Consider the following 72,089-nt stretch of genomic DNA (forward strand, 5'->3'; position numbering starts at 1 on the left):
AGTTCTGCCTCATGTATAGAATGAATAGCCTTGATAGAACCTGATATCCATTCGGGGATAGCAGGAGGGGAGCTATAATGAAGAACTTCAAGAATTCGGCATAGTACTTGTAGAGCGATAACGTGGCTTCCCTCTGGAGGTTAGAAACGCTCCACCCTCCGAGGTCGTGGATGCTCTCTTGTGCCCTCTTGTTCTCTCGGGATAGGTGCACCAACATGTCCCGTGTATCCACTCCGAAGTATGAGAGGAACTTGTTAAGAGTTCCCCGGTGCCTCAGCTTGCTCGGGAGCTCCTCTGCCTCAAAGCCGTTGGCAGTATAGGTTTCATCCCCTGGCAGGGGACCCATGTTGGGGAGTCATCACTAGAGTATTTTCTTCCCTCACTACAAGGGCCTTGCTCTTCTCTGTAGCCTTTTGCTTTCTATTCTCGGGGAGTCGTCCTGCATCCAATGTTGGGAATAGTGCCCTTAAAGCAATTGTAGTTGAAAATGTTTTTAATGAAATACATAATTAAATTTTATTATTACATATATATAGACTATGTCCGATATTATATTGATAATATTAAGTAAATGTCAGAAAATTCCAAAGTTTATCTATGTGGTCTTAATCTCATATTGGTATGAGATGATCGAGATTAAGATAATAAACTTAAAACAGTTCACATTAAAATAAAGTTATGGAATCTTTAGATTAATAACTGCTAGTATGGTCCACTAGTATTATGAATACATGTGACCTAGATCTGGGTTACTAGAGTAGTAGGACACTTTAGTGGAGGTACTTTGCATGGTGAGAGTATGTAGAACTGGAGCATATGTGATTTATTAATACTTGTTTAAACACAGTTTCATAGTATTAATCAAACACATCAAACGATGATCATATACACGATGATCTTAATCATGGGGTTGCTATGAACTCCTATATATGTCATCTGATCCTTTGATTCATGTGTTAAGGTTTGTCAAAATGATCAGGCTAAGAACAATTGTTTTGGGGACTCAATGATGTATATGGCTAGGGACGTAGTTTAACAAATATGAAATTTATACCTTCTTATAGATTGAATAATGGCTCCCTATTGGGTTGGCTTTTGGAACTTAAAAGGTTATGAGCGTTCACGTCGCAAACTTGTTGTGACACAATCTTCACTAGTAAAGTCAATGGTACTCTAGGTTCAAGGTATGGCTAAAAGGGTAAAACAGTAATTTTATTCACTTTTAATTATGAACTATTAATAGAGGATTAACGTTGTATGTAATGATTATATCAATGGACACTTTATTCTTTAGTAAAGAACTCAATAAATATAAGTCTGTAATTATTAAGAGTTCAATCTCATATTTATAGTAGAATAAACATGAGATTAATAAATATAATTATTTAATCAAAGAGTTTTGATTAATAATGTAATATTTATTGGAGCTTGATATTATAGGTCCCCAGGGTGGCTCTATCAACATCATATCAAGGTAAGAGTTGATACAAAGGTATAACTGTAATTTGGGAATTTGAGAAGAATTTTATTCTTTAGGTCAAGTATACAATTATATGTAAAATTTTGAAATTCATATTTATAAATAAATAAATTTTTTACATTAATTATTTTATTTGAGTGGGAGAAAATAAAATTGGTAAGTCAAAAAATAGTTTTTGATTTATTGAATTTTAAAAGATGATAATGGTGACCATCAATTTGAATTTTGAATTTTGAATTTAAAATTTAAATCTTGAAATATGGTTGTCATCTTTTCCTTAAAAAGATAAATACCTTATTTTATGGAAGATTGATTTTAATTAAATAATTAAATCAAAGAAAAATACAATATCCCTGAAAAGGATATTGCAGTCCACGCATGACACAGTCCAAGGACTGTGCCATGCATGTATGACTACAATGATATTGTATCCATGTTGTTTTTATTTTATTTATTTAATTATTTAATAACTTGAAAATAGTTTTTTCAAATTTGGTAAGTCAGATGTTTACCTAAATCAAATCCTATCATCATTATGATATTATTATATTACCATTATTATTAGAAATAATGGTAATATAAATCTCTATATATATGATATAGAAGAAGAAGAAGAAAATACACACAACAATACAACACAATACACAATTTTTTATAGTTCTCAGAGTTTTCATCAGACAAAACTCTTTCTTCTTCTTCTTCTTTATTCTAGCCATTCTCAAACCATAATCTAAGTTTTCATGTGTTGAGAAATACTTGTGATTCCTAAAATACAAACTCATGTTCTCTATGTGCCCACACACATCTTGAGGTGTAGAGAACACTCTGGAAGATCGTGGTTCGAGTGCTCAAAGCTTTGGATAGGAAGATTGAAAAATATACAAAAAGACTCAAGGACACTTGATAGGCTTAAGAGGTAATTGTTTTTGTTCTTGAATTTTTGTGTTTATATGTTATATATAAATATATTGTATATTTATATATATGTTGCATGATTAATAATATTGTATGTTAATGTTTCTGGATTGTTTTCTTGTTCATATAAATTGTTTATATGAGTGATGCAATTTTTTTATTGTTGTTGTTCCTAAAACAATAGGCCCACCATGCCAATTTTGTTGCGTGCTCTGAATGTTTTTCCAACACCCGAGTCATTTCCAAGATCTCATGGTCGAAGTTGTAAAATCCTTGCTGGTGGAGGTGATGTAGCTCTTCGGACATCTGAAACAAAAACCAAGCAGATAATGCCTTGACCAGAAGAATAATATGTCAAAATGAGAAACCCTCAGGCTACTGCTCAGGGAGTGGAGAAGAAATAATGCTAAGGGACTCGGGTGATCTTAGAACTAACAGATCAGTGCAGAGGAGCACCACCAGAGTTCGTGAGCTTTGTCGGAATATGGAAATTTTCTAGATTCCAATCGAATGTCCAGAAGCACAAAAAAATGCATAAGGCGTGGAACAAGCCATTTTGACCATTTTAAATATCAAAAAGAGCCCAAAGCAAGTAAAAAGATGTCAAAAAGACCTCTAAATGCCAAAAACGTCAAAGTCCTAAGCATGCCACTACATATTTAACAAACTAGAACATAAAATCAAGAATGGGTCGAAAGTACTTACTTGATATGAAGTGCCTGCAGGTGTTGTGCCGTGTGTGAACCCGAAACTGCTTCTTATTATTTAACTAGAAGAATGAAGATTCTCTCCAACCGTCCAGTTCGCCGAAAGCACAGACGCTGGTGAAGATTTGAGCTCTGGGAAGTGATGAAGCTTTGAGGAGTTTGAGAGCTCTAATATTTTTTTGAATTTCAAATTACCAGAGTGTGTGAGGGGCGGTTCTTGAATTTTATACTCAAAGAGCTTGGGGTGGAAGCAACTCCACCCCGACCGTTGATCACCTACAGGGTAGGCACTCGATCGTGATCCAACTGTCACGATTATCAAGGCACAAATCATGATTATTAGCATGGGAAAAGGTAGCCTCGGATACAGGGTGAAAGGACACTTCAGGTACAGATTGGATGTCTTGGGAGTGGAACGAACTCCTTATTAATTGCACTGATTGACGGACCCAGCAATGGGGATTCAACACGTGGTTTCACATTTTTTGAGTATGACGTCATGAAGAGCTCAATAGTCACCTCTCGAAGACCCTTGAAATTACTCTTCTTGGATTAAGTCTCCATTGTGCGAGGACAAGTGAAGACTTGGGGGGCAAATGTTTTTCGCAATTTCATCATTGGACACATGGCAGTCATTAGAGAAGTGATTAGGCTCCTCGGGGGATAGTGAAGTTTTGCAGAGCTCGCCCAGAGCTCCTCGGAGTGTAGTATCCTCTCCAGCAGGGCGAGTTTCCCTTGAGCATGGATGTCCCCAAGTGAGGCCACGTTTCGAGTGCCATTCTAGAGGTCTTACTGTCCTCTTGGTCCGATAGTTCTCCAGGAGGTAGGAGCTTTGTCCTCGTGCCTGGAGATAGCGCCAGGTGGCAATCACTGTAGCCATGGGCCACGACAAGATTGTCTGATTCATTTTTGGGTGGCTTAGGTAGTGTTGTCGATTTTGTACACTCAACAATTTGTATTTCCCACAACATCGTCTGACATGGGAAAATGCGCAGTCACACTCTGACAGAGTTAAGGGCATGTCTCCTGTAAAGTTGATGGGTCGCAACCTACAAATTAGGCCCCTTGTGATACGCACAGGCCCACAATCTTTATTAGAATATTCAGATGGGTTAAATAACAATTAACTCCCTAAATAATTGGGGTATATTTTTAATTAATGATATTAATGACCTTCTGCCCCTATAAATAGGGCTAGGATACCATTGTAAAATGGTCCACAACTTTTGCACCCAGAGCAATATATACGCTACCTGAGGAAACCTCTATTGAAGCTTACCATCTCAAGCTTCAAAAAATCTAAAACTTAAGACTCGTAGACTAGGGGTCTTTTATAACCTGAACCACGTAAAACCTTGATGTTTATCTTCATTATTTTCTTTAAGGTTTGTTGTTAAGTTGATAGCGAAATAGGCAAGCAACATACCTCGTTGAGAAATTTTGGGAGTTTGTGACTCTACCTATCCTTAGTAATTAGGTTGCATATGTATCCTTTGAAAGAATTAAGTCGAACGTAGTTCAAAGATTTTGTATTTTTGAGAACTTGTATTCATTAGAAACTTTTAGTTTGTTTTGGATTGAAACTCATTTTTAATCTTACTTGAATAATTTTTAAGATTACTTCAATTGCAATTCTAATTTAATGAGAATTGTGAAACAAAATTCAAATTTATTTAAGAATTTTGTAGTTTAGAATTGAATCATGTTTTTTAAGATTTTAATTTTTATTATTTATATATTTTTTACTTTCTTACACACTCTCTCCTATTTCTCCACGAATTCCATGATCACATCACATGTCTTCTCCTTCTACTTTGTTTTTTTTTAAATTCTTACACTCTCTTTCCACTCATTTTCCAAACACTCTCTCTCCACTCTTTCTCTTTTCATTGTTTTTATTTTTATTTTTATTTTTACTAACACGCTTGTAACGCTCACTACTCAGGGACCGTTACACTGTGTATTTTACATAGTGCTAAACTCGCTAAATGAGTCATTTGGCCATAACCGTGTAACTAAACATGATTAATAGCTTAGGGTTAAAAATTTTGGTCAAAGGTGCATTTGTTACACTAAAATGTTTACTTCATACATGGGATCCCAAAATACATTTAAAAAGGTTAATTACAATGGAAAAGTTACAACCAGCTGACCTAAGCAGCAAAATAGGGTTTGACCCTAGTTCCTTTGAGAAACCCCGATCGTGGTGGTCGAGCAGTCGCATATGTACACATCGTCACCTAAGCTCTCCAACTCATGGATGGTCCAACTTTCTTTTCCCCTTACATGCACCACAAAGCACCGGTTCGCCAAGGCTCAACAAGAAAACTTAAACATGCTCATAAGCAGTTAATAACATGTTCCTAAATCATAATAAGCATGCCTATCAGTAATAACTCTACTCGTGCATGCATACCATTCATATAAATGACTACAATGTCATAAAGGGCCAATAGCCCAAGATAAATGATCAATGAATCATACCGGGGTCCAAAGCCTAAGTTACATGATTATGGAATCATACTGAGGCTCAGAGCCCTAATACATGATTAATAAATCATACAGGGAATCGACGCCCTAGGATATGGGACTAATGGGTCACCCTGGGGCTTTTGCCCTATCCTTTGTATAACCAGCCTTGGAGTTGGCCCAGTGTACCTGGTGCTGAGTTTTCCACGACCAATAGGTCAGTCAAGCGTATGTCATGCTCCTGATTAGGCATAACCATATCGACCAACGCACAACGTGCTATTGTCGTCCTTGACTTTTAAGTCAATGCTTTTCGACCAACACTAAGCGCTATTGCTGTCCTTGACTTATAAGTCAATGCTTTTTTACCAGCGCTCAGAACTATTGCCGTCATTGACTTATAAGTCAATGCTTTTCGACCAGCATTCAGCATGCTAATGCCGTTCTTGAATCACAAGTCAAGTCCGAGGCCCAGCCCTAGGATATGGGACTAATACGTCACCCAAGGGCCTATTGCCCTATCCTCTATATAACCAGCCTTGGAGCTGGCCCAACGTACCCGACGTTGAATTATCCATGACCATTAGGTTCGACAAGCGTATGATGCGCTCTTGGTTAGATCTAACCATATTGACCAGTGCTCAGGGCACTTTTGCCGCCCTTGACTCATAAGTCAATGCTTTTCGACCAACGCTGAGCGCTATTGTCGTCCTTGACTCATAAGTCAAGCCTTTCTCAATTAGATAATGAAAACAAGCATATATATATATATTAAGTATCCAAATACAAAGCATTCAGCATGCTTAATCAATAATCAAAAGCATAATCATAATCATGCACATTCTCAGGTGTTCATGCCCAATTCATATTTCTATTTAATAACCTGGGCCAAGCCATAATCACATTTATCACATACTGGGTGAAGTTTTCTTACCTTGTGTCCAAGCACTGGTTATGAATGAACGACCCTCAAGCACGATCCTAGTTCCGAGCCCCTAGCGATAACCTAGTCAAAACCATAATAATCTCATAAGATTCAATCCTTAAAAACAAACTCCGGGACCACTCCCATGCTCTCGGGACTTCCAATCCCATCCAACGGGGTGGTGGAACCATCCCCCGAGCTCCCAAGTCCTCCCAAGCCCTAAAAGTGGGCTTTGTTAAAATTTGTCTAGTGCTGGGGTGCCACAAGATAGCGCCGGGGCGCCATCCAAGTCAGAGAGCACCTCCTTGGCTTCCCCTGCCTAGCGTTGAGGTGCCCAAAACCAGTGCTGGGGTGGCAACCTATGAACCCAGAATCCCCTGGGTTTTCCCCTGAATTCAAGCCACCAAACTTACATCTAAACACAACCCAAACTTACAATTCAGCCTCATAACCTCATCAATACATCAAGACCATCAAAACCCAACCTTAAACTTGACCTATAACCCACCAAAACTCAAAAATCCATACTTGAGCTTGTAAGCTCAAGAACATGAAAAACCAAAACAAAATTCACAGAAAAACTCAAAGAATTCCTACCTCAAACTAATGGTCTACAAGCCCAAGATGTTCCTTACGAAACTATGGCTTTAACCTTCCAATTTTCTGAGCTTTCCTCCCAAAATCCAAGATCTGCCAAGGTAAAAGAGATAAATCGAGTGAGAGAAAGAGAGAGAGCTGCTTGTAGTGTCCCAGAATATTTACTTAGCTAGCTAGATAGTAGTAGTAGTTAGTATTAGTTAGTAGTATGTTAGTTACCATGGATTTTGGTTCAAGTCGGGACTTAGTTGGAAACTCATAGCAACAGTTATGGATTTTATAAGTTTAACCTATAGTTTAAGAATATTAATTATAACATAAGGTTTGATTAATATTGCTGGTCCTAGATATATTATTAATTATAACCTAAGGTTTATATAGAACCATTAAGAGTGTGACACTTTTCATAATTATGATTATTAAGGAATTAAGTATTTTTGATGGATAGTTTTAATAACAGAAAGATCTAGAAGCTCTAGAACCTTCCAGAAGTTGTTAGGATCGTATTATGACTCATTCGAAGTTGTTTATCCAATTCAAATTATGCTGAAAAAAGTGCAAATTATCCAATAACAGAAAGATATATTATTAATTATAACCTAAGGTTTAGATAGAACCATTAAGAGGGTGACCCTTGTCATAATTATGATTATTAAGGAATTAAGTATTTTTGATGGATAGTTTTAATAACAGAAAGATCTAGAAGCTCTAGAACCTTCCAGAAGTTGTTAGGATCGTATTATGACTCATTCAAAGTTGTTTATCCAATTTAAATTATGCTGAAAAAAGTGCAAATACGTGTTTGATATATCTTTTTGTTAGGGGCCAATATATTGCCTACAGAAGATACGGAAAACACGTCGACTTTGCACGAACGATCGAATAAGCCTCAGGAATACACGGGGAGGCGATATATCAGCTCCATGTATGTATTTTTGAAAGTTTGATTTTTGAATTTTAAAAATAGCCTTAACCACCTAGACCTGCCTTTGAACGATTTTGACCGAGTTCTGGGCGTCTGTTGAACGAAAATTCAAATCTTTTTCATTTTATAATCATTTATTTATTCAAATTAAAGGGGTTAGTTTCACTCCTTGAACTCTATAAAAAGGACCTAGTGCTCAGCCATTTTCTTCATTCTTCAAGTATGTGATCAGAGCCTCCAAGGTGCTAATGTTACTATAGAGAGATACACTTGGGTTTTGGGTTAAAGCTTTATCATTCTAAGATTTTATAAACACTTGGGAAGTGATAAATGGTGTGATTTCAGTATTGAGGTTTAGACCAATCCATAAGTTCATTCAAGGTATTTCTATTCCTAAGTTCAGTTTTATATGGTTCTTTAGTTTTCTTTATTCAGATCCTAACTCTTGTTTATGATTCCTGATTAGGTATTTAAGTTCTTGAAACTTAAGGTTACTTCTTGGTAAGTTTCTTCTTGGATGGTTTAGTATTCTTTTTCCATCTTTTTTTTTTTTTAGATTCTCACAATTTTACTGTTGGTTTATAGGAGTGTTCTAATCTCATTCTTGTTCCCAAAATATCCCAGCTTTTGGTAAGGAAATTAGGATAGATTTTATGTGCTTATATGTTATGATATGTATATGTATAGTATGTTTTATAGTCCTTTGGCATATGACTTGTTTAGTTAGCAAGCCCTAATAATTTATAGGCATATGACTTGCTTAGATAGCAAGCCCCACAAATTTATGGGCATGTGACTTGCTTAGCTAACAAAGCCCAAGAAGTATGATGGCCATTGTAATCCTATATGATATATGTTTTTATAGTCATATGTTTTATAGTATATGTTTATGATATAGTTTTATGCTTATGAATTATGATGTATGTGTTAGTAGATTTTCCTTGCTGGGCATTAGGCTCACTCCTTTATTTTTAGTGTGATGCAGGAAAATAGATATGGAAGGTGGAAGGATTCTTGGCAGCTTGGCTTGTGTGTTAAGGATGAATGGACTAAGTGGATTGCGTGTCGATCGATGATGACGTTATTTAGTCTTTTGAATTATGTTTCTTTTGTAATTTCACACTTCGTTTTTAAACACTTGAATTAAAGAATTATGTTATATGATTTATTAAACAATGGGTACCCATACCGTATTTTATATTTTATTTTGTAATATGCACAATATTTATTTTGGGGTTTAATAAAGTTATGTTATTTCTTATGCACGTTTCCCAAAATAGTAGTTATGTCTAGTAGTTTTTAATGGTCCAAGGTCTTAGAAATTGTTGGGTCATTATAGATGGTATTAGAGAAACAGTCCATTTGCATGAAGTTCTCCTTGATACACATGCTCAAGCTCCGAATCTAAACGCCAATGTAAGTATTTATGTTATAGTTATTATGTTTATATATAGCTAACGTTTTATCCTTAGGTTTTCAGTTAAGAATGGATGGAGCCTTGACCTATGAGGATATTCGAGCCATTAAGGCCTTGAAAAGAATTAGAGAGCCAAGAAATGCAATAGGAGTCCTAGAAAGAATCACTCAAAAATTACTCTTATTCCACGGGGAGATAGTTCACCTCCAAACAACTAAGCAAATCATGATGAGAGCAACAGAGCAATATGTTTTAGTGATTAGACTTTTTAAATATTATCCTACTATAATTGTAGCTTTAGAAGAAATATGGGAGACTATAGATGATGAAGATGAAATACCGGTAGCTATGAGATATTATTTTCTCATACTTAGGTTCACCTCTAAGATGGAATTCCAATTCACTAATGAGCAAAAACATAGAATCTTTACGAATCTTCCTAGAGGAAATTTTGAGGCTCAAGATAATGATGATTATGAGGTGATAGATGATGATATGTTAGATGAAGGGTCAGATATAGAAGATCCTGATTTTTAGATTAGTTTATTTCTTTATTTATTTATTTATTTATTATTTTTGCAATTATGATTGTACATAGTGAAAACCTTTTTCCAAATGAATATCATTGTTATTTTTGAATGACATGTATGAGTTTGATTTTTTTTTCAATCATAATAAATTTAAATAAATAAATAATGACTGAGTTCGATGAGGGTGGATACAAATAATGAACTGGGTTCTATATTGAGTGTTAGGGGGCCATAGTAGTGAGAACGATTTTACTGATCCCAGCCCTCCCTCAATATGGTTAACTTTGGAACAGCGACGAGTTTCGAGCCTGAGAATTAAGTCATATAGGATGATTAGAAACAGACTTAGAAAATAATAAAGATGGCTTTTTTTTTCTAAGTAGAGAAACACACCCTAATGATAAAGAAGGCTTATCTAATTTTTCATAAGAAATCATAATTAATAGGTCCGAGTTATGTTTGCTTAGATTAAGCTTTTGCATTAGAGCCTATTAGGGTAAGTTCTAACATGTTTTTCTCGACTGTTAGAACTTTGCTGAAGATGTCGCTCAGATGGTCTGCACACACCAATGCCAATGCCTCCAGCGTCGCTCCTGAGACTAATGAAGCCCCTCCAGTTCGCAGAAGGGGAGTGTGTGCTACCACTACTGCTGCTAACCGAAATGCACCGCTGCTGCTGCCGGTTGATAAAACTGCAGAAATTGTCAGACTTCGACAATAAGTGGAGGAATTGCTACAGCAACAGCGACAACAGGCCCAGCCGCAGCCACAAACTCAAACTCAGCCTCAACCGCAGCCTCAGCAAATGGCACCCCAACAAGTAGGTCCTTATGGGGGATGGCCAATGGCAGACTATGTGCCCTACCCAGCTTGGTACATTGAGTCAATCTACGAACGGTTTCGTAAGCAACACGCTCCAAACTTTGAAGGGACAGCGGACCCCTTCGAGGTGGAAGAATGGCTCAGAAATGTAGAGTCGATCCTAGCACACATGAATCTCGGCAATGCGGACCACATATCCTGCTTTTCATCTCTGCTTAAGAAGGATGCTAGAATATGGTGGGACTTAGTTCAGTAGACTCACGACGTCGCCACCATGACATGGACCAGATTTGTGGAGTTGTTCCACAAGAAGTACTACAACTCGGCAGTCATTGCCACAAGGGTCGAGGAGTTCACTAGTCTGAAGCATGGAAACTTGACGGTAGCAGAGTATGCTCGGAAGTTCGACTGACTAGCCAAGTTTGCACTAGAGTTGGTTCCAACTGATTTTCTGAGGGTTACCAAGTTTGTTAGAGGACTTAGACAAAAGATTGAGCTAGGGGTTAAGCTAGCAAACCCTGGAAATATTACTTATGCCGATATTCTAGAAACGGCTATAGAAGTAGAAAGGCTTCAGGCAAATGTTAGTAATGAGGAGGCCAGTAAGCCTGAGCCTAAACAGCAGAGTCAACCTCAGAATGGTCGGAAAACCCACAACAGCCATCAGCCTAGCAACAATAATGGTCAGAAGGGAAGGCATCCTGACAATAAGCAATCCGACAATGATAAAAAAGCACGAACGAACAATGGAGGTAGTAGGTCAGGTTATGTAGAATACCCGCAATGCTCTATGTGCCAAAAGAAACATCCTAGTGAGTGTCATGCAAACACCAAGGGATGCTACAATTGTGGTCAGGAAGGTCACTAGAAGAGAGAATGTCCCCAGCTTAAGCCAAAAGAGAAAAGGGACAATAAGATGGTTCCTGCCAGAGTCTTTGCCTTGACCCAGGGAGAAGCTAAAGCTAGTAATAAAGTGGTCACAAGTCAGATTCCTATCCTCAATAATGTATGTTCAGTATTATTTGATTCGGGAGTCACTCACTTGTATATCTCATTAGAAATGATAGGGAAATTAGACAAACCTTGTGAAAGATTTAGAACTAGGTTTGTGACAGAATTTCCTTTGGGTGAAATAGTCCTATCATCACGGATAGTACGAGGCGTATCGATCAAAATTGAGGACGTAGAACTAGAAGGAGACCTGATAAAATTAGAGATCAAAGACTTCGACATGATACTGGGCATGGATTAGCTAGCAAGGCATGGTGCAACCATCGACTGCAAATGCAAGAAAGTGATGTTCGAGACTCCTAAAGGTCAGAGACTATGATTTATGGGAAAAGTTTCAAGACTACGTACGTCACTTATTTCATCTCTCAAAGCTTAGATGATGATAGAAAAAGGATGTCACGCATTCTTAGCCAGCGTCACGGATGTGGTAAAGGAAACACCACTAAAGGTTGGAGACATCCGCATTATAAAGGAATTTCCAGAAGTATTTCCTGACGACTTACCAGGGTTGCCGCCAACTCGAGAAATTGATTTCACAATCGAACTAGTATCGGGCACCAAGCCTATCTCAAAGGCACCATACCGAATGGCACCTACCGAACTCGAGGAGTTAAAGACGCTGTTACAAGAACTCTTAGACTTGTGTTTCATTAGACCAAGCGATTCTCCACGGGGAGCATCAGTTCTATTTGTGAAAAAGAAGGACAGAAGTATGCGGATGTGTATAGATTACCTCGAGCTGAATAAGGTAACGATTAAGAATAAGTACCCGCTACCCCAGATTGAAGACTTGTTTGATCAACTCCGAGGAGCGACCATGTTTTCAAAGATTGATCTACGGTCCGGGTATCACCAGCTCAAGGTACGGGAAGAGGATATTCCCAAGACAGCTTTTAGAACTCGTTATGGACATTACAAGTTTTTAGTTATGTCTTTTGGTCTTACCAACACTCCAGCCGCATTCATGGATTTAATGAATAGAGTCTTTAAGGATTACTTGGATAAATTTGTCGCAGTGTTCATTGACGATATTTGTGTGTACTCAAAGGATGAAGTCGAGCACGAGGAACATTTAAGAATGACCATGCTGTGACTAAAGGAGCATCAACTTTCACCAAGTTCAAGAACTGCGAATTTTGGCTTTCACAAGTAGCGTTCCTCGACCACATAGTATCCAAGGAAGGAGTTGCAGTAGACCCATCTAAGGTAGAGGTTGTGAAGGATTGGCCAAGATCTAAGAACGCGTTAGTGGTAAGAAGTTTTTTGGGAATAGCAGGTTATTATCGGAGGTTTGTAGAGGGATTTTCTAAGATAGCCACTCCGCTCACCAACCTGACTCGGAAGCAGCAAAGATTCAACTGGACTGGTAAGTGTGAAGAGAGCTTCCAGTTGCTTAAGGATAAACTATGCTCAACACCAGTACTTTGGGTACTGATGCCCAACGACAAGTTTGTAGTCTACTGTGATGCGTCAAAGCAAGGGTTGGGTTGTGTGCTGATGCAGAATGACAAGGTGATAGCCTACACCTCAAGGCAGCCGAAGGAGTACGAGTAACGCTATCCAACGCATGATATGGAGTTGGCAGCAATGGTCTTTGCATTGAAAATCTGGCACCATTATCTTTATGGAGAACGGTGTGAGATTTATACGGATGACAAAAGCTTAAAGTATTTCTTCATGCAAAAGTAGCTCAACATAAGGCAGCGCAGGTCATTAGAACTAGTGAAGGATTATGAATCTGAAATCCTATACCACTCGGGAAAGGAAAACGTAGTTGCTGATGCGCTAAGTAGGAAGAGTTGTGGAAGTCTAGCAGCGTTAGCTGGAATAGAAAAGCTACTACAGCAGGAGCTAATCAATGTCGGAATAGAAGTAGTCATTGGTAAACTAGCTAACTTGTCCATCCATTCAAGTCTGTTAGAAGATATACGAATTAGGCAAGGGCATGATGACACATTAGTAGCACATATGGATGCAGTTAAAGAAAGCAAGGCCACAGATTTCTCGATCTTAAGACAGGGGTTTTTGAGATATAAGGATCGGGTATGCGTGCCGAATGATCAAGGGATTAAGATGAAGATTTTAGAAGAAGCGCACAATACCCCGTACTCAATTCACCCAGGGTCGACTAAGATGACTCACGACCTTAAGGTGTTGTATTGGTGGCCAGGAATGAAGAAGGATGTAGTGAAGTATGTGTCTAAATGCTTAGTATGCCAGCAAGTGAATGTAAAATATCATCGGCCTACAAGCTTATTGCAACCGCTTAGCATTCCAGAATGGAAGTGGGAAGACATAGCCATGGATTTCGTGACGGGATTGCCACGAACAAATAAGCAGCACGACTCGGCTTGGGTAGTAATAGATAGACTAACCAAGTCAAGTCACTTCCTGTCGATCAAGACTACTTACACAATAGATCAGTACGCAGACGTTTATGTCCGAGAAATAGTAAGACTGCATGGAATTTCTAAAACCATAGTATCTGATAAAGGATCGGTGTTTACATTGAGATTTTGGGGAAGCTTGCTGCAAGCCATGGGTACCAAGTTAAATCTTAGTATGACATTTCATCCTCAAACCGATGGTCAGTCCGAGCGTACCATACAGATTTTAGAAGATATGTTGCGCACTTGTGTACTTGATTTCAGAGGATCATGGAGTAAGTATTTGCCGCTGATAAAATTCTCCTACAACAATAGCTACCAGTCAACAATCGGGATGGCACCCTATGAGTTGCTTTATGGAAGAAGGTGTCGATCGCCATTACATTGGGACGAGGTAGGAGAAAGGAAACTTCTTGGACCCGAAGCTGTTAAAGAAGCTCAGGATGCAGTAGTGCTGATTAGAAAGCGTATGCTCACTGCTCAGAGCCGGCAGAAAAGTTATGCGGATGCCAAGCGGCGTGATGTGGAATTCAAAGTTAGAGATCAAGTCTTCTTAAAGATATCTCCTATGAAATGTGTGAAGCGGTTTGGGACGAAAGAAAAGCTTAGTCCCCGGTTTATAGGTCCTTTGAGATATTGGACAAAGTGGGAGCAGTTGCATATAGATTAGCCCTATCGCAAGCTCTAGCAGATAGCCATAATGTGTTCCACATCTCAATACTGTGTAGATATGTGTCAGACCCATCTCACGTCCTCAAGTATGATACGATAGCACTCCAGAAAGACTTGAGTTACGAGGAACGGCCAGTTAGCATCCTAGATAGAGGGATGAAGGAATTACGGTCTAAGAATATTCCGATAGTCAAGGTCCTATGGAGTAATAGTTCTGAACGGGAGGCAATGTGGGAGTTGGAGGAGGACATTTTAGCCTGGTATCCGAAATTGTTTTGTAAGTAAATTTCGAGGACAAAATTATTTTAAGTAGGGGAGAATTGTAGTGTCTCAGAATATTTTCTTAGCTAGCTAGATAGTAGTAGTAGTAGTAGTAGTTAATGTTAGTTAGTTGGTATGTTAGTTACCGTGGATTTTGGTTCAAGTCGGGACTTAGTTGGAAACTCATAGCAACAGTTATAGATTTTATAAGTTTAACCTATAGTTTAAGAATATTAATTATAACATAAGGTTTGATTAATATTTCTAGCCTTAGATATATTATTTATTATAACCTAAGGTTTAGATAGAACCACTAAGAGTGTGACACTTGTCTGAATTATGATTATTAAGGAATCAAGTATTTTTTATGGATAGTTTTAATAAAAGAAAGTTCTAGAAGCTCTAGAACCTTCCAGCAACTGTTAGGATCGTATTATGACGCAGTCAAAGCTGTTCATCCAATTCAAATTATGCTGAAAAAAAGTGCAAATATGTTTTTGATATATCAACGAATGGCGATAAATCGCAGCATAAGGGCCGATATATCACCTACGGAAGATACAGAAAACACGTTGACTTTGCACGAACGATCGAACAAGCCTCGGGAATACAGGGGGAGGCGATATATCGCCTATAGGGGTGATATATCAGCTCCATGTATGTATTTTTGAAAGTTTGATTTTTGAATTTTAAAAATAGCCTTAACCACCTAGACCTGCATTTGAACGATTCTGACCAAGTTCTGGGCGTATGTTGAACGAAAATTTAAATCTTTTTCATTTTATAATCATTTATTTATTCAAATTAAAAGGGGTTAGTTTCACTCCTTGAACTCTATAAATAGGACCTAGTGCTCAGCCATTTTCTTTATTCTTCAAGCATTTGATCAGAGCCTCCGAGGTGCTAGTGTTAGTATAGATAGATACACTTGGGTTTTGGGTTAAAGCTTTATCATTCTAAGCTTTTATAAACACTTGGGAAGTGAAAAATAGTGTGATTTCGATATTGAGGTTTAGAACAATCCATAAGGTCATTCAAGGTATTTCTATTCATAAGTTCAGTTCTATAGGGTTCTTTAGTTTTCTTTATTCAGATCCTAACTCTTGTTTATGATTCTTGATTAGGTATTTAAGTTCTTGAAACTTAAGTTTTTTCTTGGTAAGTTTCTTCTTGGATGGTTTAGTATTCTTTTTCATCTCTTTTCTTTAGATTCTCACCATTTTACTGTTGGTTTATAGGAGTGTTCTAATCCCGTTCTTGTTCCCAAAATATCCCGGCTTTTGGTAAGGAAAATATGATAGATTTTATGTGTTTATATGTTATGATATGTTTATGTTATGATATGTTCATTTTATGATATGTATATGTATAGTGTGTTTTATAGTCCTTGGGCATATGACTTGTTTAGTTAGCAAGCCCCAATAATTTATGGGTATATGACTTGCTTAGATAGCAAGCCCCACAAATTTATGGGCATATGACTTGCTTAGCTAACAAGCCCCAAGAAGTATGATGGTCATTGTAGTCCTATATGATATATGTTTTTATAGTCATATGTTTTATAGTATATGTTTATGATATAGTTTTATGCTTATGAATTATGATGTAGGTGTTAGTAGATTTTCCTTGCTGGGCATTAGGCTCGCTCCTTTATTTTTAGTGTGATGCACGAAAATAGATATGGAAGGCGGAAGGATTCTTGGCAGCTTGGCTTGTGTGTTAAGGATGAATAGACTGAGTGGACTGAGTTTCGATCGAGGATGATGTTATTTAGTCTTTTGAATTATGTTTCTTTTGTAATTCCGCACTTCATTTTTAAACACTTGAATTAAAGTTTTATGTTTTATGCTTTATTAAACAATGGGTACCCATACCGTATTTTATATTTTATTTTGTAATATGCACAATATTTATTTTGGGGTTTATAAAGTTATGTTATTTCTTATGTATGTTTCCCAAAATAGTAGTTATGTCTAGTGGTTTTTAATGGTCTAAGGTCTTAGAAATAGTTGGGTCATTACACTGCTTGAGGATGATTCTCTATTTTGGGGTTTCCTTTTGCTAAGGGAAAGGGCGACTAAGTCACTATTTTGACTGAAAATGACACATATGCCCCTACGGTCAAATCTCTTTCTCAAAGCCCTTCTAGGGCAGTTTTGTCATTTCCCACATGCCCCGTTAATCATAATTACCATCTCATAATTCATGTTACTCCAATATCCTCAAATAGTTACCAAATAATTCTCCATTACCTTATCAATCCCGGTAATGTACTAAATTACCAAATTACACCTACACTCAACCTGAGTCCAGTAATTTACCCCGTTGTGACTTTCCCGCTAACTTTCTCCCTAGGATCGCCTCGTGCCGAGTAACCCAAATATATCCACATAATTATGTGGTCCCACACATATATCACATATATGCCAAATTACGAAAGTTGCCATTTTAATCAAAAACATGCCCACATGCATATTTAATTCACCTAAACATGCATATCAAGTCATATTATAATATAACTCACATAATCATATAATGATACACATATATATCACATAACATATAATTCCCATAATTTTCCATCTTGACCCCCTAATCAAGGTCTTAAGCCTTATTAGGTAATTTGGGACGTTACAACTATCCCCTCCTTACAAGAATTTCATCCTCAAAATTTTACCTGAACAACTCAGGATATAGATCCTGCATATCTAGCTCTAGCTCTTAGTTCGCTTCCTCGACCTTGATGTTCCTCTATAATACCTTAACTAAAGGTATGATTTTGTTCCTCGGGACCTTGTCCTTCCTGCTAAAATCTGAACTGGCTATTCCTCATAGGATAACTCTACCTCCAATTCCAGATCCTCATAACTCAACACATGAGTCTCATCTAACACATATTTCCTCAACATAGAAATATGAAATACATTATATACGGTCGATAGTGCCGAAGGTAAGGCCAATCTATAGGCCACCTGACCGATCCTCTCCAGGATCTCAAACGATCCTACAAATCTAGTGCTCAACTTACCCTTTTTCTCAAATTTCTTCACCCATTTCCATGGTGAAATTCTAAGGAAGACATAGTATCCAACTTGGAACTTCATGTTCCTGTGTTTCAAATCAACATAACTTTTCTGTCTACTCTGAGAAGCGAGCATCTGAGCTCTAATCTTTTCAGTAGCCTCGGTGGTCCTCTGAACTACCTCAGGACCCCTACATTTCATCTCACCCATCTAATCCCAGTGAATGGGCGATCTACACTTCCTACCATACAACATCTCATAAGGTGCAACTCCAATAGTCAACTGGTAGCCATCGTCATAGGAAAAAAATCTATTAGAGGCAAATATTCATTCAAGGACCCTTCAAAGTCCAATATACATGCCCTCAGCATGTCCTCCAATATCTGGATAATCCTCTCTAACTTACCATCAATCTGAGTAAGTTGGAACTATGTAATTAACACTTATGTAGAAGATACCCTTCCATTGAAAAGGGCTACCATTGAGGTAGTGTAACATCGTCTTCATTGGGTACAATTCTCAGAAAAAGTCTTTTTGACAAATTGGCCAATGTTCCCTGCTTTCACTTTCACACACAAATGCTTGAAACATTTTATTTAAATGTAAGTAAAAAAATGGTTTTAAAAGCTTTTACATATTGATTGATCATCTTAAAATATTTGGTTGTGACTAAGTTAATTCTTTTCCTGTATATCATTTATGATAGAAATACAATAGGTGATTAACTTGTTACTATAATTTATGTTTTTCTTATGAATTTGATTTTTTTCATCAGGAACAAAAGCAAGAAGATTGGTTGATACACTTGATAAGTTGTTTGGAAAAATAAAAAGGTTTATTTATATGTATATATATAATTAATAAAAAATTTGGACTGAATTTTAAGAGGCTAGGTAAAATAAAATATTGGTATTTTGTTCTTTTTTCAATTTTAATTCTTGAACTCCAATTTTGTTCTAAGTGTAGAAAATGTTGTGTGATTGGTTGTCTGTTTTTAAAAATAAAATATTATATAAAAAATCCGGTTGGGATTATTGGAAGAGGGCCAAGCTTCTATTCTCCAGAAACTCAGTTTTATTCCGAAGTGCCTTGTTGCATGATTAGTCTTCTTATTTTTTTTGTCATGTTGAACTTTGTGTTTGGTTTTTCTTTTGGTCAATTCTTTTGTTTTTTGTTTCATTTGGTAATTTGATAGAAAAAAAGGGGGAGAAAATGTTGGTGTTTTTGTTTTTATTTTGTTTATGTGGTTACAACTCTGGACCCTATTTTCAGGGGGAGTTGTGTGTTAAACCTTGTTAAACTTCTTGAAAAGCTAATATGATTGTTTAATTTTGTTTTATTTGTTAGTGATTTTTCTTGCAGGGGGAGTATTTAAATACTCTAATCTTTTTGCAGGGTTGTTTATGTTTTAAAATAGGAAAATCAATTTTTTTTTGTCCCTCAAAATGCCAAAGGGGGAGATGGTAAAATTCATATTTGCCAATTTAAGATTTGACAAATATTTTTTATTTATTATATTTATTTTTTGTTATATAAAGAAAAATATCCTTGATTTTATTGCCTTTAATTTATGATATTTCTTCTTTATTAGGTTTTGTATTTTTGGTTAGAATAAAGTCTCCTTATTTTCGTATCTTTTCAAACTTTATTTTCTTTCCAAAATTAATTAATTCTCTTATTACCGATTGTATCTTTAGACAACCAAGAATGGGTAACTTCTCAATATCTCTAGACACCTCTCAAATAGTCAAGAATGGGTAACTACTCTAAGTTAGTCAAAGGATGAACTTGATCATGAACAAGTCCAGATTCGTACAATTTTGCTACTATGAAATCTTTGTATGTTCCTATGATTTTGGCTGCATTGTTTGTGATTGAAAGTTTATTTTGGAAACTTTCCGTGTTTGTGTTGTGCGTCTAGAATTGTGTAAGGCTGACTTTGGGTAAGTATTTTGTGTATAAATATGAAATCAGCTCTAGGTCACCTCTTCTTCGCCTTAATTTCTTCTGCTTTTAGAAGAGTGTCTTTCTTTTGTAAAGGATAGTTGTTCTGCTATTCCTTGGTTATTTTCTGTGTCTTTGTAATTGCTTATGTGCTAAGCAAAATCTCAAAGAGAAGAACATGAAGAACAACCTGTTATCCAAAAAACAGGTATGAATGACATGGCAAACATTTAGTACACGTGGCTGACATCTGGTAGAATTCGTGCTCGACTATCGACCAGGAAGACATTTATTGTCGCAACGATCGATCTCTTCATACAACCAGCCTGGTCGTACGCAAGCTATACGCGGAGAAGATCTTATGCAGTTATGATAGTATCCGAAATTATCTCCCATGATTTCCTGAGTATCCGATTATTTAGGAAATAATATCTGTAACAAATTAATGTAAATCCTCCTTGAGCCTATAAATAGAGAAAGATAGCTCAAGGGAAAGGGATCTGCTTCATTTTTGCTTTCTGATCACTGGAGATTAGAGTGATTCTATTTGATATATTGTCTTGTTCTTCACAGGTTTGTGAAACTCATTGAACCCTAGTTCTTTGATCACTCCTTTGAATCCTATATCAATAACAATTCAAGTGGACGTAGGTTATTACCAGATTCTGGGGCCGAACCACTATAAACTCTTGTGTTCTTTATTGTTTCATCATCATATTCTTTCCAACGTGTTTGTCCATATCAAGTATATTTGACTCCGTGTCAGTTGGCCAAAATCAGGGTCAACACAACCTTCTGGAGAAGGTTCATCAATGTCTTCATCGAGAGGAGGCAAGTATTCTTCAAGCAATTTGAAGGGAGTTCATATCTTGGTGTCTTAAGGAGATTCATTCAGCAAAGAGAGAGTACATCAAGCTTGCGGCAAAACTATTAGAGGGAGTCTAAGTTTTGTTTAAGTCAATTACTTTGTACTTGTCAAATTTTACTAATGAATCTTATCTCTAGACGTGGCCCCGTGAACTAGCAATATCCAAAAGGATATTGACACCACGTAAAAAACTCTGTGTGTCATTTTACTATTCAGTCATTTCTATTTTATCACACCGGTTTGATATTCTATAGGGACAGAAACTTGATCTGTAGCTATAGAATACTGGTTTGTTGTACCAACTTGTTTGTTGTACCAACTTGTTTGTTCCACATTTAATTATTTTTGTTAATTAAATAAAAATATGGTAATCATAAATTACAGAATTTCACCCACCATCGACTAGGCTCAGTAATATTCTCTTCATATTGGTGGGAAAACTTATACATGATCTTAATTATTTTCATGTAAATCATATATTAATTCCTCGTGACTCTACTAAAGACTAAGAATTGCACTCTTGAATTCATAGAACGCTCTATAACCAATATAGATACGTTATTAATTATCCATTGTTACAACCATAATTGTCACTCAATCCTCTATAGGCGGTCTACAATGAGATGAGACTAAAAACATCATTTTACCCCTCATTGTATTTTATCCTTAAAACACTTAGTTCCTTGTACATGATATTTCAGTAAACTAATACTAATTACTCAAATGAGATCTCTATCATTTAGCACCTTGAACCAAACTAAAAGGAAACTATCGTTTTGCTTCTTCATCAGAAGCTATAGATGTTCATAACTATCATTTACACTCCCACTCAATTATACTATCGAGTTCCCATGATGTAAGTGTGGGCTAGTCCGTAGGGTATGCTAGTAACGAACAAGTCAAAGAAATCAAATAATATAATCAGTTAGATACTAACCATTTAGCATTGAGATTGGATTGACCTATGGTCAACTATATGATATGACTAGAATTGATAATAACGATATGTTTACTTATACAATCTACTGTCAATATCGGTCCAGTCTGATGTAACAAGTACATTTGATCTTATCTACTTTGGTAATGTTCTGGAAGAACATAACACTACAATGTGTAAGTAGATTGTGGATGTTCAAAATTCCATGCTTGCAACAAGTCCAAAGCACATGCTAAGGTCCCATAAACGCCTAAATACATGTCTGTGCCGAGAGGCCCTCGGGCCACCATCGTCTCGCGGAGAGATACATGGGGCTAACCTCATTGTGCCTAGCACCCATGAACCTCGGTAGGACCATCATCTCACGCCTCGCGGGGAGGGACGTCTTGCGTGCCCCGTACCTACCCAGATGGCCGAGGGGCCTCGCGAGAAGGGGCATCTCTCACCCACCATACCTACCCAAATGGCTGAGGGGCCTCGCGAGAAGGGCTGTCTCACACGCACCGTACCTGCCCAGATGGTCTAGGGGCCTCGCGAGAAGGGGCATATCGCACGCACCGCGCCTACCCAGACGACCGAGGGGCCTCGCGAGAAGGGGCGTCTCACGTGCCCTGTACCTGCCCAGATGGCCGAAGGGCCTCGCGAGAAGGGGCGTCTCGCATGCACCGGGCCTGCCTAGACGGGCGAGGGGCCTCGCGAGAAGGGACGTCTCGCACGCACCGTGCCTGCCCAGGTGGCCTCGCGCCTCGTGTCTGCCCAAGTGGCCTCGCGCCTTGCAAGGGCCAACGCCTCACATGCCCCGTGCATGCCCAGGTGGTCTCGCTCCTCGCACAAGGGCCTCTCACGAGACCCATCTCACGTGCCTATCACTCACATCTCCTGGGTGGCCTTAAGGTGCTTCGGGCGTCTCGCGCCAAGGGCCCAAGAGCTCCATCTCGCGCCACGACCCTTACATGCACCAGGTGTCTCGCACCCTGCACCCCAAGATGGTGTCTCTTATGAATACCTATGGAAACCTCAACATTCAGAGGTAAAAATCGAAGTATAATTTGAAAAGATCGTACTAGTACGATCTTGTATGGGGTACGATCTTTAAGATCGTACCCTGCACCCCGTACAAGATCGTACTGGTACGATCTTTAAGAGAGGGGACACGCCAGAAAAGTAGTGGGAGCACTAGGAGAGGGGACATGGCTTGTATGCTTCTAACCAGATGTCAGAGTCGACACCACCACCAGCACCACTACACCTAGTGCCACTCCTCTGACACTCGTACTAAATAAGTAGTGGAGACATCCCCACGGAACCTGACCATGTACTGGAGCCAACACCACTACCCCTGACACCACTCTCCTGAAAATGTACTTGTGTACCATCTGGTCCCCTGGACCACAATTTATTAGGGGCCATTAGATCCCACTATAAAGGGAACTCCACTTCAACATGGAAGGGGGTTGGAAAAAACATTGTAGCTTGAGACAACAAAGGAATACAAGTTCTTTTCCCCATTTTTCTTCTGCAACTATTTTCTAAGTTTCTAAGTTTTTGATTATATAGTGGAAGTTCTTCATTGATAAGAAATATACTTAGATTTATCTAACTTGACTTTGTTGACGAGTTCTCACCGTCAACATAGATCATATCATAGATTAGCAAGTCAGTGTAAATCATGTGCACTGACTAATCTTAGGAATAAATTATTTTGAACATATAATCATATTTATATTCCACTGTGATTATGTCACTATAAATAAGAATAACTATATGCTCGATATTTAATAGAAGTTTATATTAAACAAATAATCATGAAAATAAAACATGTGAGCAAAGTGATTGACCAAGTCAAAAAAAGATTTCTATTCTTTTATTGATAATTAAAATGAGATTACAAAGAAACTGGGTTTTAATTAGGGCATAAAACCCTGACAAACTCCAACTTTCACTAATTGAAACTAATGCATTAATTCTACTAATCCCATTTCCTTAATGTGCTTATCAAATGTAGCTTCTGGTAGTGTCTTTGCAAACAGATCTGCAAGATTGTCTTTAGATGCAATCTTCATAACCTTCACATCTCCCCTGACCACATATTCTTGAACTGTGCGATACTTCATTTCTATATGCCTACTCCTCTTGTGACTTTGAGGTTCTTTCGAGTTGGCTATCGCTATTGTGTTGTCATAAAACATCACAAGCGGTTTATCCATATCTGGAATAACACCAAGATCTGAATAGAACTTCTTTAGCCATACTATCTCCTTAGTTGCTTCAGATGCAGCTATGTACTCAGCCTCCATGGTGGAATCTGAGATCGTAGACTGCTTTACTATTCTCTATATCACAGCTCCACACCCAAGAGTAAACACCATTCCAGAAGTAGACTTCCTACCATCGACATCAGTTTGAAAATCTGAATCGGTGTAGCCTACAGGGTTCATAACTCCACCCTTGTAGACTAACATATAATCCCTAGTCCATTTTAAATACTTCATAATATGCTTCACTGCTATTCAATGTTCTGGTCCTAGGTTTGACTGATACCTGCTCACTACTCCCACTGCATAGCAGATGTCTAGTCTAGTACACAGCATAGCATACATCAGACTTCCAACTGCAGATGCATAAGGAACTTTTCTCATTGCATCTTCCTCTTCAAGAGTCTAGGGAGACTGCTTCTTTGAAAGATGAATTCCATGGCGAGATGGTAGACGTCCTTTCTTGGAATTTGTCATTGAGAAACGCTCAAGAACTTTATCAATGTAAGCTGCTTGAGATAGAGTTAATAGTCTATTCTTTCTATCCCTAATGATCTGGATACCTAGAACATAACTTGCTTCACCCAAATCCTTCATCTGGAATTGAGTGTTCAGCCAATTCTTCACATCTGACAATTTCTTAACATTGTTTCCAATGAGTAAGATATCATCTATATAAAGAACCAAGAATACCACTATTTGATTTGCCTTCAGTTGGTAAACACAAGGCTCATCAATATTTTATTCAAAGCCATAGGTTTTGATTATTTCATCAAACCTAAGATTCTAGGAACGAGAAGCTTGCTTAAGTCCATAAATGGACCTATTAAACTTGCAAACTTTTCCTTCTTGTCCAGCTACTTTAAATCCTCCTGGCTGATCCATATAAATGACTTCGTCAAGCTTTCCATTAAGAAAAGTTGTCTTGACGTCCATTTTCCAGATCTCATAGTCGAGAGCAGCTGCTAGGGATAGGAGGATGCGAATGGACTTGAGAATGGCTACCGGACTAAATGTTTCCTCATAGTCCACACCTTCTCTTTGGGTATATCCCTTTGCCACTAATCGAGCTTTATAAGTTTCGATATTTCCATCAACACCTCATTTCTTCTTGTAGATCCACTTGCACCCAATGGCCCTAAAGTCAAAAGGTGCTTCCACAAGATCCCAAACAGAATTTGAGTACATGGACTCCATTTCCTATTTCATGTCTTCGAGCCATAGTTCCTTTTCAGGGCTAGCCATTGCCTTTTTGAAAGACAACAGATCATCGTCACCAGTGTCACAAACAACCATATTGGTTTCCCCATCGAAACTATAGCGAACTAGGTTCCTAGAAACCCTCCCACTACGACGAGGCTCTGTGACTATTTGCTCAGGAACAGTGGTACTTTCTTCATTTAAATCGACTTGCGTCGGTTGGACATGAAGAGTGGGAATTTCATCATCAACATGAGTTGATGACGATGGAACATTGGTTGGAATCAATTCTTCAACCATCTCCTCTAAAACTACTTTGTTGTGCAGTTTGAAGTTTTGGACATAGTCATTTTCCATAAATGTAGCATTCGTATAAGTAAACACTTTCTTTTCTGAATGAATATAGAAAAGTACACCCTGAGTGCCTTCAGGATAGCCAACAAACATGAAAACTTTGGTTCGCAGTTCTAGCTTTCCTTCCTTTTTCCCCAGGACGTGGGCGGGACACCCCCAAATTCTAAAATGATGTAAGCTAGGTTTACGACCATTCCAGCGTTCTAAAGATGTTTTGGGGATTGATTTCGATGGTACAACATTTAGAATGTCATTCGCAGTTTCAATTGCATGTCCCCAAAATGAAGTTGGCAGAGTTGAGTAACTAAGCATGCATCTAACCATTTCCAATAAAGTTTTGTTCCGACATTCCGCTACACCATTTTGTTGCAGAGTACCCGGGGCAGTACGTTGTGATTAAATCCCAAGTTCAGTTAAATGATCTTGGAACTACATATCCAAATATTCTCCACCCCTATCAGATCGCAAGATCTTTAACGTTTTACCTAATTGGTTCCGAGCCATAGCTAGGAATTCCTGAAACTTTTAAAATGTTTCTGATTTCCTATCCATTAGGTAAAGACATGAGTATCTAGAGAAACCGTCAATGAAAGTGACAAAATACTCAAAATTACCCCTGGATTGTAAATGCAAAGGTCCACAAACATCTGAATGAACAAGTCCAAGTGGTTCCTTGGCCCTATCACCCTTTGCAGAGAATGGACACTTGGTCAGTTTTCCTTCTAGACAAGATTTACAAACAGATAATTCACCTAAGGTGAGTTCCCTCAAAGGCCCGTCCTTTTTAAGTCTTTGATTTCTATCATAGCCAATGTGACCTAGTCTCAAGTGCCATAGATACGTCATGTTATTGTTATCGGTCTTTTTACGTTTATTGGTCCTAGGTTTAGCTACTTTGAATAAATCATTGTTAAGGGCGAGAGGTTCGTTAGATCACACAATATAAAGCTCATTTTCCAAACATGAAATACACAATTGTGATCCATTGAAAGAAATAGATATATTAAAACTTGTGAAAATCATAACAAATTGTTCTAATTGCAACATGGAAACTGAAATTAAATTTCTACTAAAATCTGGAATAAAAAATACATCTTTCAGAATTAAATATTTATTTCCAAAATTTAGGTGAGCTCTTCCTCTAGCTTGGACCGTGACGAATGCTCTGTTCCCAACTCTAAGCTTTAAACCGCCTTCATCCACTTCCTCCCACGATTCAAGAAGTTGTAAAGAGTTACAAACATAGTTAGTAGATCCAGAATCAATAATCCAAACAGATTTATCATTCTGTAAAACACATGTTTCTAAGATAGATGAACTATAATCATTACCTTTGTTTTTTGCTATTAGAAACTTGGGGCAATCTTATTTCCAATGCCCATTCTCTTTGCAATGAAAACACTTACATTTGCCTTTCTAGTTTTTCTTTTTCTTCCCCTTGGGCATTTGTGCACTAGGTACACTACTACAAAAAAGATTTTTTAGGACTAGCATTGCGAGTCCTAAAAAAGTTTTTAGGACTCGCGGGGCGCGAGTCCTCTATTTGAGAGCCTTAAAAACTAAGGTTTTTTAGGACTCGCGTTGCGAGTCCTAAAAAAAAGTTTTTAGGACTCGCATTGCGAGTCCTAAAAAAAGGTTTTTAGGACTCGCGTTGCGAGTCCTAAAAAATATGGTTGAGTGCCTTTAATAGATTTTTTAGGACTCGCTTCGCGAGTCCTAAAAGAAAGTTTTTAGGACTCGCTTTGCGAGTCCTAAAAAATATGGTTGAGTGCCTTTAATAGATTTTTTAGGACTCGCTTTGCGAGTCCTAAAAGAAAGTTTTTAGGACTCGCAAAGTGAGTCCTAAAAAATCTGGTTGAGTGCCTTTAAGTGATTTTTTAGGACTCGCTTTGCGAGTCCTAAAAGAAAGTTTTTAGGACTCGCAATGCGAGTCCTAAAAAATCTGGTTGAGTGCCTTCAAGTGATTTTTTAGGACTCGCTTTGCGAGTCCTAAAAGAAATTTTTTAGGACTCGCAATGCGAGTCCTAAAAAATCTGGTTGAGTGCCTTCAAGTGATTTTTTAGGACTCGCTTTGCGAGTCCTAAAAGAAAGTTTTTAGGACTCGCAATGCGAGTCCTAAAAAATCTTGTTGAGTGCCTTTAAGTGATTTTTTAGGACTCGCGTTGCTAGTCCTAAAAAATCCCATTGAGTGTCTTTAATTAATTTTTTAGGACTCGCTTTGCATGCCCTTAAAAGCAATTTTTTTTAAAAAAAAAATGTAGCTACAATTTTCACTTTAATTTAAAAATATATATCAATTTGAGTGTCGAAAATGTATTAAAAGAAATTTGAAAATAAAATACTAAAAAAATTGAAATAAAATTTGCAAAATAAATTTAAAATTTCTGAACATGTGTATTGTAATTAGCTAGCTATAACATCATTCATTTTGCTCTAACCAATTGTAAAAATGACATTGCCCATTCTTCTCGAACTTCGTCAATTTCTTGAGTAGTATATGGTTTGTCAGAGGTGAACTGGAAAAAAAAAAGAAACAAAACTTTAATTAGAATTATATTAGTGGTAATAAATTCAAAGCATATACAAAAATTATACTAGATTAATATTATGTAGTTGTATATTGTTTGTTACCTGTTTCGACAAGAAATGTTTGATATGAGGGGCACTAATAAGTACATTCTTCATCATCCTCATAACGTAATATCCGCAGTCAATATTGTTTGGTTGTTTACGGCACTATATAAAGATTGGTAATACATATATAATTCTTAGTATTAAATATCTTAAACATCTTTACATATACATAAACTATATACAAATAGAAACATACCGTAGGTTGGAAATACTTTACTCCCAATGGGCGTTTGTTGATCTTTTGACGTGCTTTCATTCTTTCTGTGAAATACATCTCAAATGCATCATGGATGGTCTCCTTGATGGTTGTCCTGTTATCTAATGGTGCATTGAGAGGATCGAGAAAACAACAATAATGCAAATGGGGAAATAATAAAAATAACATCCAATGCTCCCTGTTGAAAGAACAAGTATTACAAAGTTGTTAATTTTAAATTCTATTTGTTTGTATCAATGAAAAGCATATTAATTAAACTTACCCATGGTTATAAGGCATAACTACCCAATCATGTTTTTTAGACGTGCAATATAACATCCTATCACATAAAGCTTGAGCACGACTATCTGCACGAGTCACGGAAGTAGAAACCTTATTCGGATTCATAAACAACAATGATCCTTTCTTTTCCTCGTCTAATAATAGTGTCTGGTACAAAATCCTATAAACAAATATAATGTATTAATAAGAAAACTAAATAATTGATGAAAGAAAATCCTTACAATAAATATTATTAACTTCATATAGAGCATACCTCATGTAGAAGACAATACATGATTGTCCAATCATCTCATTTCTACAAAATTCAAGTATTTCATCCCGAAATAGAGCAAAATATTCACAAGCATGGCCAAACACATCAAAGTCAATAGACACTTCAACGGCATAATCATGTTTAGTCCAAGCATTGACGATTTCAAAAACTTGTCTTAACTTAGGCGACAATGAAGATGGTTGTTGCACCTCTTGTGACAATGACTCCTTAGGCGCTCGTTTTGGAACTAGTTTTTGAGTTTGTGGTGCTAATGGTAGAGAAGTTTTTTTCCCAGCTTGCTTTCCTTTTTTTTTCACGACCTCCTAATAATAAACCCATAACAAATAATTAATAATAGAATAAATAAATAAAAATTTAATAGTCTTACAAGAATTACCTGTGTCGCTCCATTGAAGATGACTAGCGACTTGGGCCAACGTATCAAACTCCCAATAGCTTGTTTGACTGTATAAATCTCACTGTCAGGGATCGGGTTAACAAGTAGAGCATCAGGTTGGTCAGCAAACTCAATTGCACCGCGGTAGTTTTCTCCTAAGTTTTCTCCATGGATGTCTGAGCTACTAGTAACTAGAATGTATCCCCTACCAACGATGTTGGTGATAGAGCCTAATGCAAATTTGCATTCAATCATTTTATCCTGCACATATTTAGATATGTATAAATATGTTATACAAGTTCACAAATTTAGATTTTAAAAAGATAAAGCTATACCTGATTTGATCCAGGAGTGGGGATAAACACAGGTGCCTCTTCTGGTTGTGGGGGCGGGGGTGCTAGAGGTTGATCCTGCGATTTCGGTGATGCTTGATGAGATGGTGTCACCTGATCTATGGGTGATCCATAGTTTGGCACTGACGCATGAGAAGATCCTCCAAAGCCACTATGTTGTCCTTTCATCTGTTCCATAAACTGTCGCATCATTTCCTCTTGTCTTTTGATCATTTCTTGTTGTTGTTTCATTATTTCTTCTTGTTGACGGTATTTTTCTTCCATCATTGCAAATCGAGCCTCAACTGAGGAAGCCTCAAATTCTTTTCCCTTTTTCTTACTGGATAGTGGGGTTTTCCAGAATTGGCTAGGCGTTACACCGAGCCCAATACCCCTCACTCGCCCTCTGCTCTCAGGGGTGCCTAATGCCATAGTAAGCACATCCTTAGACCCATCAGGTTCAAATTTTCCTTCACTCATGAGCTTACTATAGTGCTCCTGCAAACAAAATATAGAAATATAGTTATTCTCATTAAAAATAAGTAATCCAATCATATAAAATGTAGTACACTTACTATGTTGCGAGCTACGCTTGTTGCCTCGGTACCAACCGGCTCACCCTTTTTGTTAGAATGTCCCGCCAACCACAACTGTGACCTGTCGATTTCAGACACCTCGAGTCCAAAATTTTTTTGTTGCAGCCTTTCCAGTGCCAACAAATACCCACCTCGTGACATATGATGGTTGTGTTTATTTTTTTTTCGACGATCTTGATGTATTTTTCTTATTTTCTTCCAATCATCAGTCATGCGTGAAACACAGAACTCATCCCATTCTGTTTTAGTGATCAACTGTGAGTAACCTCTTGGCATATTGAACGTCTTGATGGTCGGATTTGCATCAAGTACATCATAGATGCATACCTTAGTCAGATGGGATTTGAATGATCTCCATCGTTTTGCCGCCCTTGACATAATTTTTCTTTTTGATTTATGGTCTATGTCAAATGTAGCCTACAATTGAAAACAATACAAATCGTTAGTCTACATTAAAAATACAAACAACATATATTATAGTGATAGAGAAAATACCTTAATGATTTCCCAAAATTTTTCTTTGTCTGATTTAGGAACTTTATCCCAACTCGCGTGTGTGATTGAAGCACACCTCTTGATAGTTGATCCGATCATTGATCCCAATTTTGATCTCATTGTACCAATCACTTGTCCATATTCATTGAACTTGATCGGTACCTTAACACCTTCACTTCGCATTTTGGCTATGTCGGGCATGGTACATAGTCCCCTAACAGATCTCACATGCACTATAGCAGTGTCATCATTCTCCTCCTGACCAACATTATTTTCAAGTCCAGGAAGTGGACAATCATCATCAAGTCCAGGAAGTGGACAATCATCATCAAAACCTCCTGGATCAGCCATGGAAATATCTGAAAAGGAAACGATTATAAACAATGTTAATAGGCAATCGTCAATATGATAGGAAAATTAAATATAAAATGAACAAATCCAACCTTCAGAAGAAGAAAAAACAAGTCAACATTTATCACAGTATATGATCAACCCATACATCGTCACCATCAAAACGCAAACAAATATCATCGTCATCTACACCATCATCAATAGGGTATTCGGTAAGCTGTGGTTCGGGAATTGTGACAGGTTGTTGAAGGAGTGGTAAGTCATGTACATCATTCTCTTTGTCTCTCCAATCTATCGGTTGAGTAGGAACCACGACTGACCATTGCTTGTCTGATGGATCATTCACATAAAAAACTAGTTTGGCTTGTGTTGCCATTATGAAACGATCATTTTTGTGCCCAATTCGATTTAAATCAACTGAAGTAAAACCTAAATCATCAACCTTTATTCCCTTGTCACTTTTCACCCAATCACATAAGAAGACCGGCACTCTAGTTGTAGTATAATCTAATTCCCAAATTTCTTGGATTACTCCATAAAATGTCATATCACACTCTACAGGATTTTTGTCCTTTGAACTAGAGATTTGCACAGTTTTTGCTACAATACAAACTCCACTATTCTGTGTGGTTCTTACATTATCTCGTTCCAAAGTATTGAATTGAGTACCGTTGACGATGTATGATGGGTACTTAAACACATTCAGAGAAGGACCACGAGAAATCCACTTAACTATGTCTGACACATGACACGACGTGTGGGTCACTTCAATTGCAACCTTTGTTAAAAAACATGAAATAATAATTAATAACATGTCATGCAATCAAAAAAAAAGATTTAAAATTATTTACTCAAATCAATACCTTGTTCTCTAACCAAGTACTAAACGTACGATAGTGTTCATCTTGGATCCATTTTTGGTTCTTTGACTTAGATGGATATTTTTTCCGAAGCCAAACAAAATGATTCCTTCATAAATGTATGCAAAATTAGTATGAATCAATACAAATATCACAATAATGTTTTATGATATCATACTGTCTAAGATAACTTACTCGATGTAAGGTTGAATCTCATCAATATTTTGCAATACAAGACAGTGTGCTTCATGTCTTTCATCTTGAGTTATTGAGCATATAACACCACCTTTTCCACCATAACCACCATTACTTTTATTTAATGTAGATTGATCGCCCACGCTTGTCACACCATGCAAGTATTCTGAACAAAATTCAATGGCTTCTTCTGCAATATAGCATTCAACAATACATCCTTCGGGTCTACTTCTATTTCTAACATAACTCTTAAGAATCTTCATGTATCGCTCAAAGGGATACATCCATCTTAAATAAACAGGTCCGCATAGTTTAATCTCTCTAACCAAATGGACTGTAAGATGCACCATTATGTCAAAAAAAGAAGGTGGGAAGAATCGCTCTAAGTAACACAAGATTATAGCAATCTCCACTTGTAAATTGTCTAACGTTGAAACGTCAATCGTCTTACAACATAAATACTTGAAAAACAAACACATTCGTGTGATTATTTCTCGAACCTTTCTAGGTAGCACACCACGAATAGCCACAGGTAGAATGTGTTGGAATAGGACATGACAATCATGAGATTTCATGCCGACCAAATTCAAATTCTTCATATCCACCAACGTTCTTATGTTTGAAGAATACCCTTCTGGAACTTTAATATTGTATAGACAATTGCAAAGTTCTTTTTTCTCATCCTTAGTGAGTGTGTAACAAGCTGCCGGTAAAAATGTTCTATTAGGGCCAGCTTTTGGATGTAGGTTTTTTCGCAAGCCCAATGCAGCCAAGTCTTTCCGAGCTTTAATACCGTCCTTACTTTTACTTGGAATATTTAACAAAGTTCCTATTAGACTATCACACACATTTTTCTCAATGTGCATGACATCTAAATTATGTCGCAAAAGTAACTTTTCCCAATATTCAAGCTCAAAGAAAATTGATTTTTTCTTCCAAGGACTTGTAGACTCATCCGCACTAGTCAAACTAACTTCAGTCTTATCCTTGCCAACACTCTTTCCACGACCCTTCTTCTTCTTAATTGGACAAACAATAGGTTTTCCTACCTTAAAATGAATTACAGATACCTTATTAAGTACTTGATTCCCAGTCAAAGGAACTGGAGCCAAACCAAACTCTTGTTCACCATTGAATGCATTTTTCCAAGTTCTAAAATAATGTCTCCGGGGCAAGAATTTTCTATGTCCCATATAGCACACCTTGCGAGAATGTTTCAAATATTGAGAGAAAGTCTTCTCCTCACAAATAGGACAAGCTTTGTATCCTTTTACACTGTAACCAGATAAATTTCCATAAGCGGGGAAGTCGTTGATTGTCCATAACAACACCGCTCGAAGGGTAAATTCTTCTTTTCGGTATGCATCATAAGCCCTAACTCCTTCATTCCATAAAGTTTTCAAGTCATCAATTAGGGGAGCTAAGTAGACGTCAATATCGTTACCAGGTTGTTTAGGTCCAGATATCAGCAAGGTCAGTAAGGTAAACTTCCTTTTCATACAAAGCCATGGCGGTAAATTATATATGACTAGCATAACAGGCCAACAACTATACTTACTACTGAGAGAAGTATGAGGATTAATTCCATCCGTAGAAAGAGCTAGACGAATATTTCTAGGTTCATTGGCAAATGAAGGCCATTCAAAATCCACTGTCTTCCACGCTGGTGAGTCAGCAGGATGTCTAAGTCTACCGTCCTTTATTCTCTCATTCGCATGCCAAGTCAAATTCTTAGCATGATCAACATTTCGATAAAATCGAATCAAACGAGGAATTGGAGGAATATACCACAAAACTTTTGCTGGTACTCCTTCCTTAACTTCCTCTAAATTCCTTTTCTTTTGCCATCTGGACACACCACAAGTAGGACACGAATTCGCATCTACAAGGCTATTCCGATATAATATGCAATCATTAGGACAAGCATGTATTTTTTCATATTGCAAGCCTATTGAGCACATAGTTTTCTTAGCCTCGTAAAATGATACGGGCACCTCGTTTTCTTCAGGCAGTAAATCTTTCAAAAAAACTAACAATTCCGTGAAACTCTTATCACTCCATCCATTTTTGGCTTTTATATTGTACAATCTAAGAAGGGCTGACAACTTTGAAAATTTAGTGCAACCAGAGTAAATCGGCTTTTCAGCGTCATTAAGAAGATTTTCAAACTTAACGGGATCTACTTCTGATTCATAATATGCATCGTCAATCATTTCATCTAAATTATCCTCACGATCCAATTGCCTATAATTCCGATATTCATTCATCATAGGAGGGTCCGGAGTAACATGAAGCTCTTCACCATGCCAATACCATATTTTATAACTTTTGTCTATCCCGTGGAAATATAAGTGCTCTTTTATTATTGTGGCAGTCATCTTTTTCATATTTCCACACTTACTACAAGGACAACAAATATAGTTTGGATCTTTGGCATGATCCAAACTAAATTTAAGAAACTCATCGACCCCTTTTATATATTCTACTGACATCCTATCAGCTGACATCCATTCTTTGTCCATATTGCGCCTATTTGTTTTAATAAAAAATTAAAATTAAGAAAATAAAATAAAATAAACATACAAAACAAAACTAAGTATAAAAAAATCTATAGAAAATCGGGCAGCATATCCCCTAATTTACTAGCCTAGCCATCTGTCCCAATCAACACCAATATATCAAACAAATCAAACAGCACACAAGTTTTCATCCATATATCATCGCAGCACACAAAATTCTCAGAACCTACTTCACTAAGACATGCAAGTTCTCAATCTTCCGTTATCACCACAGCACACAGAATTCCCAGAACCTACTTCACTACGGATGAATATCTAAGATATTCAAACTCCACTAAAGTAGTACAGTTATCATTCAAAATTGTAAAATATTGAATTTTTTAAAAACTAAATCAAATGCAACATACCTCTTGCAATTAGCTACCAATCCAATGCTTTAAAACCAATCAAAATATTAACCTATTCATTTTAATCAACATTATAAAACAAGAAAAAAGTCAGATGTTGACATGCTCTTTTAAAAAAGTTAAAATCAACACAACAAATATATGCATACATACTTGTATATTCTTTTACAAGTCACACTTGTATCAATAGCTATTACTTTGGACTGCACACTGCTCTGAGACATCAGCAAGTGATTTGAGATTGCACTTAATCAAGGCTTCAACAAAGTAGCAAGTTTCATCTTCCGTGTTACCTTCAGGAACATCTACCATAAATGATTCTATCACCAAAGTCCCTGGTCTTCCATCAATTATTTCTGGATGAAGAGAGACAATTGAAGAGTAGTTCTAGAAAAAAAAAACAAAGAAAAGTTGAGGATCAATGGCTTGGTTTAGGCTGCCTGCAATTAACATAACCAAGAAATTAGTATATATATACAGTATATATAGTCTACTCCTTAACTTTCCTATGGAAAGTTTATCGAATACGAGTAATCATGTCACATTATTAAACATTGATCAACAGAACTTGATTATACTCGCTAATCAACAGGACCAATTTCTCTTTTCACAATACTTCACATGGTGCACAAGAAAACAAATCATATATATTGCATAATTAGAAGTTTTCTTGATTGAAAGAAAAAAAAAAAAAAAACTCCACATAACAATAGCTGCAAGACAAAGAAAAATTTAAGTTTATATGTGCATGAAGAGTACCCATAAAACTCTCTTCTAATGCAAAAATTACAAAAATATGCTAATGAATCACTACCAAGACTAAAATACCATATTCTTTTACAAGTGTGAGAAGGAAATGAGCACTCTTCATTTTTTTTTTTTGGTAAACTGGTTAAGCTCTCATTTAATTTGATCATCAATCTTTTTTGCTTCATTCAATGACCAATTGCAAGGAAGTGGTCATCTTTCTCTCTAGTAGTATTACTTAGCTTTAAGTGCATTTTTAGCCACTTGTTTGATTTTAATTAGAGCTGAGAATCTATTTGATTTTATTTGTAATAAATAAGATATTACCTGCCTTTAGAATTTAGATGTGAAAACAAGACTTCTGTTAAGTAGAAACAATTCCATGTCTTGCTTGGGGAGCACTCTATAGAATTTTCACATATCCTAACTAACACATAAAATTCAAAACAACCCTTTTTTTGTCAACACACAAACAGTACTTTTCTACCATCTCATTAGTTTTTCTGGCCATTTTACTACATTTATTCTCTAAAAGAAATGTGCTAAATTAGTTAAGTTGTTCTTAAATCCCCTGTACTTGCAAACGTCACTACCATTCCATGATTCAAGAACGCCCTTTGGAGCTTTAGAGATTTTCTCTTTGGGGAATTGTGGTATCACAGCCCACTCCATTGAGTACTATGCATCGAATGAGAAGTGGAAAAATGGGGAGTAATGATGAAGCAGAGGAAGGAATTGATCTCATATCTATTTTCTCAATACAGAGGCTGCTTGGGATTATTGGGTTTTCTCAATGTGGAACACAATAGTTAATATATAGAGAAAAAGAGAGTGGGACTGAACTGATTAAGCTAGTAGACTTGTGGTAATTCTAGGGAAGAATAGTCAACACCTCCTTTCCAATCCATTCCACCCAAAAAAGATAAATAAAATTTAAAAAATTAAATCAAGTAAAAGAATAGTCAATAAACTCACGAGCTAAACAGATGGAAAAAAAAAACTGACATAAACTTGTTTTGTCCATAGGTTTAGCTGGTTGCACTTCGTTTTCAAAGAGGCCAATGTCTCCTTTTTTATATATATTTATATATATATATATATTTCTAGTCCAAATAATTGATAACACATCAAGAAGTAGTTTAACAAAAGTAATATTATGATGCATACATTAATTCGGGCTCATTTTTGAAATGAATGTACCTCTAATAAAGAGAAGTTCTTCCTACTTACAAGTTTAGGTAAGTTGACAACTAACACGTACAAGCCAGGACTAGTCCTCCAGGACAGGCTGCCTCTCAAGCTCAGTTAGAAGTTCTGTCAGGGGAGCTGTGGTGCCATTGTCAACCTCATTTCCACCCCTGCACTGAAGCAATTGTTCCCGTAGACTTTGTACAAGCTCGTTAAGTTTCCGTATATTTTTCTCCTGAGAGAGGATAATCTGCAGCAGAGTAACAAGATAAGAATTAGGGTCATAAATCTCAGAGGAACTTTCCAATTTCAGATTAAACATCCGATAATCAAAAGAAAAAGGTAGCAAGAAATTAAAAAGAGAATCTTCAGATAAAATGTGACAAGAAAAGTTTAGACACAAAAACAGTAAGCACTTCTACTCAACCAAAGTTAATAGAATAGAAGTCAAGTCAAAATTTTCCGAAAGGGGCCATATGAAATGACCTGCGTATCTACAAGTGACATTATCTAAATAAATTCACTCTTTATTAAGTGTTAATAAAGAGGTCACACAGATTATTCTTATTTGGAGATAAAATTATTTCATACTTTTGGAATGACAAACAATTAATAAAATATAAATAGCCAGTGAGCAATTTAAAATACACATGATATATGTAATACTTTATCCACAGTCCACACAAATAAAATAGTAAATGACACAATAGGGGTAGTTCCCAAACTCCAATCATGGTTCTCAGAGCATAAAAACTGAAGTATGATACTAATTAAGAAGAACACACAAGTAGTTTGGTTTGGTCGACACTTGAAAGCCAGATAAACATTTATATAAATATATATATGTATATGTATATTTATATTTATGTACATTTGTAATTTGGCATTTAGCATATTCAACTACAGGTTCTCTCATTCCAACCATGATTTGCTTACATATGCAAATTTACTACTTCTAGATCTAGACATGATTAGATATATATATATAGTAATAAAATATTTAATTTTTTAATAGTTGCAGGCCATGAAATCTCTCTATCTTCATTACAAATTTTTTAATAGTGTCATATTTTCCCAAATTGATCTCTAGAGGATGATGTGACTGTTATATGCTATGAAGAACATGACCATTAATATGTTAGTCTTGAAGAACAGCTCCAAAAATGGTGCCTAAATCTCCAACTTAAACTCAAGAGTTCTCTAATATGACATGACCATTAACAGAGATCAGAAGAATGGGCAATCAAGTATTAACAAGTAAAAACAATCAATTAAAAAGAAAGTCAGAAAAGAAATTCAGGCATTGTGTGATATGCTCAAAATCACCAAATCAAATTTTTTTTCTTTTTATTCACAAAACTGGTTCCCACAGTTTGAGAATGTAACCTCAATGGCATGTTTTGAGGCTCATTCAGTGCACAACTCTGTTATGGAACTAGTGTACTATACAGTATATATATACATAACAGGATATATATATAAGCAAAGAGAATGACAGAAATCCACGACTCTGTGTATATTACTGTGAAGATTGTGGTGTGTGTATATATATATATATATATATAAAAGCACAGCCATTTGGCAACCTGTACAGCATTGCCTGTGCCTTTTTTCAAAATGAAGACTTCATTTACTCCAAGCTAGCCACCTAAACATTTTAATAATACTAATAGTATATAACTTCTAGATTTGACAAAAATAGCATTGAGACCAAAACAACAGCAGTCCACTTAGCTACACTCTTAATTTCTCTGTTCCAATGACTAGTTAATTTGGTTTGTATCTTTTTAAGAAAGATCTCTGATATTAGTTGTTCTGTTTTGCACTGTAATTTTTTTTCTTTCACTTTTTACTATTGTAAAGAAAGGGAAAATGTTAGATAAAAAAGAAAAAGAAAAAATAAAACTTTCTGTTTGAATTAACAACGCTCTTAAATTTCTCTTTGAATTCTAGTTCATGCTGTACTTTGGTCTAAATTCACAAGTACTTTACTGTCTTCTATTCTATTTGGGTATATTTTTCTAACATTTATAATATATATAAATCACCAAGCCTGGACTGATTGGATAAGAAAATTGTAGAATTTATTGCTGTATTCATGTGGAGGATGACATATATTACCATAGATTAGAGGTTCAAATATATATATATACATATATATATATATCACATTCAAATGTATAATTAATTGAAACAAACATATTATACGGACAACAATATGTCTGTTGGCTGACCAAACAATGGTTTTCTAATTCTAGGTGTTTTGTTAAGAAAGAAGCCATTTTTTTTTTGGATTTGGTGGCAACCACGCCAAGTGCAAAAATCTCCAGATGGAGATTGCCATTTTGGAGTGATGAACCCAAAGCGATGTAATTCCTTTGAATTTAATCAGCAATAGTGCTTCTAGCAGACCAGAGCAAAATCAAAATGAAATATATACCTGGAAATCACCGAAGCACGCCGAGAGACGGAACCGTGAGCAACCAGCACCCCACGCCAAGAAGCACGCCGCCGGCGAGACTGCTGAAGCCGAGAACCCACCTGCCGTCGACACCGTTGACCACCGTCACTGCCGTTCACCTACAGCCACCGTTCACCTCTCTACCAGCCCTAAATGTTGTAATTTTGAATAAATCCCCAAATGTATTGCTGATAGTGCTCTATTGTGTTAACCTGAAAATTTCAAAAAATTTGATAGCTTTTTTAAGTGTTTTATATAATAATTTTAAGGACTTACTTTGGGAGTCCTTAATACTCTTTTAGGACTTGCAGAGAGTCCTAAAAGAGTAATAAGGACTCTCAAAGCAAGTCCTTAAAATTATTAAGCAGCACACTTATTTTTTAGCTTATATTTTTTTAGGACTTGCATATTCTTTTAGGACACTCATTGCGAGTCCTAAAAGAGTATTAAGGACTCTCAAAGCAAGTCCTCAAAATTATTAAATAAAACACTTATTTTTTTAGCCCAGATTTTTTTAGGACTCGCATATTATTTTAGGACACTCATTGCGAGTCCTAAAAGAGTATTAAGGACTCCCAAAGCAAGTCCTCAAAATTATTAAATAAAACACTTATTTTTTTAACCCAGATTTTTTTAGGACTCGCATATTATTTTAGGACACTCATTGCGAGTCCTAAATTGTGCTTTTTCAGGACTCTCAATAAGTGTCCTAAAAACTCTAAAAATATTTTTAAGGACTTGCATTTAGGTGCGTGTCCTAAAAAAGTGTCCCGTAAAGGGTATTTTGTAGTAGTGGTAGTGCACTAGTCTTTGCAGCCTTTGCTGGTTGGTGTTTTGTCCATCTTTCCTCTTGTTTCTAGCTTTCTAAGACGAAGCTTGGTTAGCTTCAGCCTTAGCTGGATCAGCAACAGCAGCAGTAGTCTTCTTTTCTCCTCCCTTACTAGGTCCACCCATGATAGACTCGAAAGTCTGAAGCTCGTTCATGAGCTGCGTCAGATCATAGTTGACTAGATTACAAACGTGTGGAGACGGTGCCATCCGAGCATTGGCATATTTCTTGGTGGCCTCAAAATGAGTCTGCACAGACTTTACACCAAACATGTCTTGGAGCTGATCCATGATTTTGTAGGCCGTCTCGACACACTCCATATTTGTCTTGAGAGTGTCGACCATACTAGTCAACATGCAGTGTCGTGCCTTGTTATTAGCCGCCTACCAACACTCTATTTATCTCTTACAAACTTGGGAGCTCCTTCAACTGGAACTTTTGGGGATTCCTCAGTCATGATGAACTTGGAGTCGTCACCAATCAACACCATGTTGATGTTCTGCTTCCACTTAAGGAAGTTTTCTCCAATGAGTTTGTCCATAGAAAGTTGAGAAAGGATGGGAGTACACAACCTTACTTAAAACTACCAGTTACCAATAAAATAGAAATCAATCACATTTGCTCAATAAAATTTCTATTCACTCTAATTTCAAGAAATAGCACAACATATACCATAAATATGTAAGATATGAAAAAAAAAATATCAAAATAATCATATCTCTATTTCTTTAGGTTTTTAACTATTCTATGATATCGTTGTCCCAGTTGGCGAGAGTCAAAAAAATATCATTAGTTAAATAGAGTTGTAAACTCATTTAATAATGGACACCATTCTTAACAACCTACTATTCGATCAAAATAAGAAAACAAAATCTCTTATTTTATGAGCTAGACCCACGATTCCGATAATTAATTGTTTTAGTCCTAGTAGTCATCGTAGGGGTGAGTCGAGTAGAATTTGACCTGTAATTATCTATCTTTCGAAATCTAACATTGTCAAAATAACTAATGAACACCTTCTAATAACTCTACAAAATAGAGTTATTTTACCATATTTTATATGCTAATTGTTGCTTAATTCTTGAGTTTTTAATTAATTTATTAAGTTTTAAAGTAATTTTGAATTTATTGAGTTTATTTTGATTTTATATATTTTTGGGTGTTTTTATAGTTATTTTGTTGTAAAATATTGTAGTGAATTATTTGAATTATTGTTGTTTAATTTGAGGTAACAAAATGATGTATTATTGAACTTAAATGTTAAATATAAATTAAGTTTTAATTAATATTTTTATGGAACTTATATTGTATATTTTATTATTGAAAATATTTAGTTTTAATTTGATTTATGTTATTTTTGTAGAGAATTTGTTGCATTTTTGCTCTTGAAAAGTAAGAATAATGAAGGAAAAGAAATGACATTTTCATGGAAAGAAAGGAAAAAGTTGGCAAAACTGAAAACAAAGCCAGGCCCCTTCAGCTGGCCCAATCCGCACCCACCAGGCTTACCACCGACCTGGGCTGCCTATTTCCTCTTCAGCCCAGCTGCCACCTTTCCCAAGGCCCACGCCAGCTCTAGCCCATGCTCCTAGGCCCGCAAGCCTCAGCCAGGCCCGCCAGCTATCCCCGGCCCAACCTCTTCTGCCTGCTTCAATCTGCCTAGCACAACACCATCCGAAGTCTTCCTCTCCTCCATGGACTGCTCCACCAACCAGCACAAGCCCAGCTCGCCCAGGCCCATACGCAGCCATGCCCAGGCCCAAAGCCCCTTCAGCCAAGTGCCACCAGCCAAACACTCAGCCCAGTGGCCACACACCTTCGGCCCATAGCAATAGCAACACAGCTGCCACAAAGCTGCCATTTTCTCTCCTTGAGCCCAACATAGCTCATTTGTCCCCTTTGCCCAAAAATGCCAACTTTTTACCCAAACTTTTCCACAAATTTTACCCCAAAATTATCATTACACTCTATAAGTTATCCATATTTTCCATATTATTATTAATTTAATCAATTTAATTAATTTAAATTAATTATTTTAATACTCTCATTTTGGCTATAAATAGGGAATTTTCAAGATCATTTAGGTGTGCTTATTTTGGGAGAGGTTGCACCACAAAGTTTCTACACTTTCAAACCACTCTATTCTCTTCATCTTTTTCTTCTTTTTGGTCATGTTTCTATGAGTTTTTAGAGGGAAATTTTGGGGGTTCCTCCTCCAAATTTTCCTATTTATGTTTGTAATTTTTGGGTTTGTAATTTCTATTATGGTTATGACTTTCTAATCTTTTTAAGATTATTAAGGTGATGATGAAACAATATGTAACTAGATAGTATTTATGTTGTATGTTGATTTCCCATTTGTGCAACAAAGTTTATGGATTTTTTTTTTCAAATATCTTCTTTCATCTTAAATATCATGTATTTATGGTTGTTACCACATATTTACACTTTGTTCTTCATTAGTGCAAAATCATAATATTCTTTAATTAAGGTGTGCCATTAAATTGTGCACATCAAATGCTTAGAACAAAAATATTATGTTTTGCCTTATAAATAATATTTATTGATTTATTTGTTATTTCATTAGATTGTTTTACATTAAATACTTTGAAATTATATTTTTTGAAAAGTGAAGAAAAATCCTATCTTTTTAGAAGTAATTTGTACTTAAAATTATAAATCTATTTGGAAAATGATAGTTTGATTTATTTTAACTATCACTAAAACTTGGGAATCAATGTACTTATAAATATTATTGAACTTATATTTTGTGGATTCTAATACATTAATAATCTTCTTTTACCATCTTGATTTCCACTATTAATTTATGTTTATATATTGTTTTTAATTTCTTTATTATTGTCTCTTATTTGATTTTCTTGTCACAAATTCTCATGAGCTAGGTTAGAATTTATTAATTTTGATTTAAAATAGTTTTTTTTTTTTTTTTAGACAACTCATTTGGATTCGATCTCGTGCTTACACGAACACTATATTTCATATACGATTCGTGCGCTTGCGAGTTATAAATATATAAAACATACTCGTTTTGGGTTCATCAAGTTTTTAGCGCCGTTGCCGGGGAGTTGCAAGAAAAAAAACGAAATTTATCTCAAGGTTAGTGAATTCTTCTACTAGTTATTTTAATTTTTGCACCAAGAAAAACTATATAAAAAATATATATTTATATAAAAAAAAAAGATATAAAGAAAATTTGGGACGGTTCTACCACCCATAAAAAAATTTACTTATTTAGTTATATTTATTGTTTTTTTTAGTTGACGGCACTTGTGCCTCCTATCTTTCTTTTTAATTTTTATAGTTGACGACACTTGTGCCTCCTATCTATCTTTTTATTTTTTATAGTTGACGGCACTTGTGCCTCCTATCTATCATTTTAATTTTTATAGTTGATGACACTTGTGCCTCCTAATTTTGTTTTAATTTTATTTCATTTATAACTTTGTTAGTTGACGGCACTTGTGCCTCCTAGCTTTTATGTTCTTATTATTGTTATTTTGTGATAGTTGATGGCTTTTGTGCCTCCTAACTTTTTATTTCATTATATTGTTATTAGTTGATGGCACTTGTGCCTCCTAAATTTTGTTTAATATCTTAACTTTGTTTTTGTTCTCTTAATTTTATTTTCTTGTTCTTTTTACCTTAATTGTCATTTAAAAAAAATTAGTTTGTCATTTACTTTTTACCATATGAATCATTTTAATTATAGTTGGAATTCTAAGTACAACTATTATGTGCAATCAAATTTAAAATATGAAGAAACTAATGATATGCATGATTATGGTGAATCCTTTGATATCCCATTTGCCCCCACCTATAATCCAAATTTTTCATGGAGCCATACCCAATCTCCAATGAATCAAGAGCATGAATTCAACATACCTAATCAAAGTCATGCCCAATTTGACCTAGCATATCCCATTCAACAAGAAACTCGCCCATCTTTAAAGGATACCCTACAACAGTTCATGCAATCAACCTACCAAATCTTACTAGCGCAGTCTCAATCAATCTCAAAAATTGAGACAATAGTAGGACAACTTGCAACTGTTATAGAGCCGGAAAAATAAGTTTACCCCAACCAACACATTCCCAATCCAAATATTCAAATTGAAAATGAAAAGGAGAATGAAGTTGTTGAAGAACTTGTAATATGCATCCAACTCCTTAATGAAACAAAAGAATTGGATGAAATAATTCTCGAGGCTCATGAGGAAAGTGAAAAAGATATAATTATATCTCAAGATCCCATAATTGAACAAATTTGTTTATTTACTCAAAATGAAAAGGAGTCTAATATAGATATGCAATTTTCTTATTTTATTGATATTCTATTAAAATTGCATATTTCTAATTTTCTTGTAGGTGTGATGTTATCAACCATTATTAATGACATTTGCATCAAAGTCATAACTCACCCTACTAATGAAATTTTACACCATCGATTGGGTGTAGTTTGAAAGAAAAAAATTATAGTCGAGCTAAAGACTATAAACTAAAGTGCTTTGTGGGAGGCAACCCATATTTTTTATGTTTCATTTTATATTTCACTTTTGTTGTATGTTTTTTCATGTTTTTCGAAAGCTCGAAGGAAACTTCTTGCCTAAAAGAAGAGAAGAAAACAAAGGAGCCAAATCAATGAAGCATACATCCAAGGGAGTAATTCTTAATTTTTTCCATTTTATTAAACATCGAGGACAATGTTTCATTTAAGTTTGGAGGTAGTGTGTGTATGTATTTTTCTTTGTGTTCATGTGCTTTTCTTTGTGTTTATGCATGTTTTTTATTTGTTGAAAAATTCAAAAAAAAAAATCATTTTCTTTGTTTTATTAGGAAAAAAAATATTGGTGATTTTCATTTTCCGATGATAAGAATTATGATTAAAATTGTACTTAGTTCTTAGAAAAATATAAATAAATCTTAAGCTTTGTTTTTAATTTTTGAGTTAGTTTTGTTTAATTATAGATTTTTTTCCCATTATATGACACATTTCTATTCTATTTGAACTATTATGATATTTGGACAAAGTTTATTTAAATATTAAATTCTTTAAATCTCTAAAAAAAAATGAAACATCCTAGAATTTGCTTGATTATCTCTTGAAATTTATTTATTTATTTATTTTTTTCATAAGCTTGTCTAATGTAACACCCTGGTTACCCCAGAATAGTTACGGTGAACCAAAAATTTGACTCGCTACCCGAGTCCTTTGGTTAAAAACGTGCTCTAAGTGTTATTAACAGGCTAAGGTGGAAAATCAATAAAAAGGAAAGGATATATTTTATTAAATGCATAAAACTGTACATGGGCCCATAAAAATATTTACAAGTTATTTACAACTCATAAAGGTCATTACTATTTCAAATTTACAAACCCGTCGACCTAAGCGGAAAAATAGGGTAAACCCCCTAGTTCCTCTAAGAATTCATTGGCCGTGGTGGTCAAGCGGCCGCATATGTACACATCACCACCTAAGCTCTCCACTCAAGGCTGGGTGAGCTTTTCTTTCCCTTTACCTGCACCACATAGCACCCATGAGCCAAAGCCCAACAAGAAAACATAATAACGCATATAAATAATAACAACTGATTATTATTATAATCACATGGAGCTTATAGCTCTTAAACAGATGTGTGATTCAACACTTGAGGTTCTGGTAAACCATACTGAGTGACTGACAAGCAAGTCACTAATTTAAGCAGATGAGTGACTGCTGGGTAAGTCACTAGCCTTACAGATGAGTGACTGCTGGGTAAGTCACTAGCTTAAACAGATAGGCGACTGATGGGTAAGTTACCAGCTTAACAAATGAGAGACTGGTGGGTAAGTCTCTAACTTAACAGATGAGTAACTGATGGGTAATTCACACAAGCGCTTTTAGTTTTCATCGAACTTGAGGTCGGTCCGGTATTAACGCTCCTCTGAGTCATTTAATGCAGATGTCGATTTAATCTAATCTTTATTGGCTTGCATTGAACACGCTAAGGCCGTCCTGACTTATGAGTCAGCACTGTGTGACCAGTGCCCAGTACCACTGCCGAACTTGACTAATAAGTCATAGCTTCACAGTTGATACTAACACCTTTGCCAAATCTGACTAATTAGTCAGTACCATGCACAAGTGAGCAAGATTTGCTAAGCATTCAATAAACAATCCATGTCCACATTTACACATTCAACATGCCTCATGAACAACCATGCATGTCACATATGGGGTGCAGTTTTCTTACCTCTGGTTCGAGCGATAATAAAATAAGAACGATTCCTGAGAATGATTGACCTTTGATTCCTTAGCGGTTACCTAATCATAACCAATTATAACCTCCATTAATTAAATTCAACAATAAAAGGGTCTTAACCTAAACCCCACTCTCGGGACCTCAAAACATGCCCACACGGTGAGTAGATTTGATCCCGAGCCTTAAGGATTGAAACCCTGAGCCAAAAACACTTAAAAACACTCAAAACAAGACTTTGGAGGAACAGAGTAGCGCTACAGTGCTGCTCCCTAGCGCCCCAACGCTATACTCAAAACCCCCAACCGCCCACAGAAAGTCTTGTGTAGCGCTTTAGCGCCCTAGGATGGGCGCTGTAGCGCTACCCCCAGACCAGCTTTCCCCTGAAACCTCCTTCTTCGACTCCTTCGATTCCAACCTGTTTCCAATGCTTCCAAATCCCATTCTTGGTGCCAAATGAATCCAAAAACCATCCTCACATACCCCAAACATCACAACCGTAAGAACCCTAGCCAAATCTCCCAACAAAACCAAGTATTCAACCTAGAAATCACAGCTGAAAACTAGAACCAAAACAGGACAAACCAGAGAAGTCAATAGCTAGAAACTTACCCCAAGCTCTGCTTATGATGCTCTTCAATGATGGAACACACTCCCAAACTCCCAAGGCTTACTTCCCAAGCTTGAATCCTCAAGAATGGCTCAAAAATCACAAAGAATAAGGAAGGAAAATAGGTACGAGAGAAGCTTGAACTTATGCTTTGTTTTCTACTTCTTTCTACAGCCAAAAATGGTTATATCTATCCTAGGGGTGAAAAGACCAAAATACCCCTAGGTCAATTAAAGGTTTCTAAAGGCTCCCAAGGGCAAAATTGGTATTTCCCACCTATCTCGTTAATCATAATTAACGCTCTTCAATTCCCGCTATTCTCGATAATCTCAAACATCAATAATTCATATCCCGTTATCCTTTAATTCCCGGCAACGCTCTAATCATTAAATTCACCTTGAGACTCATCCCGAGTCCCGAACTTAAACCTGTTATGACTAGACCGCTAATTAATATTCCAAGATCGTCTCATGCCTAAAAGCTCGAACAAACCCACATTATAATGTAGTCTCAACAATATGTCACCGACATGCATACAAATATACAATTACGCCCTCAACGGGCCAAATTACCAAAACACCCCTGTAATGAAATGTGGACCCACATGCATGCGTTTAACATCATATTATAACATAATTCACATAAACATGCATATAGTCAATTAATGGCATAATTAAACAGTTATGGCCCTCCCGGCCTACTAATCCAGCCATTAAACCGCATTAGGGAATCCGGGGCATTACATCTAATGTTCACGTGATGATTTGATGTTTTTGTGTTTGTATGTTAAATATCTATTTTGAAAACAATTTTTTTTTAATTAATTACATAAGCTTTACTTTTATTTGTGATTTTCTTTGAACTATTTCCATTATGTAATTTTCGACGTAAACATTTTACATCACCAATTAAAATAAATGTGTTTTAATTTTCTTTTGCTTGAGGACTAGCAAAACTTTAAGTTTGGGGGTGTGATAACTCTACAAAATAGAGTTATTTTACCATATTTTATATGTTAATTGTTGCTTAGTTCTTGAGTTTTTAATTGATTTATTAAGTTTTAAAGTAATTTTAAATTTATTGGGTTTATTTTGATTTTATATATTTTTGGGTATTTTTATAGTTATTTTGTTGTAAAATATTGTAGTGAATTATTTGAATTATTGTTGTTTAATTTGAGGTAAAAAAATGATGTATTATTGAACTTAAAAGTTAAATATAAATTAAGTTTTAATTAATATTTTCATGGAACTTATATTGTATATTTTATTATTGAAAATATTTAGTTTTAATTTAATTTATGTTATTTTTGTAGAGAATTTGTTGCATTTTTGCTCTTGAAAAGCAAGAATAATGAAGGAAAAGAAATGGCATTTTCAAGGATAGAAAGGAAAAAGTTGGCAAAACTGAAAACAAAGCCAAGCCCCTTCAGCTGGCCCAATCCGCACCCACTTTGCTCACCACCTTCCTGGGCCGCCTATTTCCTCTTCAGCCCAGTAGCCACCTTTCCCAAGGCCCACGCCAGCTCCAGCCCGTGCTCCTGGGCCCGCAAGCCTCAGACAGGCCCGCCAGCTGTCCCAGGCCCAACCTCTTCAGCCTGCTTCAATCCGCCTGGCACAACACCAGCCGAAGCCTTCCTCTCCTCCACGGGCTGCTCCACCAACCAGCACAAGCCCAGCTCGCCCAGGCTCATACACAGCCATGCCCATGCCCGAAGCCCCTTCAGCCAAGTGCCACCAGCCAAACACTCGGCCCAGTGGCCATACACCTTCGGCCCACAACAGCAGCAACAACAACACAACTGCCACAAAGCTGCCATTTTCTCTCCTTGAGCCCAACATAGCTCATTTGTCCCCTTGTCCCCCTTTGCCTAAAAATGCCAACTTTTTACCCAAACTTTTCCACAAATTTTACCCCAAAATCATCATTACACTCTATAATTTACCCCTATTTGCCATATTATTATTAATTTAATCAATTTAATTAATTTAAATTGATTATTTTAATTCTCTCATTTTGGCTATAAATAAGGAATTTTCAAGACCATTTAGGTGTGCTTATTTTGGGAGAGGTTGCACCACAAAGTTTCTACACTTTCAAACCACTCCATTCTCTTCATTTTTTTCTTCTTTTTGGTCATGTTTCTATGAGTTTTTAGAGAAAAAATTTGGGGCTCCTCCTCCAAATTTTCCTATTTATGTTTGTAATTTTTGGGTTTGTAATTTCTATTCTGATTATGAGTTTGAAATCTTTTTAAGGTTATTGAGGTGATGATGAAACAATATGTAACTAGATAGTATTTATGTTGTATGTTGATTTCCCATTTGTGCAACAAAGTTTATGGATTTTTCTTTTTCAAATATCTTCTTTCATCTTAAATATCATGTATTTATGGTTGTTACCACATATTTACACTTTGTTCTTCATTAGTGCAAAATCATAATATTCTTTGATTAAGGTGTGCCATTAAATTGTGCACATTAAATGCTTAGAACAAAAATATTATGTTTTGCCTTATAAATAATATTCATTGATTTATTTGTGTATTTCATTAGATTGATTTACATTAAATACTTTGAAATTATACTTTTTGAAAAGTGAAGAAAAATCTTATCTTTTTAGAAGTAATTTGTACTTAAAATTATAAATCTATTTGGAAAATGATAGTTTGATTTATTTTAACTATCACTAAAACTTGGGAATCAATGTACTTATAAATATTATTGAACTTATATTTTGTGGATTCTAATACCTTAATAATATTCTTTTACTCTCTTGATTTCTACTATTCAATTATGTTTATATATTGTCTTTAATTTCTTTATTATTGTCTCTTATTTGATTTTCTTGTCACAAATTCTCATCAATAGTTGGAGCTAGGTTAGAATTTATTAATTTTGATTTAAAATAGTTTTCTTTTTTATTTTAGACAACTCATTTGGGTTCGATCTTCGTGCTTACACGAACGCTATATTTCATATACGATTCGTGCGCTTGTGAGTTATAAATATTTAAAACATACCCGTTTTGGGTTCATCACCTTCCGTAGGGGGGTGAATCAAAGTGTCTCGAGGCCCCATTAAGCTATTGACCTTGTTAAACCAACGGTTGAGATTGAATATAATTCTAAAAATATGCTCATTATTAATTAAAAATAGTATTTTTATTATTTATTTTTCAAAAATTAATGACTATGGTTCTCCAAAAATAAAAATTAAAAATTAAAACCAAGGTCCTATAATTTTCTATTAATTCTAAAGTGTCACATTGAAAAAAAATCAATTAAATTAGAATTAATTTGTTGCTAATCAATATTTATGTTTAACTATTATAATGAACTTATACAATTAAGTCCAACTCAGGCAAATGGGCCTTAACAATTGGGCTTGTATGGAAGAGGGTTTGGTCCAGTATGTCGTTCCCACTACTAAGGCCCCCATACTTCCATACAAGGTCCAAAAGACAGGAATTTAAACCTTCGTTTTATTAATTATTATTAATTTATTAGGCCCACTATAGTCATGCAATGCAAATGGGCATTCACAAGTGGAACCACCCACAAGAGAGGAATTTAAATTTTACATTTTCTAATGGGCCCAAATCAAACCTATCATTTTATGAATGTTTTATTTAGCAAAATCCATATATTAAGCAAACATATGGGCCACTATATGCATCTAAGCTCAATTGCAAAAATATTTCATATACTGCAAACACACACGTTATAATTGGATGGGCATAATCATGTTACTATATGAGCAAGTCTATGAGTTTATGAAAAAATACCATAATTAATTTTCTAGAATTTATCCAAAATTCGAATTAATTAATTTTTTTCAAAAATAAATAAGTCAATTTAAATGAAAATTATCAACAATTAACTTAGTTTAGGTCATTTTAAAAAATATTAATATATTGTAAATAGGATTTATCAACAATTAATCAAAGTTAATTTAAATCTCATTTATTAAAAAAAAATTATTAATCGGTTTGAAAAACGTGATATTTTTTAAAATTTAACCAGTTATAAATTTTTAAAACAAATATCATTTGCTATTTTTGAAAAAATATCTAAAACAATTAAACAAATTCAAATATCCATAAAAATATCTAGTCAACAAATTTCCAAATTTCAAATAATTTAAATATTAAAATCCGTAGAATAATCAAATATTAATATCTTCAAATATCAGATTTCAAAATAAAATATCAAGTATTAAAAAATAATTTTAATATCTAATAACTTAATTCTAATATTTTGAAATAATAAAACATTTAAAATTAATTAGTTAACCTATTTTTAAATTTGAATTTGAATCTTTGTAGAAAATATATTTTTTTTAAAAGATCAAACAACAAAAATATCGTATTTCAAAAAAGAAATTTTTAAACAATAGAAAAAGATCTAATATTTTTGTATTAACATTCAAAAATCAAATTTTAAGAAAAAAATTATCGCATGCCGCAACCATTGAAAGTTGGTGGCCGCTACCACAGGACTTTTCTAGGCAAAACTCATGTGCTGGTTGCAGCCAGGGGTTAATGGTGGTCGCGGCCACTAGCGTTGCATACCCAGGGCGCGACCAATGAAAACTGGTAGCCGCGGCCCGAAAAAAAAATTCAAAAAAATTTTGTGTAATTTTTCAACCCAAAACCGTTTTCTAAATAATTTTTTCCATGTTTTACATCAAATAAAGCATTTATAAAAATTATTTGCAAAGAAAACACTACAAAATAACCTAAGTTTGCTAATAATCACATAAGAATCAATATGCTTCATAAAACCATGAAATCCATCCAACTACTCAACACATCAAATAATTCAATTTTTTTTACCATGTTCATGCATCAAAATAAAGATTACCAAAGGCTCTGAGGCCAGTTGTTGGGAAAACTTATACAGGATCTTAATTATTTTCATGTAAATGATATATTAAACACATTAATATAAGACAACCTAGAACATGTTTCTACAATTAAATTTAAACAGAGATAGTGATAAGAACACTTACATTATACGCAGCGGAATGTCTAAGTCTTTCCTTCAGTTTCTCTAACATTTGAATTCTTTCTATCGCAGGGTATCACAAACAAACTGAACCGATCTTCAAATTTCTTCATAGTCTTCCAAAGTATCCTTAGAATCACCTAGACTAGAGTGGGAAATTCTCAACACATGAGATAGATACAAAGAGAAGAAGAAGAGAAAAGAATATTGAGGCTTATAAAAGGACTTATACTGTAGAGAGTATCTAAAACTTAGAGCATCAAGAATAGATCTTCTGATTTTCTGTCATCTAGTCTTTCTAAAATCTTATCTCAAATCTCACTTAGCATTCCTTTTATAGGCTCAATTAGGTAATTTATTTTAACAAAAAAAACAATAAAATAATAGATCATTTTAGCCTAATGGTCGAAATTATCATGGGCTTTAGTTCCGTGAAATTTCTCATTTAATTATAAGCTCATTGGACTTAAAATCAAGGCATGTATTATTTTCTATTGATTTAATTAATTAAATAATTATTTAAATCCTTTGTAAAATTAATTATTTATAATTGAACCTTGATTTAAACTTATTTATTAATTTAGACACCAATTTTTCTTAATTAATAAATCTGCCCTAAAATCTATTTTCTTCTCTGAATTGCAAAACTCTGTGAAACTATACAAAATTGATCAGGTCGACTTTGATAATTCTAATTGATAATCAAATCAATTAATTGAGACTATCTAGATGATTTTATCCAAGGTACAGTGGGAATCATGGGCCTATGAAATCAAGCTCCAATAAGTTATCATAAATTTAACAAATAAATTTACTAACTTATTAATTCATCGTGACTCCACTGACGACTCAGAATTGCACTCTTGAATTCATAGAACGCTCTATAACCAATATAGATACGTTATTAATTATCCAATGTTACAACTGTAATAGTCACTCAATCCTCTATGGACAGTCTACAATGAGATGGGACTAAAATACAATTTTACCCCTCATTGTATTTTACCCTTAAAACACTTAGTTCCTTATAAATGATATTTCAGTAAACTATTATTAATTACTGAAATGAGATCTCTATCATTTAGCACCTTGAAACAAACTAAAAGGAAATCATCGTTTTACTTCTTCATCAGAAGCTATAGATGTTCATATCTATGATTTACACTCCCACTCAATTATACTACCAAGTTCCCAAGATGTAACTGTGAGCTAGTTCGTAGGGTAAGCTGGTAACGAACAAGTCAAAGAACTCAAATAATACAATCAGTTAGAATACTAACCACTCAGAATTGAGAATGAATTGACCTATGGTCAACTATATGATATGACTATAATAGATGATAATGGTATGTTTACTTATCCTATTGATTGTCAATATCGATCCAGTCCGATGTAACATGTACATCCGATCTTATCTACTTTGTTAATGTTCTGGAAAGAACATAACACTACAATGTGTAAGTAGATCATATCGTAGATTGGCAAGTCAGTGTAAATCCTGTGCACTGACTAATCTTAAGATTAAATTATTTTGAACATATAATCATATTTATATTCCACTGTGATTACGCACTATAAATATGATTAGTTATATGCTCGAGATTTAATAGAAGTTCATATTAAACAAATAATCATGAAAATAAAACATGTGAGAAAAGTGATTGACCAAGTCAAAAATTAATTTTTATTCTTTTATTGATAATTAAAATGAGATTAAAAGAAATTGGGTTTTAATTAGGGCATAAAACCCCAACACATATTTCCTCTCATCAACATCATCATCTAGGGCGCACTCTTCTTCAAAAAAAATATGTGTCTTTAGTATGGTCTTCTTGGCTCAAATCTGCATCTACATGGACCTTAGATTGCCCTGGACTCTGGCCCAAATCAGCATCTAGTTGAACCTGGTCGATTACCTTGAACACTGGCCCAAATCAAGCTCTTAATAGACCTGATTTTGCCTTGAACTATGGCCCAAATGAGGCTCTTGATGGACCTGGTCGGTTTTCCTTGAACTCTGGCCCAAATCAGGTGATGGTTGGACCTGACTTTGCCTTAATGTGTGGCCCAAATCAGGTGATAGTTGGAACCAACTTTTCCTTGATGTGTGTGCCAAATCAGGGTCATTTAACACTTGACTTTGATCTCCCATGTCATCAAGCTCCTCTACAAAGTTGGTTGCACCCTTACTTGTGTTGTCAGGGTGTGGTTGGGGTGCTTCGGCCATCTCAGCTTCAACTTGGGTAATGACACCCAAATCATCATCATCTCTAGCCAAATCTTTCCCACCTCTGAATTGTTCCCACTCCTTACGTTCCAAAATCAACACATCATCATCATCATCATCCTCTATACTTTGAACATCTTCATTATCTTCATCTGCAGAATCAAACTCATAATTCTCTCCATCACTTTCCCCGTAATTATCAAGCATATACATAAAAAAAATCTTCATCACCATCATCTTCTTCTCCTTCTACATTATCATCACCATGTATGAGCCTTTCAAACTCCCTCTTATCCATGACATAATATTCTACTTTAGCACTAACAAATACTTCTATCATAACATCAACATCATCAGGAAACTCCTCAATGACACATCTTTTCAATGGAGATTGGGGGGGTGCATACGGTGTTAGTTCCTTACAACTATCCCAACCAAGTTTCAACACTATTTCAGGCATAATTAGATAGACATCAACATGTCTATATTTTCTCACCTTCGTATCTTTCAACATCTCAAGTACATCCTTCTCTGTCACTAATCTCTTCCCATCATTCAATTGTACATCTTTCGGTCTGAACCAAAAACCAAAAGGCAGCTCATAACCAAGCTCCTTGACAAGCCTCTCCATGTCTAACATGTCAGACTCATCTATTACACAATAATCAAAACAAGCCACTTGTCCTCCCTCATACTTCTTGTTTCTTTATATATGGATTGAAAAAATTACCCTCGTGATGTACATTTAAGGTAACACATGGTTGAATTCAATCCTGACCATCCAAAATAGTCAATATTAATAACCCCCCGCCTACTTTAAAACTGTACACGTGTGGAAACAAAAGACAACCCCAACCCAAACTCAATGCAAAGAATCCCCAAAAACAATGTGTGTGGGACAGTAAAAAAATACCACTCTATTGCCCAAATCTGTCAAACAATACTATTGAAATACTTACTAAGTATTTAGTCATTAAAAATGTATAAAACACTCATTCCATGCAAGACAAACTCATGTGGTCCCAAAATGTATTTATCATTTTATACAAGTATAATGGAATATAAACAGTAGTAGAAAAATTCTCTACAGAAACCTTACTGTAAATGGGTCCTGGGTCTGTTGGTTCCCTCCACGACATTGTGTGTCGTCTTCTCTGGCGAGCTCAATAAAAAAAATGCATCACCTTTCGTCTTCTTCGTCAAAGCAACAATCGGCTGCTCTGGGTTCTTTGAGTGAGTAGGCGATTTCGATTGTTTGGGTATTTTTTGTGGGTTTGGAACTTTTGGGTTTTATTTTTTAGGATTTAAAATAAAAATATTAATTCCATAAATTAAAATTAAAAACCAATATTTTTACACTAAACACTACCATAACCCAAAAATTAACATATATATGACCACACGGAGATTTTTACATTTATACGGTCCATGTATGTTTTTTTTTACGGTACATGTCCGGCAACACCTAATTAAAGCCATCACTTTGACCCAAACATTCGAAGTCCTTTCTCTTGTACCAGGTGGAGGTGGACCTTTTGTGGTGTTGCTCGCGGTGGGGATCAGTGCGTCGATGGCGGGTGTTTAGGGATGTAGTTGTTCGTCGATGGTAAAGACGATGGTGATGCGCATGGGAAATCTCTGATTGATGGTGGTGTTACTGTCCTCTAGCTCTTCCCCTTGCCCATAATGAGATGAGAAGTCGTCGAGGAAATTCACTAGGCGTTGAAGGGAATGAGCACCGATCAACATATTCCTATGGAGATAGCTTTAATGGTTGCCAACTCAATCGACGTTTACTTGTTCACAGTTCTTCTTTGTCATTGTCTCAAAGTTCACCAATGGTGGGCATCTCACCTTAAGTTACTTTTCTACTTTGTTATTGCATCCCATATTTCATGCACCACCTCACCAAAAAAAAATATTTATTGTGACAATCAGAATCCCGTGATCCATAAGGGGAAAGACCGGGTAAAGCTGTGCAACCCCACACCGCCTGGGGAAGGTCAAGTGTGATGATTCTAAGACTGTGCAGGTATGGGACTACATAGTTGAAGAGGTCTTAAATGGATTGATGGGTACTACCTATGCCAACAAGATGCATCTTTTTTTCGGTAGCCCATCACTTGAGAACTCCAAAGTTAAGCGTGCTTGACCTGGAGCAATCTGATGATAGGTGACCTCCTGGGAAGTTTTCCCAGGAAGCGTGTGAGTGAGGAAAAAGCATGCTGGAAAGACTTGTGTTGGTTTGTAGGGCCAATGGTCATTCCAGGAAGCATCCATGGTGATGCGGGACGTTACAAATGGTATCAGAGCCTTGACCTAGTCGGAAGTGTGGTCGATGGGGACGTTGGGCCTGTAAGGGGGTGATTGTGACAATCAGAATCCCGTGATCCGTAAAGGGAAAGACCGGGTAAAGCTGTGCAATCCCACACCGCCTGAGGAAGGTGAAGTGTGATGATTCTAAGACAGTATAGGTATGGGACTACATAGTTGAAGAGGGCTTAAATGGATTGATGGGTACCACCTATGCAACAAGATGCATCTTCTTTTCGGTAGCCCATCACTTGAAAACTCCAAAGTTAACCGTGCTTGACCTAGAGCAATCTGATGATGGGTGACCTTCTAGGAAGTTTTCCCAGGAAGCGTGCGAGTGAGGACAAAGCACGCTGGAAAGACTCGTGTTGGTTTGTAGGGCCAATCGTCATTCCAGGAAGCAGCCATAGTGACGCGGGGCATTACAAATGGTATCAGAGCCTTTACCTAGCCGGAAGTGTGGCTGACGGGGCTTCGGGCCCGTAAAGGGGTGATTGTGACAGTCAGAATCCTGTGATCTGTAAGGGGAAAGACCAGGTAAAGCTATGCATTCCCACACCGCCTGAGGAAGGTGAAGTGTGATGATTCTAAGACTGTGTAGGTATGCGACTACACAGTTGAAGAGGGCTTAAATGGATTAATGGGTACTACCTATGCCAACAAGATGCATCTTCTTTTCGGTAACCCATCACTTGAGAACTCCAAAGTTAAGCGTGCTTGATCTGGAGCAATCTGATGATGGGTGACCTCCAGGGAAGATTTCCCAAGAAGCGTGCGAGTGAGGACAAAGCACGCTGGAAAGACTCGTGTTGGTTTGTAGGGCCAGTCGTCATTCCAGGAAGCAGCCATAGTGACGTGGGGCGTTACACTTTGTAATGCCCTAAACTCCAGGGACCGTTACGGTGTGCATTTTAATTTGTGCTAAACTCGCTAATCGAGTCATTTGGCCATAATCGTGTAACTAAGTATGATTAGCGATTTAGGGTTAAAATTTTTAGTTAAGATATAACGTTTCACTAGAACATTTACTGTATACATTGGGATCTCAAAATATAATTTAAAGGTTAATTACAATAAAATATTTACAACCAGCCGATCTAAGTGGCAAAATAGGGTTTAACCCTAGTTCCTCTTTCAACCCTCGGTCGTGGCGGTCGAGCAGCCACATATGTACACATCGTCACCTAAGCTCTTTAACTCAAGGATGGTCCAGCTTTCTTTTGCCTTTACCTGCACCACGTAGCACCCGTGAGCCGAAGCCCAGCAAGAAAACTCAATATGCTCATGAACAGTAATGACATGTCATCAAGTCATAATGTGCATGCCTAGCAATTATAGCCCTATTCAAGCATGCAAACAAGTTCAGATAATGAGGAATCCTACCCTCCTGAATGGATGACTATCAATTCAATCCTAATCAGATGAATGATTTAACACTTTTTGGTTCCATTAACCATAATGAGTAACTAATGAGCAAGTTACTACGGGGCTCAGCACCCACAACCATGTGACTGATGATCATTATAATCATACAGAGCTTATAGCCCTAAACAGATGAGTGAATATCACTTTGAGGTTCTGTTTAACCATAATGAGTGACTGACGAGCAAGTCACTATGGGGCTCAGCACCCACAGCCATGTGGCAGCGTAGTGAGTGACTGATGGGTAGTCACTACGGGCTCAGCACCCATAGCCATGTGACGAAAAAGTCACCTAGGCCTTCTGGCCCTGGCTCTAATTAGATGAGTGACTGATGGGTAAGTCACTACGGGCCCAGCACCCATAGCCATGTGATGAAGCAGTCACCTGGGCTCTCTGGCCCTGGCTCTAAGTGACTAGCCATAGGCTAGACAAGCGCTTTTAGTTTTCATCGAACTTGAGGTCGGTCTGGCATTAATGCTCATTTGAGTCATTCAATGCAGATGTCGATTAGATCTAATCTTTGTCGGCTTGCGTTAAACACGCTAAGACTGTTCTTGACTTATTAGTCAATACCAGGTGACCAGTGCTCAGCACTACCGCCGAACTTGACAAGTGAGTCACAGCTTCACAGTTAATACTGACACCATTGCCAATTCTGACTAGTTAGTCAGTGCCACACACAAGTAAGCAATGCTACCAGGCATATATCATATGTCAAATATCCAAATGTAGGGCATTCAGCATGCTTACTTAATAGTTTCTAGCATAATTATGATCATGCACAAACACAGAGACTCAAGCTCTGATCAATCTTATTTTCAACATTCATGGCATGCCCTAATCACATGTTTCTCGTGCATTACATGCATCACATACTGGGTGCAGTTTTCTTACCTCTGGTTCGAGCGAGAAATAACAATTGAACGACCCTTGAGAACGATCGATCCTTTAATTCCTTAGTGGTCACCTAGTCATAACCAAACACAATCTCCAATTAATGAAATCAACAATAAAAGGGTCTTGACCTAAACCTCACTCCCGGGACCCCGAATTGTACCCAAACGGTGAGTGGATTCAATCTCGAACCTTAGGAATTGAAACCCCGAGCCAAAAACCCTTAAAAACACTCAAAACAGGAATCTAAAGAAATAGGGTAGCGCTGTAGCACTACCCATTAGTGCCCCAGCACTCTAGGCAGATTGGCAAACCCTCAGCTAGCGTTGTAGCGCCCATTTGTGGGCGTTGTAGCGCTACAACCAGGCAGAAATTCCCTGGTTCTTCTCCCCTTCCACTCCACCATTTACAACCTGAACCAAAAGCTTTCAAACCTCATTTTAAGTCCCAAATGAACCCAAAAACCATCTACATATGTCCTAGGCATCATAACCCAAGTAACCCTTGCCAAAAACTCCCATTGAAACTCAACTTTCAAACCAAAAACCCAACTGAAACTCAATGAGAAAACAGAGCAAGAACTAAGGTTTTAATGGCTAGAAACTCACCTCAATCTCAGCTAGGACCCTCTTCAGTGGTAGAGCATAACCCAAAACCCTCAAGGCTTGGTTCCCTAGCTTGATTCTCAAACGAAGCTTCAAAATCCAAAGAGAAATGGAGAGGAAATGATGATCGGTTGAAGAAGGAGGAGGTGCTCTGTTTTGGTTAACTTCCACAGCCATCTAATGACTAATATATATCCTTTAGGGTGAAAAGACTAAAATACCCTTAGGTCATATCAAATCCTCTTTAGGCCACCAAGGGCAAAACCATCATTTCCCACCTATCTCGTTAATCATAATTAACACCCTCCAATTCTCGTTACTCCCAATATTCTCAAATACTAATAAATCACATCCCATTGCCCTTTAAATCCCAGCAATGTTCTAATCACCAAATTACCCCGAGACTCACCCCGAGCCCCGAAACTAACCTCGTTATGACCAGACCAATAACTTGCATTCAAAAATCGTCTCATGCCGAATGGCTCGAACAAATCCACATATAATGTGGTATTATTCAAAATTCACCCACATACATGAAAATACACAATTACGCCATCAACGGACCAAATTACCAAAATGCCTTTATGATTAAAAATGAACCCATATGCATGCATTTATCATCATATTATAATATAATTCACATAACCATGCATATAATCATTTAATGGCATAATAAATCAATTATGGCCCTCCCGGTCTCCTAATCAAGGTCCTAAACCTTATTAGGAAATTTGGGGCATTACATTTATATATAAATGTATCATAGTTATATCATAGCAGTTTGTGTTCTTTCATTGCAGTATATTTACCCAACTCTTTCTTTTCCTATTTTTCTGCTCTGGCTATTTTTCTCTTCTCCCAAATTGCACATGAGTTATATATGTATAAATATATATTTCTTTCGTTAATTGGAAGAAAAAATCACAAACATAAATTTATATATCTATGATGACCAAGCAAAATGCAATAATATGTGTTAACTAATAAGCTAACCACATTATATATGTATATATATATATGTCTTTGTCCAATTCCTTGAAACACAAAAGGGTCTGTATGTCTCAGTCTTAGTGAAGTGAAAATGGCCAGAAAAAAAAAAGAAAGAAAGAAAGACAGTTTTTTAGAGAAGGAGATAGAAGAGAGAGGCTTTGTTGCGTAAACAAGGGTTTCAAATTTATAGCTATGAATCAGTGGGGTCCACTCTAAGATTTTCAGTCATTTATCTTTATATATCACAAAATTACTCATTTATTTTATTTTATTATATAAAAAAAATAACCCTTGATTTTAATGAAAATGACTAATTAATTAATCAGTTTGGCCCATAGTACCATTTCCTTAATGCAGATACTCATTTAGCTTTTTCTTTAGATTATAATTGAATGCTTTCTTTACAGTATATATACTATATAATATAAACTTAGTTTTGTTGACTAGTCAAAATACTAAAATGTGATAAATATGTTACAACTCTTATTTTTATGCACGTGTCAACAACCATAGATATTAAGTTATTAAATATTTAATTTGTTTCTTTATATATATATATTATGTAATTATGTTGTACATGAGTATATATATATATATATAATTCTTGTTTCTGCCAAAAAAAATTATTGTTTTGTTGTTGTTTTTTAGCTTATGTTAGGTTGATGTAATGTATTAATTGTATTGTTGCGGGGTTGATGTCTAGTTGATTTTAAGTTATTTTTTTAACACTATATTGTTTAGGTTTAGGTATAATTGTCTAATATCATTTTGTTTCTGTGTTATTTTTTAGTTGTTTAGGTTTTCTGTATAGTTGTTTTCATGTTGTTTTTTTAGTTGTTTAAGTTTAAATATAATTATTGTGCTGATGTCTAATTTATGTTTAATTGTTCTCCGGTATATTTTGAATTTTTTTATAAAAAAAATGTGTTAGTATGCAATGGTTTAACTCTTATGTTTTGATTCAGGTGAATATGGAGGAGTTACTTCATGTATTATTCCTTCTTTTTCACAAAAAACATTTATCAATATATATTCACCTCCACGATCAGATCTAACTCTCTTAATCTTTTTATTTAATTGGTTTTCTACTTCAGCTTTATTAGATAAAAACATATTAAAAGCTTCATCTTTGTTTCTAAGTAAATATACCTTAGTATATCTAGAAAAGTCATCTATAAAAGTCACATAATATTTTTTACCACCTCTTGTCATAGTTTGCTTTAAATCTCCCAAGTCAGTGTGAATTAAACTTACCAATTCAGATTCTCTTTGAACAGATTTACAAGATTTCTTAGTTAATTTAGCTTCAGCACAAATTTCACATTTATTTAGTTATTTTTTAATGTTTTGAGTTGATGTCTAGTTGTTGTCCAATTGTTATTTTCTAGTTGCTTTTTCAATAATGTATTGTAGTGTGCTGCTTTTTAAAAATGTAATGAGTTGCACTGTGTTGTTGCGGGGTTGTTGTTTTTTGTTGTTTAGATTTTATGTATAGTTTTTTTCATGTTGATTTTTAGTTGTTTAAGTTTATTTAATAGTTGTTTTGTTGTTGTGTTGATGCCTATTTGTTGTTTAGTTGTTTGCATATATATTTTGATTTTTTTTTTAAAAAAACATGTTAGCATGCAGTGGGTTAATGTTTAGTTGTTGTCTTATTGTTTTTTTTAGTTGTTTCATTGACACCGTATTTTTGTAAATATAAAATTTTAAAAAACGTATTTTTGAAGAAAAAATATTAGGGACCGTAAAAAAGTAAAAATATACAAAAATATCTATATTTTTTAAAAACTCTCTTTATTAAAATTATTTTTTAAAAAAAAATAAAATTGGGTTTAATTTGTGTCATGCACGTGTGCCTTGGCACGTATCTGTTGATCATTTTTTTCTTATTAATTAGGGTTTATACTTTTTTGGACCATGTGTTTTGTCACATTATATGTTTGGGCCCTGTGTTTTGACAAATTACTTTTTGGACCTTATGTTTTGTAAAATAGTTAAAATAGAACCCTAAACTCAATTTTGATGAAGAAAAAATTGAATATAACAACACAGTTTTTAAGCAAAATGATTTTATTTTTGTTACGAATTGTTAGTTTAGTAAATTATTTGTGATTTTAGTTGAGAAAACATTGACAAAAATCGGATTTAGGGTTCTATTTTAACTATTTTATAAAACATAGAGTCCAAAAAGTATTTTGTCAAAACACATGGTCCAAACAAGTAATGAGACAAAATACAGAGTCCAAAAAAATATAAACTCTATTAATTAATGCATGTTATCAAATTATATTTATTGGAAAAAAATTATATTTATTTTTCTTATTTTATATAAGACTTTTTTTTGTCAGGTTATTTTATATAAAACTTGTATGTTTTTCTTTTCCTTATTTTTTTCTTAACAAATCCGTATTATTATATTTTGTTTTTATACGATAGCATTTAATTCACACTCATGCAAGTATATAAAAAAAATTAGTAATAATAATAATAATTATAACAACAATAATAATATTAAGTGCCCCTACAAATAATCGAAAAATAGAAAAATGAAGAATGAAAATTAGCAAAATAGAAAACACATTTTCTAAATTTATCCATGCTTTGTTTTATTCATGTGTCATTTCTTTTACATTCCTCAATACCAATAGTATAATACATAATTAAGGAATAATAATAAAAATAAAAAATAGAAGAATTTATATAAAAAAAAAAAAAAGGAAAACAAATTTTTGAACTCTTTCTTTCTATCGTCTACACGTATTATATATTAACTTTTGCCTTGTTTTTCTTTTTATGCTTTAGAATATATATACATATAAATATATACATGTTAGGTACAAGTAATGTGCCTATTTGCTTAGTTTTATTTATAGAATTTATTAATTATTTTTATTAAATTCATATTAAAGTCATATAAATTTCAAATAAATGTCCTATTTTAATTAAATAATTTATTTATTTTTGTTTAAGTTTATGTCTATTCTAGTTTTTTAATTTTGGAGGGACAATAAGAGATTATATATTATATGTTTAATGTAATATTAAATATTATACGTGAATTTTAAATTTAAGTTTCTTGCTAGTATTTTTAAAAAAGTAAGTTGCTGCTAATTCACAGTATATTATATTATATGTTTAATTTGTTGCTAATTTACAGTAGATTATATTATATGTATAATATGATATTGTTGACCCTCATTTTGGTCAACAACACGGAGTCTAGAAAACGACAAGGAAGTAATAAAGAGCTTAAGAGAATGATCTAATGGAAAGATAAATAACATAGAGATTTATAGTGGTTCGGCCCCAGTGATTGGTAATGACCTACGTCCACTTGATACTATTATTAATATTAAGCTCCCAAGGTGTGATCAAAGAACTAGGGTTTCTGAGTTTCATAGACCTTCGAAGAAGAATACTGTACGCCCTGATTTTCCCACAGGCTGATTAGCGAGCTGAGATACGGCCTAATCATGACTACCACGTGGACATCCTCAAGACCGGAGCTGCCGTCATAAGGTCCTGTCTCCTTAGCTCGGGGTAACCTAAGGGTTCGCCGAAATTGCTTAAGGTCTGAGTCTGGACTCTAAAGGCCGCAGGTCGAGGGAAGCATCCAGCTCGTACAACGAGCTGGAGTTGGAGGCTGTGACCCTTTATAAAGTCAACCACGCAAAGTAAACGTGTATATATCAGATATCACGTGTCAAATATACCCCTGACTTCTCGGACACGCAACAGGAACGTGCGTATTCAGACACCCACGATTGGGTTAGGCCGTGCAGCCCATTATCCCCTTACCTATTGATTTGACCACACTTATGTGTCAGGTTTAGGAATTAATCATGAATGTCACAGAGTTGACATGATAGGTAAGAAGGTCACGGGATGACCTTCTTACCAACTCCCAGGTGCCTTCTCCTATAAATATGGAGACCTTGGGAGTTAATAGGGGTTGGATTCTCTATTGTAAGAAAGACCCTATAATCAAATACCCAGTATATAGCAATAATACTGACTAGTGGAGTAGAAGTGTTTTAACCTTTGAACCACTTAAAAACGTATTCTGAGTCACCATTTAATTTCTAAGATCATTTATCTATTTCACTTCAACCTAAGCACTAATCCATTTCTCTTCTTTTCTCAATTACCTGTTGGCGAAGAACCGCGTCAACAAATACAATGATGGATAATAGTAATATAATTCTTAAAGAAAAATATCGATCCCCTTCCTTGAGCTATTTCTTGTGTATTTATAGGCTCAGGAAGAGTTACATGTGTTGACGCCGTTTTTCGTCAAACAGTGAAAGAAGAGCACATAAACAATAACTGATAATGACCAATTGAAATAAAACAATATAAACACACGATTTTTACGTGGTTCAGCAGTTAAATCTGCCTAGTCCATGAGTCTCTGTTATTAATACTCAAGATTATCTCTGAGAATTCTTCAGGAATGAATTCTTCAGAGTTTTCTCTCAAGGATCAGAATTTCGGTCATTTACAATGGTGTATGGCCTCTCTATTTATAGAGAAGGCTGCAGAATACTATCCCACATATTTTGGGTAGTTACTCTTTTTGTATAAATAAAATAAATGGCTTTAAATGCCTATAATCAGATATAAAAGGAAACGTCCCCTGAAGATCAGGAGACGTATAACTGACCAAATAATATCCCACGATTCTAGGGGATTTACAATAATAAATGAGGATTATATCTCGTATCTATCACACTTGTAGATATTCAAGATGGTTATCGCGTATCTCTAAGGCTTTAGCTTCCCAGGTTTCCCGTCATCTATCGAGCTAGAAACATCTCCCGAGGCCACATGGCTTTCGAGATCGTATATGCGTCGAGCTCGGGACCCCTGATCCGAGATCGCCCTTGAAGATGAGAGCGTCCCCGGAGCTATCTTTCGAGATCATGAATACTTCGAGGTCACCATACTCGAGGTCGTCTATGTCCTGCAGGCTCGACATTCAATTCTGGAGCATGTTTCCAACCTTATGAGTCCACTTATTTACGAATCCAACTTTCGAGGTCATATTTAACATAGCTCGAAATCTGGGTGTAACAACATGAATTAGGAAATAATATATATCCTTAATGATCGGATTTGCAGGTCATAATGAAGAGATATTTTCGGATATCATCACAACTGTACAGATCTTTACATAAATAAACGAAATATACGACCAAGCTGGTCGTATATAAAACTTGATATTTTCGTGTGGAAATAATGCTGGTCGATAGGCGAGCCGTATCTCTGCTACGTGTTCGCCACGTGTCGAAAATCCTTGCCACGTCATCAGCAACTGATTTATGGATAAACAGATATTATTCTAATAAGTGAGTTTAAGTTTAATTAAATTATATTTAAGTTATAAAACATATGATTTTATTATTTTTAAATAATTATCATTGTAAAATATCTCAAAAATATCATATTTTAATTTGTTTAATTATTTATTATTTTAAAATAATTATCATTGTAAAATATCTGAAAAATATCTTATTTTAATTTGTTTAATTATTTATTAGTTTTAAATAATTATCATAGTAAAATATCTCTAAAATATCCTATTTTTTTTAATTATTTATTTTATTTTATTTAAGTTTAAGTGTTTACAAACTACCGTTAAATATAAGAATATTTTGTTAAATATAATAATATCCCGTTAGAGTTAACCTTAAAAAATAAAAAACTGTTAAAACAAAAAATTTATGCTATCTACACGATTGCTTAGTTTTGTTTATAGAATTTATTAATTATTTTTACTAAATTTATATTAATGTCTATAAATTTTGAAATAAATATCCTATTAATTAAATATTTTATTTATTTTTGTTTAAGTTTATGTTTGTTCTAGTTTTTGAAAACTTGGGAGTAACAACAAGAGATTATATATTATAGGTTTGATGTAATATTAAATATGATATGTGGATTTTAAATATTAATTTAAGTTTCTTGCTAGTTTTTTTTTCAAAAAAAAATAATGTGTTGCTAATTCACTATAGATTATATTATATATTTAATATGATATTATTCAAATAAGTGAATTTAAGTTTAATTAAATTTTATTTAAATTATAAAAAGTATGATTTTATTATTTTTAAATAATTATCGTTGTAAAATATCTCAAAAATATCATATTTTAATTTGTTTAATTATTTATTATTTTAAAATAATTATCATTGTAAAATATCTGAAAAATATCTTATTTTAATTTGTTTAATTATTTATTATTTTTAAATAATTATCAATGTAAAATATCTCAAAAATGTCTTATTTTAATTTTTTTAATTATTTATTTTATTTTATTTAAGTTTAAGTGTTTACAAACTATCGTTAAATATAAGAATATTCTGTTAAATATAAGAATATTCTGTTAAAATTAATATTAAAAATAAAAAAACGCTAAAATTAAGAATTACTGTTATCTACACACTTATTATATAGAAGAGATATAATAAGCCTGAATAGTAAATTTTGGCAATTTCTTTAGTAAGGAAAATTATATATAAAAAAAAGAGTAATAAGAAAAATAGTATGATAAATAAATAAATAAAATAATAATAATAATAAAAAGAAAGAGTAACGAAAATATATAAAAAGAAAAAAAAAACAAGTTTTTGAATTTTTTTTCTAATATTTATCATATTAAAATATTATTGCATAAAAATGATAAAATGAAAAGAAGCATAAAAGTAAAGAAATAAAAGGCAAAAACAGATGAAAAAGAAGAATAAATTATACACAGTTTACAAGGTAATTATTTCTGCTATATATTAGATTTGATAAGTTTTATATACAATGAATGGTTGATATTACTAAAATTTTCTATACAATCAAAGGATGAGATCCTAGGGTCGTAAAAAAAATTGACTATTCGGCTTATTATATATAGAAAGATATACATATATGTATTTTATATTAAAAAAATAATGAAAAAGAAGAAGAAGAGAAAGATGACAATGAGGTTAGTAGATCACCTAATCTTGCCAATACTTGATTGGAATAATGCATGTATGAGATTTTAGTGTTTGGCTTATTCAGATGAAAAGCATCTGATGAGTTGAAAAGTTTGTGGTTTAAAGAATCTCAGTTGCAATTACAGAGGAATATAAGTACATGTGTGTCGTTTAAGATTATCATTTTATTTTATGAGACTACCACAAACCGTCAAACGGTGGCCTCCATTTCCAGACTTGGGTAAGTGGACTAGCTAGTATATTAACTAGCTAATGCATACACGTGTCTCACTCTCAACCAACTACTTTTTCATGCAAAATTATTAACAATTATCCCTTATAAGCATAATAAGAAAATAATACAAACAAAAATACATCTACTTACTAATTTTACTGTAAAAAAAAGAAAATATACTAATTTTCATGAGGCTTTGTATATCATTACTGTAAAGACTTTAGAACTAATAATAGTCCAAAAGTAAATGAGTTTAGAAGTTGGGGAATCGAATCTTAACAATAAGTAGGCTATTAATTAATCCCACCAAAACTTGAAAAACTAATGGAATAGGCCAAAAGAAAGATGAGAGTGGTACCATTAATACTCTACTCATTGCTGTATTCGTATTTATAACTGAAGTTTTAAAATATATATATATATATATATAGAGAGAGAGAGAGAGAGAGTGAGAGAGAGAGAGAGAGAGATTGCATTAAATATGTATGTATGTACACAGTGGCAGGTGTCTTCTGGTAGTAGAGACATTCTGATACACAAATTAAGTGTAAGAAACGAAATAAATACCTCCCACTTACCACCCCAGAGAAAGCAGGCCCATATAGACCCAAGAAGAAGAGAAGAAGAAGAAGAAGAAGAAGAAGATGATGATGAAAAGTTCAGAAAAGAAGGATAAGGAGGATGAGGAAGGAGAAGAGCACATAAGATCAGAAGAAGGAAACAGTGTGTTCATCAGTCCCTGCTGCAACTTCTTAGGCTTTGTAGTCAAGGTTTTTGTCAAGTGCTTGGGCCATGACCAAGACGACTATTCCCCTGTTCCTACTCAAACTACAGATCAACCTCCTTCTAAGGATCCATCTGCTGATCAAACTCAAACAAAAACCACTGTAAAATCTCTTTCTTTCTTTCTTTCTTTTATTTTCATTTTTTACTTATTGTTGGGTCATGAATTTACAAATATATTTTGGTTAATTAATTTTATAACATATATTAATTGCAGGAGGAAGACAACATAACTGATATAGAACTTGCCAGGAGTCCACCATCACGAAGAGAAGGATTCACCCGCGGAGGAGGTGGTCAAAACAACTGATTAACAATATATATATATATATATATATATATCGATCGATCTCAAGGTCCCCATAACCTTTTCACTATTTGAGTGTTCAACTATAGAGTTTGTATTTACTAATTAGAGTAACCCATGTCTTTGTGTTTGTATATGTATAAATTTGTGATAAATATATTGATGGTCTCTTTTACTTACTTCTCTAAAGACATGCATCATGATGCATTCGTGTCTTTTTCTCTTTTCTCTTTTCTCTTTTCTTTCCTCGTATTAATGACATTAACAGTTTCATATACGATATAAGTACATATTTATATAAGAAATCATGTATTTAATTTACAGTTATAAATGATCATCTTTAATTGGTCTGATTCTTTATTGGAAAAATATACGTAATATGTTTCGTTCTGCTTGTTGAAATATTAAACTTGATTTAATATAGTTAATTTCTAGAATTTTCTTGTTATTACTAAAGTTTCTAGACTATTCATATATTTACTAAAGTTTCTAGACTATTCATATATTTACTAAAGTTTCTAGAGTTTCCTTGATTGTTTGAGTACTCTTGAATTTTCTAGAATTATCTTTCACTTGTGTTAGTAGTGGGAATTATGTAAAAAAATGTAGAAGCTAGTCATTTAATAATGTTTCTAGATTAGTCCATAGTGTCCTATAAATAAAGATGTAATCCCATCATTTTGTATTAAGTCAAAAATCACACAAGTTGAGATATAAAATATAGCTTCTTCCATTCAAGTATTCTCTCCAAAATTCTTCTTATTTTCCAACAAAGTGGTACCAGAGCCAAGTTTGTGAAGAAAAATTGCAAGTGAAGGAATGATCCCCTTCCAAGTTCCAATGCTCACCAAGAGCAACTATGACAATTGGAGTATTAAGATGAAGGCACTACTAGGAGCTCAAGATGTGTGGGATATTGTTGAGAAAGGTCATAAGGAGCAAGATGATGTTGCTCTTTCCCAAGCTCAACGAGATGCCTTAAGGGATTCAAGAAAGAGGGACAAGAAAGCTCTCTACCTAATCTATCAAGCGGTGGATGAAGATGCGTTCGAGAAGATCTCAAATGCAACGACGGCCAAAGAAGCGTGGGAGAAGCTTCAAACTTGCAACAAAGGAGCGAAGCAAGTGAAAAAGATCTGTCTTCAAGCTCTTAGAGGTGATTTGGAAACTTTATTTATGGAAGATACTGAATCAATTTCTGATTATTTCACTAGAGCATTATCAATTGTCAATCAGTTAAGAAGAAATGGCGAAGAAATTAGTGAAGTAAAGGTTATAGAAAAAATTCTTCGTACTGTGAGTCCAACCTTTGAGTACATTGCTACAATCATTGAAGAGAATAAAGATTTAGAATCCATGAATATTGAGCAACTCATGGGTTCTTTACAAGCCTATGAGGAGAAACAAAAAAGGAAAAAGAAGCGAAAGGAGAAAATGGAGCAATTACTAAAGCTCACCTTGGAAGAAGAAAATTCTGACAACAGTAAAGATCAAAAAGGAAGAGGACGTGACCAAGGAAGCGAATGTGGATGTGGTCGAGGACAACAAAGAGAAGGAAGGGGTGGCTATAATAACAACAATTTCAACAATGGAGAACGAAGTCGAAATTCACAAGCACCAAGAGGGCGCGGAAGAGGCAACTCATTGTCAAGGAGTGACAAATCTCACATCAAGTGCTACAATTGCAACAAGTACGGTCATTATGCCTCCGAATGTAGATCAAGGAGGGTCGAAGAAAGAGCCAATTTCGCCGAAGACAAAGGTGGAGAAGAAGGAACTTTGTTGCTTGCCTGCAAAGACAAAGATGAAGGTCAAGAAAATAAATGGTATCTTGACACCGGCGCTAGCAATCACATGTGCGGAGAAAGAAGAATGTTTGTGGAGCTCAATCAAATGGTAAAAGGGAATGTCTCTTTTGGAGATGAATCAAAAATACCCATGGAAGGCAAAGGTAAGATTCTTATACGCTTGAAAAATGGAGGCCATCAATTCATCTCAAATGTTTACTTTGTGCCCAACATGAAAAATAATATTTTGAGTTTGGGTCAATTACTAGAGAAAGGTTATGATATTCACTTTGTACGCCCTGGTTTTCCCACGGGCTGATTAGAAGGTCGTGCCTCGGATTAGTCAAGTTTAGTCCGAGGCGCCACAGACCGAGGATATTAGCTCGCCCAAATTGCCCAGAATCAGAAGGCCGAAGGTCAGGTCAGGGGAGAAGCTCGTATTACGAGCTTCTCATGGCACGGGCTGCCCACGAAGCTCTGACCCTCTACGAAGTCAACACACGCAAGATAAACGTGCATATATCTGACATCACGTGTCCGATATCCCCCTGACTTCTCGAATACGCAGCAAGAACGTGCGTATCAGACACCCACAGCTGGATTGGGCCGTGCGGCCCATTCTCTCCTTCCATGCTGATTAGACCACACTTATGTGTCGGGTTTAGGAATTAATCATGAATGTCACAGAGTTGATATGAAAAATGGTAAGGTCACGGGATGACCTCCCTACCAACTTCCAGGTGCCTTCTCCTATAAATATGGAGACCCTGGGAGTTGATAGGGGTTGGGAAAAATAGTCTTTGAAGAACTATATACTGTGTAAACCAAATACCCAGAAGATATCAATAATATTGACTAGTGGAGTAGGAGGATTTTAACCTCCGAACCACTCAAAAAAAGTGTCTCGAGTCACCTAGTTCATCCTATAAGATTTCATATCTGTGACGGTTCTACTTTCAGTACTAATCCCTTTCTCTTCTCTTAATTACATGTTGGCGAAGAACCGCGTCAACAGTTTGGTGCTTTCATTGAGAGCAAGTTCGATTAGTACTACCACCAACATCCAACTATGGTGACTACCCGATCCAGACATGGCAACGAGGCAGAACAGCAGAATGGGCAGGAGGCCCACCATGTTGCCATTCCTGATGAGCAAATTCCTGAAGTCCAGCAGAGACCAGGAAAGCAGCCGGCAGGCCAAGACGACACTGGTAGTT

The 72,089-nt window shown here is 35.3% G+C and overlaps 4 protein-coding genes and 1 long non-coding RNA gene across 5 annotated transcripts; 1 reads left to right on the forward strand and 4 right to left on the reverse strand.

Annotated features, from left to right (window-relative positions):
• Nucleotides 1–28,033: 28,033 nt before the first annotated feature.
• LOC133828905 (uncharacterized) lies at nt 28,034–28,430 on the reverse strand. Its single transcript, XR_009891377.1, has 2 exons — nt 28,331–28,430; nt 28,034–28,215 (listed from the first exon to the last, which is right to left on the reverse strand). It is a non-coding gene; the product is annotated as an uncharacterized LOC133828905 (long non-coding RNA).
• Nucleotides 28,431–28,808: 378 nt separating this feature from the next.
• LOC133830478 (uncharacterized) lies at nt 28,809–30,294 on the reverse strand. Its single transcript, XM_062260463.1, has 4 exons — nt 29,818–30,294; nt 29,483–29,743; nt 29,086–29,408; nt 28,809–28,992 (listed from the first exon to the last, which is right to left on the reverse strand). Exons 1-4 carry the CDS (start codon nt 30,292–30,294, stop codon nt 28,809–28,811), a joined length of 1,245 nt encoding a protein of 414 aa, XP_062116447.1.
• Nucleotides 30,295–30,365: 71 nt separating this feature from the next.
• LOC133803998 (uncharacterized) lies at nt 30,366–31,690 on the reverse strand. The gene is made up of 3 exons (XM_062242137.1): nt 31,349–31,690; nt 30,906–31,264; nt 30,366–30,827 (listed from the first exon to the last, which is right to left on the reverse strand). Exons 2-3 carry the CDS (start codon nt 31,254–31,256, stop codon nt 30,366–30,368), a joined length of 813 nt encoding a protein of 270 aa, XP_062098121.1. The 5' UTR covers nt 31,257–31,264; nt 31,349–31,690.
• On the reverse strand, nt 31,381–39,840 carry LOC133830486 (uncharacterized). Its single transcript, XM_062260474.1, has 6 exons — nt 39,613–39,840; nt 37,215–37,422; nt 35,391–35,624; nt 32,312–35,289; nt 32,120–32,225; nt 31,381–32,034 (listed from the first exon to the last, which is right to left on the reverse strand). The coding sequence occupies exons 4-6, from the start codon at nt 34,831–34,833 to the stop codon at nt 31,381–31,383; spliced, it is 3,282 nt and encodes a 1,093-aa protein (XP_062116458.1). The 5' UTR covers nt 34,834–35,289; nt 35,391–35,624; nt 37,215–37,422; nt 39,613–39,840.
• A 28,655-nt stretch (nt 39,841–68,495) lies between these two features.
• On the forward strand, nt 68,496–69,260 carry LOC133828927 (uncharacterized). Its single transcript, XM_062258963.1, has 2 exons — nt 68,496–68,882; nt 68,996–69,260. The coding sequence occupies exons 1-2, from the start codon at nt 68,640–68,642 to the stop codon at nt 69,086–69,088; spliced, it is 336 nt and encodes a 111-aa protein (XP_062114947.1). The 5' UTR covers nt 68,496–68,639; the 3' UTR covers nt 69,089–69,260.
• The last annotated feature ends 2,829 nt before the right edge of the window (nt 69,261–72,089 follow it).

This window comes from Humulus lupulus, chromosome 1 (assembly GCF_963169125.1).
Source record: "Humulus lupulus chromosome 1, drHumLupu1.1, whole genome shotgun sequence".
Classification (NCBI taxonomy): Eukaryota; Viridiplantae; Streptophyta; class Magnoliopsida; order Rosales; family Cannabaceae; genus Humulus; species Humulus lupulus.

What these genes read in the sequence shown, in the direction of transcription:
- LOC133830486 (XM_062260474.1), bottom strand. Translation starts at nt 34,833, where the DNA reads ATGGACAAAGAATGGATGTCAGCTGATAGGATGTCAGTAGAATATATA. An exon ending in GAGATTCAACCTTACATCGA is followed by an intron (nt 32,226 to 32,311) that starts GTAAGTTATCTT and finishes ACATTTATGAAG; the next exon opens with GAATCATTTTGTTTGGCTTC. An exon ending in GTACTTGGTTAGAGAACAAG is followed by an intron (nt 32,035 to 32,119) that starts GTATTGATTTGA and finishes TTTTTAACAAAG; the next exon opens with GTTGCAATTGAAGTGACCCA.
- LOC133803998 (XM_062242137.1), bottom strand. Translation starts at nt 31,256, where the DNA reads ATGGCTGATCCAGGAGGTTTTGATGATGATTGTCCACTTCCTGGACTT. An exon ending in AATTTTGGGAAATCATTAAG is followed by an intron (nt 30,828 to 30,905) that starts GTATTTTCTCTA and finishes TTTCAATTGTAG; the next exon opens with GCTACATTTGACATAGACCA.
- LOC133828927 (XM_062258963.1), top strand. Translation starts at nt 68,640, where the DNA reads ATGATGATGAAAAGTTCAGAAAAGAAGGATAAGGAGGATGAGGAAGGA. An exon ending in AAACTCAAACAAAAACCACT is followed by an intron (nt 68,883 to 68,995) that starts GTAAAATCTCTT and finishes TATTAATTGCAG; the next exon opens with GAGGAAGACAACATAACTGA.
- LOC133830478 (XM_062260463.1), bottom strand. Translation starts at nt 30,294, where the DNA reads ATGAGTGAAGGAAAATTTGAACCTGATGGGTCTAAGGATGTGCTTACT. An exon ending in TCTTCAATGGAGCGACACAG is followed by an intron (nt 29,409 to 29,482) that starts GTAATTCTTGTA and finishes GTTTATTATTAG; the next exon opens with GAGGTCGTGAAAAAAAAAGG. An exon ending in TGTATTGTCTTCTACATGAG is followed by an intron (nt 28,993 to 29,085) that starts GTATGCTCTATA and finishes ATTTGTTTATAG; the next exon opens with GATTTTGTACCAGACACTAT.